The sequence below is a fragment of the Diospyros lotus genome, chromosome 9, assembly GCF_014633365.1.
Source record: "Diospyros lotus cultivar Yz01 chromosome 9, ASM1463336v1, whole genome shotgun sequence".
NCBI lineage: Eukaryota > Viridiplantae > Streptophyta > Magnoliopsida > Ericales > Ebenaceae > Diospyros > Diospyros lotus.
Window position 1 is genome coordinate 20,745,350 of NC_068346.1, and position 72,089 is coordinate 20,817,438.

At 37.0% G+C, this 72,089-nt stretch overlaps 2 protein-coding genes and 2 long non-coding RNA genes across 8 annotated transcripts in view; 2 read left to right on the top strand and 2 right to left on the bottom strand.

Annotated features, from left to right (window-relative positions):
- The window catches only part of LOC127809911 (uncharacterized), an 86,445-nt gene extending 81,006 nt beyond the window's left edge, over positions 1–5,439 (bottom strand). For 3 of the 5 annotated variants that reach the window (XM_052349087.1, XM_052349086.1, XM_052349088.1), the window contains exons 1-2: positions 5,130–5,439; positions 4,414–4,726 (exon numbers count right to left, since the gene is read on the bottom strand). In XM_052349087.1, coding sequence (XP_052205047.1) covers positions 4,414–4,726; positions 5,130–5,185 — 369 coding nt within the window. In that variant the 5' untranslated portion in view covers positions 5,186–5,439. Of the gene's footprint in view, positions 1–2,825; positions 3,068–3,264; positions 3,428–4,413; positions 4,727–5,129 lie in introns of those variants that run through there. The other 2 variants (XR_008025304.1, XM_052349089.1) reach the window with 2 other exon arrangements.
- Positions 5,440–13,316: 7,877 nt separating this feature from the next.
- LOC127809919 (uncharacterized) lies at positions 13,317–14,702 on the top strand. The gene is made up of 3 exons (XR_008025309.1): positions 13,317–13,450; positions 14,090–14,153; positions 14,515–14,702. It is a non-coding gene; the product is annotated as an uncharacterized LOC127809919 (long non-coding RNA).
- A 1,032-nt stretch (positions 14,703–15,734) lies between these two features.
- Positions 15,735–17,327, top strand: LOC127809294 (uncharacterized). The gene has a single exon (XM_052348057.1). The coding sequence runs from the start codon at positions 15,735–15,737 to the stop codon at positions 17,325–17,327; it is 1,593 nt and encodes a 530-aa protein (XP_052204017.1).
- Positions 17,328–29,520: 12,193 nt separating this feature from the next.
- Positions 29,521–53,216, bottom strand: LOC127809917 (uncharacterized). The gene is made up of 6 exons (XR_008025307.1): positions 52,321–53,216; positions 52,014–52,217; positions 51,838–51,930; positions 51,662–51,763; positions 31,655–31,755; positions 29,521–29,962 (listed from the first exon to the last, which is right to left on the bottom strand). It is a non-coding gene; the product is annotated as an uncharacterized LOC127809917 (long non-coding RNA).
- Positions 53,217–72,089: the final 18,873 nt, after the last annotated feature.

Here is a 72,089-nt window from a genome sequence, read left to right on the forward strand (position 1 = left end):
CTCAATGGATGGTTATTGAGTTTTGATCCAATTATTATCTTAAATTTCTTATTTGATATTTGAGTATCAAATTTTTATGGTTCTCAATGTTCTATGTAAGAACACTTGCAGAACTTATATTGATGAATGTGTGTTGCTTGATAAGTAAAATCATTCAAGTATGTAAGAAATAATGGACACCCAGGAGGGGGGTGAATTGGGTTGTTTAGAACTTTCTTGAATTCAAGGATTTTTTTGTATAAAACAGTTTGGACTTTTTCAGACAAATACTTCCGGATGGGTTCTCAGGGGCTTCCAGATGTGCTGCCTAGATGGGCCTTCAAGGAGTCAAGAGGAAATGACCTCGATCGATCTTCGGGAGAAGGGGCTTCTGGTCCTTCGGTTGAGCTAGGCTAGGACTTAGCCTACGGTCACAAATGAAAGTCAGATAGGCACATGACTCCCCCACACGGGCTCATCGATGCCTAAGTAAGACGATGGTTTGAGAGAAATGTCCAAATGTATGTCTAATGTCACAGGGATGATGCAAGTGTATGTGTATAATCAGTGTCCTAAAGGGATACTCGTGTTTCTGAATGGGTTTTAAAGAGAGGTTGAGGGTCTGGACAAATGTATGAAGTGAGTCAAAAAAGATCTAAGTCCAGTGAGATCCGTTTGTCTGCCAAGGTTTCAGATGTCTGAAAGGTCTAAGAGTCCCAAAAGGTTCCAAGTGTCCAAAAAGGTCTAAAAGTTCAAAAAGGTTTGTTTGCCTTCGAGGAGGCGCCTATTTATAGGCAAAATAGTAGGACCCACAGTTAAGCCGGGAGGCTCTTCTGGGGAGACCCATCGGATGAGGCTGGAGGGCCTGGATAAGTCTTTGGGTTGGGACCCCTCGATGGCTATCTCTGGGTGGCCCGGAAAGAGGCTTTGGGCCACCGGATGGCTTAAGTCTAGGAGACATTGAAGGGTTGTCTTTGGACTCGGGTAAAAATGATGCATACTAGGTCGATCCCAGGGGACCCATCAGGGGTCTAGGAGGCTTTTGTTTCGGAGACTATCCGATAATGAACTTGGGAATTGCTTTAAAACTTAGGAGAATTTTAGGATACCCCACAATAATAGCTCACCACTCTTTCCTTAGGTTGAAAGGTGAAGGAAAGAGTAGAATAGAAGGAGGTGCTTGATGGCTTCATTGAGGGAGAGTCTTTGGGAGACTCATGATGCTTGGCCTGTCGAAGGCCGCGATTATAAATAGATGGTGGTCCCGAATGGGTCACACTTTTACCCCGAAGAGCCTGAGTCATCTAGAGCTCCCGAAGACTTCTTGTTGTCCTGAAGACCTTTACTTAGCGCTGGGAGTTTTCTGCTTCTCCGGAAGGCTCACTCTTGCTGAAAAATTCAACTATGAGGTAAAATGGATATCGAACAACCTCCTCCCTACTGATATTATCATCTCCCCACATATGAGACCCTCAGTTGTGAAGGGCAAACACGCCAAGGACCTTGTGCAATAATTCTGTATCCCAGAATCATGGAAACTAAGGGGTCCTAGGAGAGGAGAGCTTACTAGTATTGTTAGGGAAGGAGACGTAGCAATACATTTAGATAGTTTGCAAGCATGACTTAGGATTCCTTTACACCCATTTGGGATACAATTTTTAAGGGAGGAAATATTAGTGCCAGGTCAGTTGTCTTCGAATGGATGGGCGATGATGGCGGAATTTTTTATTTTGTGCAATAAGTGAGGGGTGGAACCCACAATGTCCTTATTGCGTTGGTTTTATTGTGCTTGCACTACACTACAAGAAAACATGGAATTTAAGACGGACTCTGATGAAGTTCCCCAGAACATATTCTCATTTCTGAAGGACTCTGATGAAATTCCTCAGAACAATCCCAAGCTCAAGGCTCATGCTGTCAAAGTCTTCAAGATGGTTCATGTGCATATGTATATAACCATATATACATATTACACATTTTCTTATAATTATTTAGATTATTTTGAAAATACATAGAAAATTTATGAAAAATAACATGATAGCTATGTTTGTTTTTATAATTATAATTTTGTGGTGGTGGTATGGTTAGACATGTGAGGCAGCCATTCAGTTGCGAGAGAAAGGTGAGGCGGTGGTTGCTGATACAACTCTCAAGTATTTGGGCTCTGTTCACCTTCACAAAGGAGTCATTGATCTCCACTTTGAGGTACTCTCTCTCTCTCTCTCTATATATATATATATATATATATTTTAATTCGCATCATTTTGATTCCATTCCACATCATAAATTCAATAAAAAAAAATTGGATTAATGGTTGAACAGGTGGTGAAAGAAGCATTGCTGAGGACGGTGAAGGAGGCAACAGGGGAGAAGTGGAAGGAGGAGATGAATGGTGCATGGGGTGAAGCCTATGACCAGTTAGCTACAGTCGTTAAGGCTGAGATGAAGCATGAGGCTGCTCTTCTTCATCCCTCCATTCCAATGCCTACTTAAATCAATCTTCTATTAATGATGATGTGCTGTCAATATGAAAAATAATAATATCATTATCCAGTTTCATCCAATGAAAATGAGTTAAAAGCAGCAGCACTATTCTATTCTTCTTGGTGGCTGTGATAATATAAACGGAAGACTACAAATTTGAGTTATGAACAGAGCCTTTTTCAAAACATTGGTTATCTATATAACCAACCAACCACCATTATGGGTCATCTACTGTGACATTAAGATGACAAAGCAATCCCACTAAACCATGTCCCAGAAAGACTCCCAATCCCTATCCTGGAAGTAACCTATTGTTTTAAGCAGTTTCCTTGCATAAGCATATATATATGTAGGCATAGATAGAGACACATGAAAGTCTAGTATTGATCAATTTATCTAGCCAAACCTGCCTAGTGAGATTAAAGCTTAGGATTATTGTTGTGTTTTTGAGTATGTATATCCATGTACGTACATATCAATAGTCAAACAAACAAGCAAGTTTACTTGTACAAAAGAGAATCAACATGGTTGTCACAACATACACAACAAGTTCCCTTCTGAACATGAACCCATCTGGATCCATCCTCTGATGTCTCCACCATCCCTGCAGCGTATTGAAATTTCTTTAACACAGGATCTGGTATAAATAGAAGGTGAAACAAAAGCAATACTTGCTATTTGATTATTTAAACTGAAAGCACAATTCAGAAATCGTCACGGTTGCAAGGTTCTAATTTTCAGTTGATAAAGTGGTACTGAAGAAGAAGTGAAAGAGCTATAAAGTTAGAAGGGCATACAAACCCTGTCCACCAGTTGATCAATTCAGAGCTGCAGAGACCTCCTGTCCTACACAGCGTTGCAACTCCAGTTGTATGTCCATGCAAGCCTCTAACATCCTCTGCATGTGGTTGCCCTGCTGAAGCCTTGCCATATCCACTCTCAGATCATTAATCATCTCCCACTCCTGCTCCAGTCAGCATCCCCACATTTAGTTCAAGACCGGCGAAGGGCAGATGCATAAACAAAACACTACAAACAAGTATAGGTTTCACCAGAATCGGAAAATTAAAACTGCAACAAGACTTCCAGAGTCATTCAATCCAATAAAGAATTCAGAAGACAAATTTAATCTTTCTTAAGATGAAAAATGATCGAGATTGTCCTGAATTCCTAGATTTCTAAAAGTAAACCCAATCAATTAACCATGGTTAGCAAGGGTGGTCGCATTCTGCTCCTAATCAAAACAAACGTGGCTTACTCCCCACCCACCTATTGATGCCACACCTCCCCTCCCCTCCCCTCCCCACCCCACCCCATGGCTAAAAAAATAAAAAGAAGACAACAAATAATTATAAGATTCCTAACGTGGATATTACAGTAGATAAATGTGTATAATAGATTATATGAATCAAATCATGACAAATATAATAAAACACTGGCATCCACAAGTGATTAAAAAAGACAATGGAGATAACCAGTTGGCGGAGCCAGGATTTTTTAACTTGGGGGGCTTCAAAAAAAAAAATTTCAATAGTGAGTTTCATAAAAAAATTTTTTTTTTTCAACTGCAGCAATGAAGGAAAAATTTAAAATTTTAATTGAATCTGGGTAAGAAAAGAAGAAGAACAGGGGAGCTGGGCTAACTATCAAAATCTACTTTTTAAAAAAATTGGGGGGGCTTCAGCCCCCCCTGCCCACCCCCTGCCTCCGCCACTTGGATGGAATGTCCAAATATGCACTCTCACACTAAAATTAACATACAAAGGAAACGGGCATGAGATACGTTAAAGGAAGTGCAGATTATGGTATTTGGTATAGTTCAACAGAAAATGGAGCGTCTATATACTACTAGGCACTAATTAATGAGAGGACGCCTATTTTAGAGAAGAGGACTATATTTTCTTTTCAAGCTTTTACCACCGAAGTGCTAATAGATAAAAGAAGACTCACAAGATCTGAGCGGCGCATGCTCTGTCGAGACCAACTAGAATGATGTAAAGCCTGATGCCAAAGAGGCTGTGGAGGGGGCACCGGAGGGGATGGTAGTGCCAATGAAGGTCTGCCCATGTCATCATTCTGATCCCCATTCTGTTCATCCCTCTGTTCCTCCCGATCCTGCTCAGGTGAAGCAGGAGTTGGAGTGGGTACGTTCCTGTGCAGATCCCAGTCGATTGGAGCTTGGGCTTGCCTTTCCACATACGACTGTATTAATTGGTCCAAACTTTCACGGAACCCACTGCGAAGAAGATTAGAGACACTTCTCCTACAAGGAATAGAGAACCCAGTTAAGAAGACAGATGAAAGAGCATAACAAAATGGAGCCATTGACAATGGGTACTTCTTTTTTTGTGGATACAGATTCTGATAAGAAAAAGAAGGATAAAATTATTTAATTTCAAATTGCAAATGACATACAACCTACACCAGCAACAAACCAGGACAACATACACATTTCCTCTCACACTCGGACCTAATCTTTTGGCATCAAACTCGTAGTTCATGCTCTGATATATCTAAAGTAAAGCTTTGTTTCTAATAAAATGTATTGAAATGCATCTATTTCCGCATCGGATGCGAATTCGACCCGACGATCGAATCGCCAAACCCTAGTTCTTACAGCTCGCAGATCGACGTTGCAATCAAGTACAGAGAGAGAGAGAGAGGACCTGGCGAAATCGGCGAGAATCTGGAACCCCAACGCAATCCCCAGGGTCTTCTTCATCTTCTTGCCGTTACTTGAAGATAGCTGGCAGAGTTGGCAGAGTCAATTTGAAAAAAATGGGATCGAGAGGAGAGGAGAGGAGCGGAGAGGAGATCCTCTGAGGATTTTCAACCGTTAGAGAGAGGAATAAAGCGGCAACTGGTGGGATCGAGAGGAGAGGAGATCCTCAGAGGATTTTCAACCGTTAGAAAGAAGAATGAAGCGGCAACTGGTGGGATCGAGAGCAGAGGAGAGGAGAGGAGCGGAGAGGAGGATTTTCTCCCATGTTATTATTTTTTTAATTAATATAAAATAAAATATTATTTATATATATATATATATTACTCTTTATATTATGAAATTTTGGATCATTTTGAGTTTTTATAAACATGATGACACAATTATAATTTATTAGATTAGGGATTCAACTATTTTATACTAATTACTTAACTCTAATACATCAATTTTTTATTTTAGTAATTATATGCTTTGAGCGATGGTAATTATATTTATATTTTTTATTTTACATAGTTATAATATATATACTATTAATTTTTGTAAGTTTAAAATTAATTTTTTTTATTTTCAAATAGTCAAACGGTGGATTCCAATGACAAAAATTGATTATCAAATTAGCATTGGCTCAACCATCGAAATTTACTATTACGTACTCGAAAATTAAAAATTAATTAAGAATTCAACTATTTTATATGACTATGGTGACACAATTATGAGGTTTTTGGTCTCATGATGATAAATTTTTTGATTATAAATTTAATTATTTTATATTAATTACTTGACTCCAATACATCAATTGATGATATTAATAATTACATGTTTTGAGTGATCTTAAGATAAGTTAATTATATATATATTTTTTATTTTACCTAGTCATAATATTTACTCCATTAATTTTAATATATATAATTATTGTTGTATCTCTTCCTCCGAGATAGTTCTCCCAAAGAAGGCAATTATTACAGGAGAGTCCTTCCGAAATGATCTTTCAACAATTTTCTTATGACTGATGACTCGAAACGTATTTTGTAAGACATCACAATTCTCCTGGTCGAACCTAATCAACTAATAATTAAATCAATTTAATAACTCATAAAAAATATTGTTGTCGTTGACTTTTAAGCCACCTTGTGATTCCAATGATTAGAACTGGTCATTGGATTCTCACAACCGCAGTGGTTTATATATTCAAAAATGATTTTGATCAATTAATTGATTTTTTGAAATTTTAAAATTATTTTTTTATTATCAAAACTTGCTTTTTTGGGAAAACGTCATATGATAATTAATTTATTTGATTAAGGATTCAACTATTTTATATTAATTACTTGACTCTTACATCAATTGATTATATCAATAATTATATGCTTTGTGTGAGTTTAAGGTAAGTTAATTATATTTTTTTTCCTATTTTACTTAATCATAATATTTATTCCACTAATTTCAATATATATAACTACTATTGTACCTCTTTATTTGGAGTAATTCTCCCAAAAAAATGCAATATCTTCGGGAGAAGCAATTCTTTTGGGAGAGTCTTTCCAAAAAGATTTCGCAACTTCTTTTTTGGGACTACATTTTTAAAATCATATTTCGATAGTATAGTCTCGTGGGTAGGGGATCCATGTTAAGGCTCTCGATTCTTGCAAGTTCTAGATTTGAGTCGCATAAGGAGCACTATTTTTTTCATTGATTTATATATGAAAATTAATTATATATTTTTAATACATAAAAATTAATTTTATTTATTATTACATGTCTATAATATTTTTATTGAACATTTTTTTTGAATTGATTTAAAGATCTTTTAATTATTTAATCATATTAAGTCTTAGATTGATTTAACTTTAATTTAATTATTTTTTAACTATATGGTAAAATATTAAATTTCAAATAAATAATATTATTTAAATTTATTAGTAAATTATAAAAAGAAGCACTAAAAAAAAACTCATTTAACTCCACACCCTTTCCCACCTTATTAATTTTTTATTCTCCCATTTACATCCTCAAAAACTTTCTTTCTTTATTAAAAGTTAATATTTTACTACATAACTACTAAATCGTGGCAATTTAAATGAATTAAATTGTTTACCACCAAATATAGTTTTTCACTATAAAAAATTGATCTATGATTCTAAATTGCATAGCGAAGGAAAAAATTACTATAAAATTATTAAATTGTAGTTAAAAGATACGTTTAATTATTTTTTAAATTTGAAATAATTAAAATTAAAAAATATAAAATACAACAAAATATTAAAAAATATAAACATCTCTGTGCGTAGAATTGATTCTTTTGTTTTTACCCAAATTAAATTGGTTTTACCCTTGAGATGCCCTTCCTTGCGCCGGGGGGGGGGGGGGTCGTCGCTCGATCCCACGATAAATTGGTTTTACCCTTATTGTTTGAATTCATTTTTTATGTTTTAATTCTACAAGCACACCATATGTTAATCTTAATTTATATTATAATTTTACTTGGGGGGGCTATTTTGTGACTAACAGATTTTTATGTTTTGGTTTTATTATCCATAATATAATATATGTTTCACCTCTTCTTAAAATATATATATATATATACCAATAAACATTTAATATAAAAGTAGATTCAAATGAGGGTGTTTTATAAATTGATTTTAAAAATTATTTACTGAATCATCAAAAAGCTGCCATCTAGACTAGTAAAAAAAAATTTATTTTATACACATCGAATATTTTTATTCTAAAAAAGAGATTTGATGTACAGTTCGCAATATCCTTTTTCATTTTCTTTATTTGGTAAATGCGCCAAGATCCTTATTCAAGTGCAGTATTGTAGTGCAACAATTGACATAGATCTACATATATAAATATATATACGTATGTGTCTATATATAATGAAAAATGCTATTTGAACTCTTTGGACTATATCTTAGGCTACACAATGCAGTTAAAATGATAAAAATATATCTCATCCAAGGCAGTGAGACGACTTGATGAGGTGGCGTGAGGTGCATGACTAAAATACCCCTCACCTAAGGTAAGGAAGCGATGCGAGACGATGAGATTAGGTGGTGAGGTGCGAGAGATATTTTAGTCATTTATACGGGTATGTGTAGTTCAAGGTGTAGCCCTTGATGTGCAAGTAGCATGATCCATATATAATTGTGTATGTCTTGCTCACTAATATTTCTACCTTATAATATAATTTGATTTAATGGATAGATACATTGAAAATACTTATATATTAAAAGTTTTATTATATATAATAGATTTAATTGTTATGGCATTTGGTAGAAAAAAAGAAAAAAAAAATTACTTTGAAATCAAAGTCCACTATTGTACTGTTAAATGTTCGTATTACATGTGTGCAATCCAAGTTCAATACTTTGCCATCAAAGGTTTATGGTACACAAATGCAATCCATTACGTTTCCACTTAATTCCAAGAAAAAAGTCACTTTTGCTATATTTTTTTTGTACTCTCAAAACTATTTTTTTTCTCGAGTTTTGTTTTGTATTATTGATTTTTCCTTTCAATCGATATGTTGCTTATTTATTTAGAATTCCCCTGTCTCAATGGCTGGTTTTGTTTCGTATCTCATATTTTTTTTTTTTGTGTGTTGGTAAATGCTTATTGCTACTACTTTACAAGTTTGTATAAAAGTACAAATAGTACACATATATATTTTATATCTTTACTATTCCATCTATTAGAATGTTAATTTGAGAATGCATGATTTTTTGGATACTTAGTTATTGAAATCTTGATAACTTTACTCTTTTATAAAAATGGTGAAAACTTTTGTATATTTTTTTTTTCATGAATGAGTGAAATTAAAAAGTAGCCTAAAAATTGCTAGGAAATTAATTAAACTACAAAAAAAATTATTTTGTTATCTTTCTTTTTTTTGTGATGAATTTATAAGGTAAAACGGAGAATTGAACAAAATACCCAACCCATATGAGGGTGGGAAGGGGGATGTTAAGTTGGGGGAGGGGTCCTTGGTCTATGCCCAACAAGTGCCATTAATCCTATCCAATTTTGAAAATTTATCTAAAGTTTTCTTTCAAATTATGGGTCTCTAATCATGGGACATTCAAAGATTATGATTGATAGACATAATAATGCTTACATGCATCACATTTTATGACAGTTTCATGAAATAATTTGATGGTTTATAATATTGAAAACTTATTTTTTTGTCATTTTAAAAAATTATTTTTCAAAACAAAAAATTAGAAAATACATTTACTTTAAAATTTTGAGAATTTGATTATTAAATGATAAAATTAACTCTTTTTAATAAAATTTTACTATTAAAATAAAATAATAAATTTAATTAATAAATTACTAATATATAAGTGATAATTTATATTAAATTTTATTATACATAATATGTGTAATATACTATATGTCATTTTATATTTTTAATTATAATATAGATATATTATATTTTTTAAATTTTAAATGAATATATAATCTTATTTTTAAAATTTAAGAATATATTTTTTTTCTTCCTTCTTTTATTTATTTTTCTTTTTTAAAGAAAAAATATAAAAAATAGATTGTATTTTCCATATTTTGGACTTAGAGATTGTTTTGGCTAAAAAAACAACCAAAACAACATTTTTTTTTTTGGTTTTGGGTTTCCTTTATAATTTTTTTTTGTTTTCAAAAATATATTTTTAATTCTACCTTATTGTTTTGGTAATCTGCTAGTAGCTATAGTCGTGCTCTGATATAATAAGAGGAAACAAGAGGTTTTTTCTCCTTTCGTTTTGTCTCATTTTACATGAACCATTTGAGCAATGACCACTGAAATAGTGATTCCTTCCAAATTAATACATATTAGGTAGAAGATTTTATTGAAGGTGAAATTGTTGTAGCGGGGGTCACCTCATGATGGACCAGCACCATGTATAATGAACAATATTTGTAATTTTCCAGAAATTCAAGAGAAACCCAAAAAAATTGGAAGCATGTAGAAATGTTTACAAAGATAATTCAAAAATTACATAAACACATAAATTAAATAATTATACATGCTTGGAAAACTAAATACAATAGTTAGATATTGAGGGAGGTGGTCAGATAGATATATGGAGTTATTAGGTAAGAACTATGGGGAAGTGAAGGTAATAGTTAAGTACATGATTTAAAATCAAGGAGGACTAGTCTGTTTCCTTCCTTTCCTTTTCCTTCTCTAACAGCTAGTAACATTGTCTAAGCTTAAATTACTGTATGTTTTCTTTTCTACGTAGCTCTTGGGACTAAACACATTCGAGACCAACAATAGTCTTTTTTGTTTCTTTTCTGTTGAACTGTTTTTTCTTCATTTCTCTTTCTTCTTCTATGTGGTAAGTGTATGTGAGAAACTCTAGCATGAGGTGTTTTCTCTAGGAATGAGGTATAAATATGTGGTAGTAGCTTGAAGTAAAGAGATTGATGCCAAACATCGCGAGGAGGTACAGAGGTAAAATTTCTTGCATTCAGCAGCAACAATTTTTTATTTGGATAGCCTTTCAACACCAAGTGCAAATTTGGACTTGGTAATTGTACAGATCCAGTCAAAATTTAGCTTCCATATACTTCTACTTTAAATTATCATAAGATAGGAGATTATTGAAATAGTCTTAAGAGTTTCTTTAGTAGCGTTTTCATGTGAAATTTGGTTGAGAAACAAGTGCCAAATTCACTCTAGCCTGGCGTCTAAAAGAAAGGGAGTATTTGGTTGCGGTTATTAGTTCTTGCAACCTAAAGATGCAAACAAACCAATATTAAAATTGATAACTTTGGGTTCATAACATGATCACCAGCTACTCTAGTGGAATTGAAAATCGTTAGTGCCCCTATTTCCTATAAATACAAAATTATTAGGACTTAATTATTGTGATGCAAGCTATATGCTCAAACAGTCTGATATCCCAGTTGCTGGCATGCTTATTGGACTTATTACAAACACGCAGCTAAAATAGTTCTCAGTTTGACTGCTTAGTCAAATTATGTATTTTATTGTCACCAGTTGAGTGGATCCCGTTGTGCCATTTTTATGAAACCATGCATTCTGTCTATCAAGAATCATAACTGACTTGAATTTGGTTTCAAGAAAATGTTTGATGGGAGAGTCTGAGGACCAGAAACAAGAATTAAGCTGACTAGAAAATCGAATGGAATCAATAAATTGGCACCAGCAGAGGTCTTTCTCTCTCCCCCCCCCAGGGTGATATAAATCAATACACTAAACCAAAATACAAGCTTCTTGTATGTGGGTGAGTGTTGTGTTTCAACTTCAGATAAAAGCCTATTCTCAATAATGAATTGATTACATGCTTGCAGTCTTTGCCAGTGCAAATTAAAGGTGCCCATAAAGGCCACAGTAATAAAGTAAATAATCACAGGGAAGAAGATACCGCAATAGGAGTGGAGCCACCTAACCCATTAATTGATGTAACAAAAGATAATTCTCATGTAAAGAATGCATCGCAAGGGGATGTGCCCTATCCAGGTCCATTACAAGTTTCAGGATCAAGTGGATTTGCATGGGTAAAAAGGCGAATAAATGACTCATTAGTGAGATCACGCAGCAGATCCAGTTCAAGAAGCCTCATTTTTTAACCTTCAGGTCAATTGCACTTGACAAATAATTCCGAGTCAAAAAGGCATGAAAATGTCGAGGTTTTACTTGGCAGTCGCACTAACTCTAGAGGGGAAGATTCTTATGAGATTGTCAAGTGTACAATGCTAAAATACTGGAGCCAACTAAAACGTCCGGATTCTTTGATGCTTCTGATGAGTACCGCTCACAAGAATTGTTACTTGCACTTTATCAAAGAGAGGAGAAGATGGAAACTAAGAGAACCAGCTCGGTAAGTTGAGAAATTTTGGAATATTTTTTAAGTTTATTTTGACACCAGTGTCAACTTTAAATTTGATTATGATGTTGCACACTTGGAGAAGTTAGAAATTCCATTTTAAATCTTTGCAACTATTGAGTCAAAACAAAGAAAAAAAAGGGGAGAGACTTTCTAAATTGTAGACAAATTCTCTAGCCTTTAATCAGATTGGACTTAGGACATGCAGGTTTTTCAGGATCGAGGAGATAAAGTTGAATTCTCTGGGCCCTTATTATCTTAATCACAGAGTGTTGATGAGCTCTTAGAGAGGCATGAGTGCCACATCCTCTAATCTGTGCGGAGATCTTGGTTCTAGAGAGGTAAAAAGTCACATCTTGCATCTCTTTTCTTGCTGATTCATGGATCTAGTAATTAAATTCCTAGCTAGGCATCTAGATTCAACAATAAAATTAAACTGGACTGGGCTACAATCTTAGAACTTCATCTAAAAATGTATAAGTTATTTAACTAAGCTTCATGCCTAGTATTAACGTTGAAAACTGAAAAGAAAACATAGAGAAGGGGAAAGTTGTGAAATGGTAACCAGTTATCTCTGAGTTTAGCTACCTTACCTATAGATGGTCTTTATTACGTGAGTCTTTAATTTTTCATATAGCTGAAAAATTGTCTGAGGACATGTTTCCTTTTTTATGTCTGGACCTTTGGTCTCTATTTTTGCTCCCTATTTGCATAATACATAGGAGCTGTAATATCCTAAGTCATTATGAATAAATTTAATATTAGTTATGCTTTTATTTAATTAAATTATAGTGTAATTGCTTAGTTTAATATGATATGAAATTCAATTATTAAAGTATGCTTAGTGTGTAAACATGTGTAAGTATGTAAAATATATAGGTAGATATATAAGTAGAAAAATGAAAATAAGAATGTATATAGTTTGCCGTGTATAATTTGATATGTATGTATGTATATGTATAATAGCTTGCTGTATAAATATGTATGAAAATTCGTATATATACATAATATATATATCCGTATATCTAAAAAAAAAAAAAATCGCAGGAAATTTGGAGCAGGCGCACGGCCGCGCCTGCAATCGGCGCTCAGGGAGTGGGGGGGCCATTAATGGCTGAGGTGACGTCGGAGTGGCCTCCCGGCCACGTGGGTGTCTCGATGGGACGTTCGCGGCGGAGCTTTGGCTATAAATAACCGAGATCGCGCATGCCCCATTCATCCGAAAATTTTAAGGCCTTAATCGGGCAGTTGGGCAGTGTTTGAGAGTTTTCGTGAGTGGGGTACTGGTCCTCGAGGTGTCGGCGACATTTCTGGAGCTTTTGGTGACCAACGGAGCAGTGGGGGAGAAGATTCAAGCCTTCGCCGGAAAATCGCGATTCGCCGGAGCCGAGCTTTCAATCGCAAAATCGAGGTATGTCCGGTCATTTTTTCAAAAATTTAATGCCATAATCGAGTTATGGGGGTCGAGTTTAAGGGGCGATGAGGCTTCTTTCGAAGCTCCGGGCTCTGGTAGCATCGCCGGCGGCGTTAGAGCCGCCGGAGAAGATGACCGCGAGGGGGAGGGGGAGGGCGCGTGGGGGCACGCGCCCGCGATTGAGGCAGAGGCGCGTGCGGTCTACGCGCCCGCCAAAGAAAAAATAAGAAAAGAAAAAGAAAAGAAAAGAAAGGGAAAAGAAAAGGAAAGAAATGAAGAAAAAAAATAGAAATAGGAGAAATAAAATTTTGTAAAAATTTTAGTAAATCGGAAATTTTATTTATGGCATATTTGGTGAGAAATATTTCTGGAAAATGTTAATTTAACTATTTATTTAAATAGTTTTTCTATTATGGATATAAGGGAAAATAGGAATTTAATTCAAAAAAATTTCAAGAAAAATTCCGGAATACTAAGAATATTATTTAAGGAACATTGGTAAAAAGAAAGTAAATTTTTATGAAGCCTAAATAATTATTATGTAATTTTGGAAGAAATAAAGCTTAGGAATAAAATAAAAAGGAAGAAATTATGAAAAATTAGCAATTGGTATTCTAAAAATAATCTATTATGTAGGGGCCCTCGTGAGCAAGGAAATTAAGGGGTAGCCGCTTGGCACGTAGATCGAGACAAATTAACTGTAAGTATACTGCCTGAGTTTAATACAGTTATAAACGTAAAAGCTTTTAACATATTGGCATGCTATGATATGAAATCATCATGTAGATTGCATCAATGATATGACTATGAAATGCATACATGCACAATGATACTGTTGGTCACATGCATATGAGGCCGTAGGGAGTACGAACTGACACCGCTGGCCTATAAAGGGTGCACCCATACACCCCGGCTTCGAAGAGGTGGCCGCTAAAATGATAGGCAGCATGAGGGGTGTAGTTGACACCTACGATGAAAGACATTGCATACACTCATAGCATTGCACTTGGTATTCTTACTTAGATGATTTGGGTTCGCCCCTAGAACATTCAACGTTCTAGCCGGGACTTGCAGAGATGATTCAGAGAGTGGTGATGTGTAGTGACGCGAGACATCAAGATGCAAGTGAATGTACCATGATTAGTTTAAGATTTATGTATATTGTTCCATCATCAAACGCTTTATGTATTAACTTGTATTAAATGCCATGTACGATTATTAAATTATGCATGAGCAGGTTCGATTCAGCTTCCGCTTTACATTTATTTCTAGTATATCTCATCTGGCATTAGATATGGTCTTAGGGAATTTTAAAATAACGTTTAAAAAAAAAAAAAAATTCAAATCAAATTTCCTAAGGCATAACATGCCCAAGAAGGCGGGCTATTACAGTTGGTATCAGAGCCCAAACAGAATACCTAGGAAGGAAAAACTTGGATTAAGCCTAACAGGACAAGAGTACCAATATGAGAACGATTAGGGGTACTAACGAAAGTTGTGGTGACAGGATGGACGGAAATTTTTCAGAGCAAATCTTAGTCGACCATTGGGCACACCGTTTGGAACATCGAGTTCCGCTACCAAACGAGGGGATCATGGAGTACCTCGTCCAACTAGAAGAAATTATCGACGATGTGCCCCCAAGCTACCGACTTTGGCCTGAACTTGCTCAGTTTCAGATAAATATGATGGTCGGTGTACTGGAAGATGAGCTACAAGAATTTGCAGATTGGGTCCGGCATCAAGACAAACAGTTCCCCGAATTCCGCCTTTACTGCGCGCGTGTTCGCGGGCTACTCATAGAAATGTACGAGCCAATACCAGTGGAGGAGCACGATGAAGACATGGAGGACCCGCTAGAGGAAGACGGAGAAGGTATGGAAAACCCAATTGAGCCAGAGGAAGTAGGAGAAATGGCAGATCCAATAGAAGCAGAAGAAGAAGAAGAAGAAGACGACATACCCATATTCTGGGCCGAGGATGACCTTCTTGAGTTAGAGGACACCGATTCTGAAGACGAGGAAGAGACAGAAGTGATGATGAACGACCCCGAGGCACCCCCATACGAATCTGATGATGAAAAGAACATTTGGATCTGGAGGTCATCAGGACCAAAATAGACCCATCTCAAAAACCCCCTAACTATTTACATACAGTGTTGTCTGTAATCCATGGGACTATGTAGCATGTACATATAACGTTTTGCAGTCAAATGTATAATATATAACTAATCGGATAGCAAGATCCTGTTGTCTAATCTCGAATGCTATTTTCTTTTCAGATGGTGAATACTCAAAGAAGATTAGCAGTTGGACCTAGGACGCCCGTCCCACAAGCTGGTAATACCGAAGGAAACACGAGTAGACACCCAGAAGGCGACTCTAGCCAAGAAACCGGGAGTAGTAGACTAGACCAGATGGAGCGAATCTTGGGAGGTATGGTGGGTCTCATACACGAGACTCACTCCAGGGATGGTCACATGGCCAACATGCTTGACTTGTACCGACGGCAGAACCCTCTCGTCTTTCAGGGGAAAATTGGTGCCGACCCCAGTGAAGGGGAATTTTGGATCGAGCAAACAGAGAAGTTGTTGGATCACCTTCACTGCAACGAAGAAGAGAAGGTTAATTGTGCCACTTTTATGTTGCAAGGAGAGGCAGACAGATGGTGGAGAGGAGTCAAGAGAACAATGACCCCTCGAGTCCGGGCACCTTATATCACTTGGGAAAGATTCAAGGAACTCTTCAACGAGAAGTACTTCCCTCTGAATCTAAGAATGAAGAAAGAAAGAGAGTTCATGGAGCTGAGACAAACCGGAGACATGTCTGTCGCCCAGTATGAGGACGCCTTCAGTCGATTGATCCGATACATGCCGATTTACGAAGGAGACGAAAGGATCACGGCCCAGAAATTTTTGGGAGGGCTAAACCTAAAACTTCAGAGGGCATTGAGTAGTGCAAGTACCCAGACCTATTCAGAAGCGGTACTGCAAGCCTATACCACCGAGGCTAACCTGAGCCGGATTGACTCTATCCAAGGAGAAATTCAGCAGGGGAGCAGTCATAGAGCCGGCAAGAAGCTAGAACCCCAGAAGCCGAAATTCAAGCCTGGTACCCCATGCGCAAAATGCCAGAAGCAGCACCCAGGAAGGCCGTGCCGGCTAGGGACTAAGGGGTGTTACAATTGTGGAGAAATGGGGCATCTCAACCAGAACTGCCCAAAGAAAGGAATTACTTGTTTCAACTGCCAGCAGATGGGCCATTTCGCAAAAGACTGTCCCAAGCCGCGACTGATAAGTCAACCCCGGGGGACGTCCGGGAATGCTAGAACACATCAAGGAAGAGTGTTTCATCTAACACGGCAGGATGCGGCAGAGGATCCAACAGTAATTGAAGGTACTATGTTTCTATCTGGTATCCCCATGCATGCATTAATAGATTCAGGTGCAAGTCACTCATTCATTTCGCACGCATTTGCTAAAATAGTAGGGGATAAACCAGAAAATTTGAAGTGTCGAATGATTGTCACAACCCCAATGGGAAAATCTCTAGAAACTTCATCAGGGTACAAAGATAGAAAGATTCAAATAGGAGAAGTTGAGTTCTCAGTGAATCTAATTCTTCTGGAATTTCGAGATTTTGATGTGATTCTAGGAATGGACTTCCTAACTAAGTACAACGCCACAGTGGACTGTAAAGCTAAGACAGTCTGCCTTAAGAACGGCGACTTGAACGTCAAGTTTCGAGGGCAAAAGAGGGTAAGTGAACAGAAGTGGATCTCGGCTCTGAAGGCTGAAAGACTGTTGCGTCAAGGAGCACAGGGATACTTGGCTTGTGTTCAGGAGAAAAGCAATGAGCCCTTAAAGATCGAATAAGTGCGACTCGTTAAAGAATTCGGGGATGTGTTTCCCGAAGAATTACCTGGACTGCCACCCCAGCGAGAGATCGAGTTCTCGATAGAGATCATACCAGGAGCAGGTTCGGTTTCGATACCCCCGTATAAAATGGCTCCTGCAGAATTGAGGGAATTAAAAACCCAACTTCAAGAATTGCTAGACAAGGGATTTATCAGACCTAGTATATCGCCATGGGGAGCACCAGTACTTTTTGTCAAGAAAAAGGACGGGAGTCTGAGGATGTGTATCGATTATCGACAGCTCAACAGGATAACGGTCAAGAATAAGTACCCACTCCCCAGAATCAAGGAGTTGTTCGATCAATTGCAAGGGGCTAAGGTCTTCTCGAAGATTGACCTAAGATCGGGATATTATCAATTAAGGATCAAGGCCGAAGACGTGCCTAAGACAGCGTTTCGTTCTCGATATGGGCATTATGAATTTTTGGTGATGCCGTTTGGATTAACCAACGCCCCAGCGGCTTTTATGGACACCATGAATCGAATCTTCAGGCCATTTTTGGACAAATTCGTGATCGTGTTTATAGATGACATACTAATATATTCGCCCACGGAAGAAAAGCACGAATCACATTTAAGGATAATATTGCAAACATTGCGAGGACATAAGTTGTATGCCAAGTTCTCAAAATGTGAATTTTGGTTATACCAGGTGTCATTTTTAGGACATGTTATATGGGCCGAAGGGATATCGGTTGATCCGGTCAAGATAACAGCTGTGACAAACTGGAAGCAACCCCAGTCAGTTACCGAGGTTAAGAGTTTCTTGGGACTGGCAGGGTACTATAGAAAGTTTGTGGAAGGGTTTTCAAAAATTGCGACACCCCTCACCAAGTTAACTCAGAAGGGGGTAAAGTTCGACTGGAACGAACGGTGCGAAGAAAGTTTTCAGACACTTAAGGCTAAGCTGACAACTGCTTTAGTCCTGGCTATGCCAAACGGATTAGGAGGTTTTATGGTCTACACAGACGCCTCGAGAAACGGTTTAGGATGTGTGCTGATGCAGCACGGGAGAGTTATTGCTTATGGATCTCGACAGCTAAAGAACCATGAAAGAAACTACCCGACCCATGATTTGGAATTGGCCGCAGTGGTATTTGCTCTAAAGATTTGGAGGCATTATTTGTACGGTGAGAAGTTCGAAATTTTTACTGATCATAAGAGCCTACAGTACGTCTTCTCACAGAAAGAATTAAACATGAGGCAACGGAGATGGATGGAGCTGTTAAAAGATTACGATTGTACTATTCAATACCATCCCGGTAAAGCTAACGTTGTGGCAGATGCCCTAAGCAGGAAAGAAACTGCTTATGTGGCTGAAATGATGGTGGCAGAATGGAAGCTAGTAGAAGCATTTAGCCTGATGATAGTAAAAGTAGTTTCTCGAGGAAACTCGGCCTACGTAGCTAGTCTTACAGTACAGCCAGAGTTAATGGATCAAATACGACAAGCCTATCCCGAAGACTCCCGAATAAAAATGTGGGTTGATGAGTATGGGCAAGCAAAGAAACCAGAATTTGAGGTAAGAGAAAACATCCTTCGGTTTCAAGGAAGAATATATGTGCCCCGTGTGAGGGAATTACGACAAACAATTTTGGGAGAAGCCCATCGATCCAGATACTCGATCCACCCCGGAGCAACTAAGATGTACCAAGACTTGAAGACTGTGTATTGGTGGCCAGGAATGAAGAAAAGCGTGGCAAGGTACGTTAGTCAATGTGACACCTGCCAGAGAATTAAGATTGAACACCAGAAGCCTGGTGGGAGCTTGCAACCGTTGGAGGTTCCAGAGTGGAAATGGGAGCACATCACGATGGATTTCGTGACTGGACTGCCAAGGAGTCCTAAGGGAAATGATGCTATTTGGGTGATAGTTGATAGGCTATCTAAGTCTGCTCATTTCTTGGCCATAAGGGTAAGTCAACCAATCAGCAAATTAGCTCAACAGTATGTGAATGAGGTTGTCAGATTACAGGGAGTGCCAGTAAGCATTGTATCAGACCGTGACCCAAGATTCACTTCTAGGTTTTGGGGAAGTCTGCAAGAGAGTTTGGGTACTCAGCTTAGGCTAAGTACGGCCTATCATCCTCAGACAGATGGTCAATCAGAAAGGACCATTCAGACCCTAGAAGATATGCTGTGAGCTTGTGCGATTGATTTTCCAGGTAGCTGGGAAGAGCATTTACCATTAGTAGAATTCGCTTACAATAACAGCTACCACAGCAGCATTGGAATGGCTCCCTATGAAGCCTTGTATGGCCGAAAATGTAGATCCCTGGTATGCTGGACTGAGGTAGGCGAACGACAACTCTTGGGACCCGAGATAGTTCAGGAAACGACAGAAAAGATAAAAATCATTCAAGAAAGAATTAAGGAAGCTCAAAATCGCCAGAAATCCTACGCAGATACAAGAAGAAGGAAATTAGAGTTTCAAGTAGGCGACAAAGTATACCTGAAGATATCTCCACTAAGGATGGTGACTAGAAGCAACAAGAAAAAGGGCAAGTTAAACCCTCGATATATAGGGCCATACGATATAGTGGAAAGAATTGGACCAGTTGCTTATCGACTCGCTCTACCCTTAGCTCTATCAAACATCCATGACGTGTTTCACGTATCGCGACTGCGAAAGCATGAGCCAGATTCTTCCCAGGTAATGCCAGCTGAAACTATCGAGATTCAAGAAAATCTCTCGTATGTAGAAAAACCGGTCAGTATTTTGGATCGCAGGGATCAAGTCCTAAGGAACAAATCAATTCCCCTGGTGCAAGTTTTGTGGAGAAACCCCGTAAGCGAAGAAATAACTTGGGAACGAGAAGAAGATATGAAACTCAACTTTCCATACCTGTTCAAAGACCCCTCAGTTAGAATGAGTGAGGAATAATCAAATTTCGAGGACGAAATTTTGTAAGGAGGGGAGAATGTAATACCCTAAGTCATTATGAATAAATTTAATATTAGTTATGCTTTTATTTAATTAAATTATAGTGTAATTGCTTAGTTTAATATGATATGAAATTCAATTATTAAAGTATGCTTAGTGTGTAAACATGTGTAAGTATGTAAAATATATAGGTAGATATATAAGTAGAAAAAATGAAAATAAGAATGTATATAGTTTGCCGTGTATAATTTGATATGTATGTATGTATATGTATAATAGCTTGCTGTATAAATATGTATGAAAATTCGTATATATACATAATATATATATCCGTATATCTAAAAAAAAAAAAAATCGCAGGAAATCTGGAGCAGGCGCACGGGCGCGCCTGCAATCGGCGCTCAGGGAGTGGGGGGGGCATTAATGGCCGAGGTGACGTCGGAGTGGCCTCCCGGCCACGTGGGTGTCTCGATGGGACGTTCGCGGCAGAGCTTTGGCTATAAATAGCTGAGATCGCGCATGCCCCATTCATCCGAAAATTTTAAGGCCTTAATCGGGCACTTGGGCAGTGTTTGAGAGTTTTCGTGAGTGGGGTACTGGTCCTCGAGGTGTGGGCGACATTTCTGGAGCTTTTGGTGACCAACAGAGCAGTGGGGGAGAAGATTCAAGCCTTCGCCGGAAAATCGCGATTCACCGGAGCCGAGCTTTCAATCGCAAAATCGAGGTATGTCTGGTCATTTTTTCAAAAATTTAATGCCATAATCGAGTTCTGGGGGTTGAGTTTAAAGGGGGATGAGGCTTCTTTCGAAGCTCCGGGCTCTGGTAGCATCGTCGGCGGCGTTAGAGCCGCCGGAGAAGATGACCGCGAGGGGGAGGGGGAGGGCGCGTGGGGGCACGCGCCCGCGATTGAGGCAGAGGCGCGTGCGGTCAACGCGCCCGCCAAAGAAAAAATAAGAAAAGAAAAAGAAAAAGAAAAGAAAAGAAAAGAAAAAGAAAAGAAAAGGAAAGGAAAGAAATGAAGAAAAAAAAATAGAAATAGGAGAAATAAAATTTTGTAAAAATTTTAGTAAATCGGAAATTTTATTTATGGCATATTTGGTGAGAAATATTTCTGGAAAATGTTAATTTAACTATTTATTTAAATAGTTTTTCTATTATGGATATAAGGGAAAATAGGAATTTAATTCAAAAAAATTTCAAGAAAAATTCCGGAATACTAAGAATATTATTTAAGGAACATTGGTAAAAAGAAAGTAAATTTTTATGAAGCCTAGATAATTATTATGTAATTTTGGAAGAAATAAAGCTTAGGAATAAAATAAAAAGGAAGAAATTATGAAAAATTAGCAATTGGTATTCTAAAAATAATCTATTATGTAGGGGCCCTCGTGAGCAAGGAAATTAAGGGGTAGCCGCTTGGCACGTAGATCGAGACAAATTAACTGTAAGTATACTGCCTGAGTTTAATACAGTTATAAACGTAAAAGCTTTTAACATATTGGCATGCTATGATATGAAATCATCATGTAGATTGCATCAATGATATGACTATGAAATGCATACATGCACAATGATATTGTTGGTCACATGCATATGAGGCCGTAGGGAGTACGAACTGACACCGCTGGCCTATAAAGGGTGCACCCATACACCCCGGCTTCGAAGAGGTGGCCGCTAAAATGATAGGCAGCATGAGGGGTGTAGTTGACACCTACGATGAAAGACATTGCATACACTCATAGCATTGCATTTGGTATTCTTACTTAGATGATTTGGGTTCGCCCCTAGAACATTCAACGTTCTAGCCGGGACTTGCAGAGATGATTCAGAGAGTGGTGATGTGTAGTGATGCGAGACATCAAGATGCAAGTGAATGTATCATGATTAGTTTAAGATTTATGTATATTGTTCCATCATCAAACGCTTTATGTATTAACTTATATTAAATGCCATGTACGATTATTAAATTATGCATGAGCAGGTTCGATTCAGCTTCCGCTTTACATTTATTTCTAGTCTAGATATCTCATCTGGCATTAGATATGGTCTTAGGGAATTTTAAAATAACGTTTAAAAAAAAAAAATTCAAATCAAATTTCCTAAGGCATAACATGCCCAAGAAGGCGGGCTGTTACAGGAGCTGACACTGAGAATAAAATGAAGGCAGAACAAAAAAAGGCAACCAAAAGGCATGCCCTGACATAATTTTATGGAGTCTTTTAAAAGTGCAACTTTGAGCACATGTTAAATTGATTTAATCATGTTAAGTACGCATAAACTACAAGTTAGCCCATTATCCTTTGTCCTTTCTGCTGATAATCACTCTTCTTGTCATTCCATCAAATGTTTGTTTGGCATGGCTCTTTCAACATCATTCTTTGGTCATCTTGGATCTTAAATCAACTCTAGTTAGTGCATCATTCTTACTTCTGATTAGTCTTACCTTTCATCCTATTTAATTTGCTGGTTGGGAAGTGTAATCTTGCAATGAAAGGATAGGGTGCCCTTGTCTTTTGGTCGAATCCCCTTATGTAGACAAAACTTGCAGGAAAAAAAAAGCTAGGTCTTACATGCTAGTAAATAAGGAGAGAGAGTTATTGCTTTGGACTCCCTTAACTGTAGACAACCAAAGCCCATACATCTAACGGTCAACAGTCGTGACTCGGTTGGTCGACCGCCAGAACCCGGTAACAAGAACGACAACCACGAAAGACCAAAAACACACGCAAGAAAATACCAAATCTTGCATAATACTAGCCCCTAATCAAGAAATGCATCATTCCTTGAAATATAGAGTGAATTGAACCCTATTTAGCCCAGTGTTCAAAAACTTAGCCGCTGGCCGCTGCGAATTTGGACTAGTCGGCCCCCTAGGCGCCAGCCCAATTAATCGGCCACCGCCGGTGCATAGGCAGCTCAGGTGGCGCCTGGGCCGCCTAGTTTTTTACCTACCTCTCAATCGTCTCCCTCTTCTGCCCAAGGCTGTCACTGCTTGAACGTCGTCACCTCAACGTCGCCGGTACCTCATCGCTACCTCCAACTCCACCGCGACCTCAGAGTAGTGGAGATAGAGCTTGAGTCAGCGAAGACACGTCGGCAAGGATGGAGCTTGACGGCGACGATGGCGTAGAGGCAGTGAAGCTCACCTGCTGGCAGTTCATGAGCTCAAGTGGGAGGGCCACCAGGTGGTGGTCTTTGAGCGCTACAATTGGATCCGCGGCATCTGGGTCTACGACCCCCAAGTTGCCCTAACCATCCCAGTATATAAAAGTTTTTATATAAAATTTATATATTTATCTGTTTTATATATATATAAATAATATATTTAGAAATCTGTTTATATAAACATATATATAAAATTCTGATTTATATATATATAAGTTTTATTTATCTTTTTAACTTTGATTTATTTAAAAATAACATAAAATTACATTAAAAATTAAAAAGAAAAGAAAAGAAAAAGTAGCAGTCTGCCTAGGCGCTAGGCCCTAGGCTAAAGCCCGAGTAGCGCCTAGCGCCTTTTAGAACACTGATTTAGCCTTTCAACAAAACTCAACAAACCGGCGGGGGGGTACTAGGGGTATTTCCAAAACACAGAGATGTGATCACCAATTTCACCTAACCTTAAATAGTAATTTACCCTTTTTTTTTCTACTCAGCAAAGTCAAAATGTAAATTATGTTAAAAGCTATTTTTTCATGTTAAAACTGAATCTGTTAGTTTTTATTTTGCCACTAATCAATATTTCAAGGCCAAATTAAAATGATTAATTTTGTGGTTCACATTGCTTTGTATTTGCAAAAACCTTAATTATTATCACAAACTACACTCCTTGTTAACTCTTAGCTGCATAAGCCAAATTCCTTTGAATAGGAATTAGTTTAATTTGTTTCTTGCATTCATTTACATATGATATTGTTATAATGCAAATGCACTTGTAGATTAGTGTACTTATTATGTTGCTCGGGATGCTTATTGGTCTACATGATTTCTCATAATAGCTACTTGGTATTTAAATACTATCTTGTTGTGTTCTAGGACAGATCTATTATGTGTTTAGATAGTCCAATGACAACATATTTTGTTCAATGGAGTATTGTTTAATTAACAGGAAGAAAAAAAATCAGTACTAATAATTTAGTGGACATTTTCAGCAATTGAAATTGTTCATGCTATTTAGTACAAGCACTGAAATATAATCCTGAAAGCCACAACTAATCACACTGAGTGAGGTGAGAGAAGGACACCTCTTTCATTCTTCTCTTTTTACGTGATGTCATCACCACTTCCATCACTTAAAAATAGCCAAGTAGTCACCAGCATATAGATTAAATGGCACATGAACACTTCTTACTTGAAAAGCATGACAACATATTGCAACTTCTGTCACCTTCTGCTGCTCTACAGCTCTAACACCAGGTCTACAATGTAAACCATAAGAAAGAGTCAGGAGCAGTTCTCATCATTTTAGTGGTTTCATGCATTCTGGGAGAAATAATCTCTAACAAAGGGAAGTTGTGTTCTCGCATGCAAGTCACACTGCATATTAGGACTGTTTATACTTAATGACATCAGTAGATATCTTGTATGGTTAAATGTATGAGTGGTGTTGCAAAAGATTTAAAGTTATTTAGACAGTCCCAAATTGCAATGAGTATAATATATGCACATATTTATTTGTCTTTTATTATATCTGACAATAGATGCTCTTAAATGATTTTAATTGAGATGTTTATAAAGCATGAGTATAATGGGGGACAAACTGCCCTTATCGTTTACATAAAACCGGGAGTGAGATCCCCATTATGAGGAGCATGGGTTGTTGCAGGTAAAGTATTTGGACTCCACCTCTGACTTATAAGCAGCTTTGCCACTTATGCGAGCTAGGGGTTTTGGGCTAACGAGCTGGGTGGTTTAGTGAACTGAATGATACTGCCGGGAGCTCGTTAGCCGACTGCTGGGAGCTTCTGGGAAGCTCGCTTTACGAGCTTCAGATTTCGATGGTGGCTGGACTTTCCTCGGCGAGGTCGCTTGGGCTTTCTTGGCTTTGGGTGATTGGGCTGGTCCATCGGACCGAATCCGGCCCATGTGGGGTGACATAGGAAATACATACAACATAAATATATAATAAATATTTTTTTTTTAGTTTTCTAAATTGTTTTATTGTTGAAAATATCTTAATAGAGACATATAAATTTGGGAATAATAATGATTTCATTCATATAATTTCATAATTTATATGAAATATTAGTTGAGGGATTACTATATAAAAGAGTCTCATAATAAGTCTCTAATCACTTGTTATTAAAATTATAAATTTGTTGATAGGCATGAGTAGTATGGTCTAATTTGAAATAATTTATAGTGATTTGGCCAACTATATGTGCAGTTTAAGATTTGTTTTTAGTGCATTAAATGCGGTTTAAGATTGCATTAAATGCGACCCAATGACTAGAAATTTCAAATTTTCAACTTGCGCGAAAATCCTCCTTTTCAACACTGAAAAAACACGAATGGCTACAAATTGATTGTATAAATATCAAAGTACCTTATATTTGTTCAACATTTTTAAAAAGAATAATGCTATGAGTCATGGTCTTTTTAACCTCTTTCAACGAGGAAGGATCACATGACTGATGACACCATCATCAATAATAATGACTCCTAGCATGACACCGCCACACTTTTAAAACGGTATCATTAGTATTATCACTTTATTTTGATGAAAGTTTTGGTATTAACATGGGTTTCCTATAAAGGCAAGAAAAGCTAATAAATAATGAACAACCAATAAGTTTGGCACTTGTATTGAAATGATAGGCATGGCTTGTTGGCACATATCCAGGGAAGCATTTGATGTTCCACTGGCCACCCTTAGCCACTGCCAAGCATGCGTGGTATACCCTTGACAACACTTGCCATCAATCATAAATAATGAAAATGACCCTTTTTCAATATCAAAAATCATTAAATATCTTAATTATTAAATATTAAAAATTATTATTTTGAATTTTTATAAGTTCATTGTATGAATATATCTGTTTTTATAAGTGATACATCATGTGGACAATCGATTGATAATATTTGAATAGGTCGATTAGTTTGTTGTGTTTCATCAATAATTAAAAAATATAGATTTCAATCTTTAATGTGTAAAATATCAAAATTTTGTATTTCAACTATTAAAAACTAGTGTATCTCTAATGACGTTAAATTCTCCTTTTCAACACTCTCGTGCGAAATCTAAACACAAAAATAAATCCAAGAAAAGATTATACACATGTATTTATAGTGGTTTGACCAACTATAAATGTGGTTTGAGATTTGTTTCCAATGCATTAAATGCGGTTTAAGGTTGCATTAAATGCGTCCCAATGACTAGAAATTTCAAATTTTCAAGTCGTGCGCGTGACGTTACTCGAGTAATGTTATAATGTTTGTCGAGTATATAACAATCTATGTATTTTTTCAAATTTAGAATTCATTCATTAGTTACTTGAGTTATAATACATCATGTTACTTGAGTAAGATTTTGAAACTCTATTTATTTGTTTATTACTAAAGGAATACAAAATGTTACTTTGAGTAAGATTTAGAGACTCTCTATTTCTTTTCTTAAGGAGTTAGTTGAGTACTAATGAAAGCCAGCTCAATGGGGGCTTTAGATGAAAAAGTTTACCGAAGATTTCTCAAGAGTATTAATTTTTTTTGTAAAAAAATAAATAATACACCTTTCTACAGGAAGAAGTTTGTCGAGGCCTTCTCAAGTGTATTAAGAAGTAAAGAAGATAAACTCACCTCACAGTGATACAATTTTCACGGGCACCTCGCCAATTACGTAAAAATACCAAAGATTCAAGGAAAATGAAACAATAAAAACAAGAAGAACAAGAGCATATAATAATTGTTATTGTTTTTGATTGGAAGTTTGTAATTGAATTTTTATTTTTTAGGGCAGCAATTGAAAGATTAATAATCAAAAATAAATTTACAGTCTTAAAGTCTATGGGATATTCAAGAAGAAACGATAAAAATTGGGAATAATGGGAAGAGAAGGTAAAAATTGGAAAGAGAAAATAGGGATGACAAAACGTTGTAAATTGATTGTTGGGTTAGGTGTCCGTGTATCTATGTGAAATTTGGACTGAAAGTCAAATTTTATTTTAGGCTCAAAATTTTCTTAATAAAATATTTATTATTAAAAAGAAAAAAAAAATATATATATATATATAAATTGCAAAATTTTGGGGCCTTTGTAAATGCGGGGCCTTAAGCGGCCGCCTAGATGGCTTTATGATTGAGCCGACTCTGGTAATAATTATAGTACTCGAGTAAGATTGACTTTAGCAGAAGAACATTTAGTTCTTTTAGTTAATATTTGAGTAATACATTTTAATACTCAATTAACATTTTCTACTTTCTCAATTTCTTGGTAAAATACTCAATACTAATAGCTCGTCTGTATAACACTCATCTCGGTATTTACCTATATTAGTGAAGTGACATTTGTTGGCTTGGGTAAATACTCGAGTAATAACTTCCTAGAATCTTGATACTCGATTATTTCTAATGTTTAGTCTTTGATACTTAACCTATTGCTTTCAACACCTTTAGTATCCCTCAATTTCTTTTTAAGCCATGAGAATCGAAATGTATAGCTGTTAAACTTTCGAAGCTCATTTCACAACCTATAACATTAACTTATGGTTTGTTTTGTTAACCATCAATACTGTATTTTGGGTATACACTTTTCAACCATATGGTTAATTTTATGCATCAATACTGTATTTTTGGGCACTTGCATGACTAGAAGTGAGATTCATCCAACCACTTTTTGAGCGAGATTGATAGAACCTTTCCTTAGATTTGTACATGTAATGATGTACCAACTCTTTATCATATAGATTTATAGATGAGGAACTCTTATAGCCTAAGACTAACATCATATAAACTTAAATTGTATGTACATGTCAACAATATCCGACTGATGCATTAGCCAAGGCATTGGATGTTGCTGTGTAAATTAATGTCAGGATGAAATATGGATGCAAATTTGATGCCCATGAGATGTGATGGAAATCAATGGAATGTGATGGGCAAATATCATTTGAGGTGAGGATTCTTCTGTGGAAAAAGTTGAATGCCAAATAGCCATTTAGTATGTGGGCAGAGTAGAAGGGTTACACTTGCGTGACATGTGCCAAATGAGTCTTGCTCGACTTTGTCCTGCCATGAGGACTCATTTGGCGTGGCTTGTTTGGCATTTCGTTACCAAGTGTTACAAGCAAGGGTTGCCCCTTTGAAAATCACTCGAACTACCTATCTCACATTAGCCAATCATTTGAAAGTACATATTAGATTATAATTATTATATATTTATCACTCGTAACGCAATAAATTATAATTAATCTAAAAGAAGTCTTTAAATTTGAATAATGGATATAATTGTCCATAAGATACTATTATGAATAGTGGTGGGAAATCAGCCGCATTCAACCAACCCCCCTCATGATTTAGGCTAATTTTACAGACAACCATATGGTTCAATTTTAGTATTTTGGGTCCTTGTCTGTTCTTTTACCACAATACAGTAACATCCAAGACACAACAGGCTGATCAATTCAACAAACAGTGAGATTAACTTGACAGAGGCGGCCATATTGCAATTTCTGAATGTCCATCTTCTGTAGCACAAGCTCTAAACATGCCTGTTGTGTTGAACTGCATGTACAAGAAACAACAACCAAGCCAGTTGTGCCCTTTGGGGTGCACTTTTCTACAACATAAGCCGCTACTTCCTACAGAGAAAGCCCCTTGAACCCCATCAGAGCAGCCATGTACAAGAAACGACCATATTCTAGTTGAAGTTGCTTGTAGTGCAACATGTAAGAAAATAATGAATGGGTGTTTCTTATGAGGAAGTCTCCAAACCGTCACTTGTTAGTTGTTATAGATTAGGGGTAATCTTTCTTTTGAGTCGAACTGAGTTAATTATTTGGAAGCCAGTGTAGCTACTTTGTGACACCTGCAATGAGACTAGAGTATGCTCAGGTGCTTGTCCATCACCTGCAATGAGACTAAAGTTCTTGGTGAGAAACCTGTAAACATGACATAAGTACAAGAGCCTTGCAAAAATATGGTTGCACGAGTTAGATTATGGTTTGAGAATGTTGTTCTTAATGGATATACCAAACAAACATTATCACATTTTTGAAATTTTAGTGATATTTTAGTCAAATTAACTCACAATTAGCCAATTGTCCTGTACTCAAATTGCAATTTTAGTGATATATTAGTAAAATCAGATTACAATCTAGCGACTTGTCCACATCAACTGCACTCACAAGTAGAGCACCATTTGCCCACTTAGAATGTGTTTCTATTCTATGGGTACTAGTTCTCGATGGTCCAGATTTTTCCTTCTCTTGCTGGAAGAGGAACCCCAAAAGGCATAAACAAAGTCACTAGACCAGACTCTAGAGTCCCATATTATGCATTCAGCTCTATCCCTAAGTGTCCGTCAGATAGCGCCCCCCCTCCCCCTAGTTCTGCTTCCTCTTCTCTTCCTAGTAACACTAGATCTAGATCTAACCAAAAAAAAAAAAAGAAACGTCAAAGCAGCCACGTCGCGTGCAACTGTAGCTCGTACTGTTGCTTCACCTTTTCCTGTGGCAGAGACAGCACAAAAGCTATTGGCATACGTCCCTGCACTGGTAGAAGTTGCAGCAGTTAAATTTCCACGGACATCAACAGTATCGTGAAGGTGCTTTATGAGTAAAAACAAATTTCGGCAAGCACAAATGCATGATTACTGAATTCTTAAGACACATTTCAAGCTGCCAGCCAACAAGAATTAATCACAAAAAGTTGCAGCCAGCCTTTTGTTCAAGTACAAGGAATTGTGGACAGAAATATTGAAACTTATCAAATTATTATTCCCCTAATTATAAGATCAGCATCACATGTGTATCTACAGCAAGCATTTCAATATTTTCTCAAAATAAAAAACAGAGAAACAAATATTAAAACATACTGTAAAGCATATGTGATCTGGCATATTTTCTCTAATCTGCTGTATTCTTCTAATATACGCTTCCAAGGGGCAATTTTTTTTTACAAAATTGTTTTCCATAATTTCCATGATACTATGTATTCTCCTAGCTACATTAGCCAAGGTTGTAATTCTTCTAGTTATCTACCTGATTGTATGTCTATGCATGTACATAATGCTCTGTTTGTTTAATTGCTTGCAAATCTTTATGTTCCTAAATGCGCTAATTATTTAAATATATGATGCACAAATGTTGGTGTTGTAGAGCTTAACTCGATTGATGGTGCTTACATAGAGTCAATATGGGGGTCCCGCTGCTTGAAAGACTCTTCAAGTGAGGGCTTAGTCTTAATTTCTTGTCAGTTTGAGAGAGTTTTCTCACTGCCGAGAGAGGGATTAGTTTTTCTTGCTGATCTTGAAGTGTCGGGAAATAAGGAATAATTTTCAGATTTATGAATTATTATTATTTTTTTCCTATAGTTGTTGGTTGTTTTTCAGTTGTAGTTGTTTTTATCTGACAGTGGGCTGAGTTATGGTCCTTAATTTGTGTTAGTGTTTCAGATTAGGTGATTAGATAGTAGTTCCTTATTTTAAGGAAGAGGGTAGTTCATCTCCTAGACTGTGTATATAGTAAGTCTATTGTGCTGAAAATAAAATCAGTTTTTCTTTACTAAATGCTAACATGGTATCAAAGCCATAGGCATCCAATTTCTGAGCAGCCGATATTTTTTCGTAACCGTGAGGCTAGCAATCTTGTGACTTGAGTGATAAAGTGCAATATGAACAGGGCCATATATGAAGAAGAATTTTTCTTTTTCTGTTTTCTGTTTTTTGCAAGTAAAACTAGAAACCTTACTTGGTAACTATTTATGTTTTTGAAAAAGTGATAGAAATAACAACTAGGCAACAAATGAACCTAGAAAAAGGAAATTTTCGTTACGTACAAAATAATAATGCTGCTTTTTCAAAAGAGTATTGCCCTACCATTGTCATTTTCAATATCTTCCCAGTGGTAATAATACAAATATTATTATAAATGAGACTTTCAATCACAACATCAGCCAAATCAGAAATGAAGTGCAGGAACTCGTCCCCATTTCTTTATACCAGATTTTAAAGCCAACTCTTTGTATTCAATATCAATTTCTTCTAATGTTTAAATATGCTCACTCACAAATCTGCATTAATAAAGAAGTATGTAGAGGACAAAATCCCCTAATTAGTTAGCTAATTTATTTAAAGATAAATATGCAACAAAATCCAATATAAAAGCCCACTGGTGGTAAAGAATCTACTAGACATCTTGAGTAAATATAGAAAAAAAAAAAAAAGATGGATGAAACAAAAGTACCTAATTGGGACAGCCAGGAGACTTTTTACTCCTCTCTTCCCTAGCTCAACGATTATCTCATCAGTATAAGGTTTCAACCATTCCGCCGGACCAACTTTGCTCTATACATGCATTTGAACAGAAATCATACCAAAGGTCAACGTGACAGTCATGTCAGATTCTCAAGGGAAAAGAACTAATAATTAAGTAATTCCATGAAAAAAGGAAAGTGATAAGTGGCATTATGGGGTAAAAACAAAAGCTTAATTATGAATGCTATTTGCTTTACAATAATTGACGCCAATGTTTGCTTAATCTGGAATTTTCCAATCTTCTCATTGAATGAATCAAAATTCCTTATACAATCTATAAAGCAAGAAAACTGTAAGCCAACTAGACAAGATCAAACATTTACAAATAAATGGTGAGCACAATGGCATTTTTCAATTATGTTGCTCCCCCTTCCCCCTTTAGTTTATTGAAAAGAATGTGCCATATGAGATAACCATGCGGTGTAACAGAGGTATGCAAGGCAAGATGCATCTCTGTGGTAGACAAAGCCATTCAGTTGCACGGTCCCTTGTCAATGGAGAAGTGCCTCAGTTAAAGAAGCCAGAGGTTGCAGTCAGTGGCGTGCCAATGCCACACACTAGAGAATGTCAGCATCACACACCAAGGTGAGGTATCAATGCATGCAACAAGCAGTAGAGGTGTGAGCACGGGCTTGGCATAGTGACGCATCGGGAAGCCCCTGAGGCAATCAAACTTGCTAAGCTTGAACTGAAAATAGTTGGTGAAATGTCACACCAAGGCATTTGCACAGGATGGTTATGGCAATAGGCAAGTGTGGGTGGCATGAGACAACTGTGTGCAGACACATGCTAGTGATTAGTAGTGTTCAGTTATGGGAAGTTGTCAAGATATAAATCTTGTGTTGTATTTGTGCATTGTGCGAGAAAAATTGGCCGAGACACAATGAAACCTTAGTACCATTAACAACAATAATAAACACAAGTCATAATCCCATTAAGTGGGACAGTAGCGGTAGGGTGTTGTAACATTCCAAAATTTGAAAAAAAATAATAAATTATAATGTTTTGAGGAAATGGGCAATTAATTATTTTATTTGGGAATATTTATGAAAATAATTAAAGAATGGAATAAATTAAATTAGAGGATTTTTTTTGGAAGTTTTAAGGTATAAGTAGAAATTCTAGAAATAGGATGAGAATTGCTTTAAATTTAATGGAAGGTGATATTTAAGTAAGGGAGCAGCTAGATCAAGTGGTGGACGTGCGCGTGTGCAGGTGGGGGGATGCAAGATCAAGTCATGGCAGGCGCAAGAAGAAACTGGAATTTTTTTCCAGCAGGCTAGACGCCAAACGATACCGTTTTAGGGGAGGCCAGGTGCTGGCCTTGCATGGCCCGGCCGCGCCACGTGGCACGTGCTGGTGCCTCCTCAGCCACTCACCCATTTTGCTGGCAATTTTACATTCATTTTGCTGGCAATTTCACCCATTTCAATTACCAAATTACAGCCACGTAGCTGAGGCAAGATCGAGGCATTAAATGGCTGTAATTCAGTGGGTAAATCCAGTGCCGTACCTGAGATATGGGGGCCCTAAGGCGAAATGTAAAAATGGGCCCCCAAATCATAGACTACATTTAAATTTTATTTTTTTATAATAAAATATTAAAAAAATAAATAAATATTTATACCATATCAACGAATAAAATTAAAAATTTTCTAAATTATCAATTAAAAACTACTCTAAATTGTAAGCAAAAATATCAAATCAAGTTTACATAATCAGTTGTTCCGCCAACATCAATAAAATAGACATAGCTATCCAATAATGCAAATCTCCCAATACATCATAAACGAAAAACGAAATGATTCATGAAGGAGAAACTAACCGTAACTGCTGAAAGTTGATTCGTTGAAGCTAAGCAGTAAGCATATATGCTTCAAAGACTGAATCTGATTATCCGAGACAGCGCGAGCGGAGACAGGAGATTGAATCTGGAGGCTGGAGTGACGGAAAGCATATGAGTGAGGCAACGAGCCACCGATGATCGGCCATGAGAGCGAGCAACGGTCGATCGAGCAGCAATAGGCGAGAAGGTGAGGGCGAGAGCGAGAGGGCGAGCTCGACGAGGGCAAAGGGCGACGATCCGAAGAAGCAAGGAAATGAGAGAGAGGCAAAGAGAGGCGAGAGTGAGGGCGAGGGCGAGCCACCGACAGTGAAGGCGAGCCGACAAAGGTGAGGCGCGAGGACGAGAGCAACGGAGAAGGAGTGATAGAGCGAGAGAGGGCAACGAAAGCGAGAAGGGGAGAAGGGTACAACGAACATGAAGCTTTGCAAGGGGAGGGGCAGCTGGGCCCTTACCAAAATGGGGGTTTCCAATTTATGGGCCCCCAAATAGCCAAATTTTCATGGGCCCTGAGGCAGTTACCTCATGGGCCTCATGAAAGGTCCGGCCCTGGGTAAATCCATGGTTTCCAAGTGAAATTAAGGGGCAAATGAGGCTATAAATAGGAGAAGATGAGAAGCATGCTCGACAGTGAAATTTGCAAAGGAGAAGCAGAAGCTCTTGGGAGAAATCGGCAGTGAGGTAAATATTTAGATTAATTAGTTTATTTTAATTAGTTAATTAGTTAGCTAAATTAAATTAGTAGATAATATTTGGAATTAGTTAAATTAGTAAATTTAATTTGTGATTAGTCAATAAATTACTTAGTCTTATGTATATATATAATTGTGATAAGGGTGTTAAAGGGTGTTTACCAGTTTGTACAACGAAATATGGTTGGTCACCAAGCAGCAAATAAATCAAGGTATGGGTTAATATACTTTGTGTGTAAATTTCTTTTGTAATGGCTTGCATAAGATGTTGAGGAAGTGCCTAGGCATGAGGCAGTGGGTTTCGGACCGTGAGGGTCCTAGGACGGGTACAATGCCCATCACAAGGAGACCCAAAATTACCAAAACTAAGAGCCACCCACAAATCCCTTTCGACTTCGACTGCTCCCCCATTGTCAAAAGTGGCTGAGCTTCGAGATCTAGCTCAGACCCAGCACGAGGTTTTGGTCAATTGGATCTTTCTCTTAATTAGAAACAATTTTTCCTTGAAATGCAACAGGATTAGAAAGCAATGTATCTACTGTATGTGAGTGGAAGATGGGATCTAAGAGTGAGAATTGGGCGTCGTCGACTTTAAGAAGCAGAGGTTGCTTGCTTTCTCTGTAAATAAGTTGCCCGCCGACAAGCTGAAGGGTCACAGAGGAAACCACTAGGGGCCACCTAGAGCCTGAGATAGGTGCGGTGGACGAGCTTGGATGCACATTGCACTTCATATTTAGCTATGATGTCATGTTTATTAATTTACTGCATTGTATATTGCCTTTACTGAGTCTCCGGACTCACTCCCACTAACCCAATAGATGGCTCGGAGTCTAAGAAAGAGAAAGCAGTAGTGGTGGAAAAGTCACCAATTAACAATGATTGCGGGTAATGAGAATGTGGGTTATGTATGTGTTGTTTATGTAAATTATATATGCTTTGTACTTGACTATGGAAGATGGCTGTGATTTAAATAAAATTTGCTTTGGATCAAGTTAAGGTTCCCACTATGAGTAACTCAGTGAGTGTGAACTAAGCTTGACCATTGGAATATTGTATTGGGCATCTTAGTATTTATTTGTTTTATTTGAAATTGGATTTATATTTTAAGGGCCTAGTCAGGTATGAGAGTTGGGTAAATTTCCGCTGCCTATGTACTTGAACCCGAATACTCGACAGTCAGAGACGGCAAAGCCTGGACCCCACCCACGGCGCCCATATTATTTTAACACTTTATGATGACAGGGCATAGCCGTTCTTCGAGATAGACTGGGGTTGTAACCACGGGTTACGGTGGCACCCGATAGTGGGGTCGAGTTGTCACAAGTGTGCAGTGGTTTTAGAAGTGACTTCGGACATGGTTGAGGAAGAAGAAACGAGTTGGCATGTAACGACCCATTTATTTAGGAATTAATGTGAATTTGAGGGCGAGAAATTAATTGAGAAAAATTAAAATTATCAAGTGAATTTTGGTAAATATTCGAAATTATTTGAGGTCATTATGGAATATTTGGGGAAATGGGTAATTAATTATTTTATTTGAAAATATTTTAAAAATTGAAGATAATATCTTCTTTTTTTTTTCATTTCTTTGACGCAATTGCCTTGGAAATTGAAGGAATACTCATGATGACCCTTGGAAATTGAAGAAATAAGCATAATGACCCATGGAAATTGAACCTTTGGAAATTGAATGAATAAGCATAATGACCCTTGAAAATTGAAGGAATAAGCATGATGACCCTTGTAAATTGAACCCTTAGAAATTGAACCCTTGGAAATTGAAGAAATAAGCATGATGATGTTTCTCCAAGCTTTGCAGAGAATAAACTAGGTGAAGTGTAATGAATTGAGTGCAAAAATGAGTATAAATAGAGAACATGGAGGTAAAGGAATGGAAGGAGGAAATGAAGGAAAAGTAGAGGAATTGGACGTGAACTTGAGGAGGAATTTTGGTAGTAAGTGAGAGTGTGATGAAGACGAGAATCAATCATTTAAAGGCAAGTTCTCTTTCTAGTTTTTGCAAGTTCTTCTTCCTCTTTGTTCCATTTAAGAGGCAAGATCTCAGTTTTCTTATTAATATGCAAGTTCCAAGTTTTTATCCCTAATTTGGCAAGTTCAATTCCTTTTTATGCAAGTTCTTTGCCTATCTTACAAGTTCAGTCCCTCTTTCCTCAAGTTATGTTTAAATTACAAGTTCCATACTCTTATTTCTGTTATTGCAAGTTTAAGTTTCTATCTTAGCAAGACACTTTGCAAGTTACTCTTATTTTCTAGTAAATTATTTTATGATTCTCACTTGTACCTATTGAATCTCAAATAGGGTTTTGTATCACCCTATCTTTCCTTGGGAATGATGTTTTATTGTGGACATGCAAGGGTTTGATGTTGTCTTGCATGAATGTTGTCCTATTGTGCATATTGGTTCGTTAATTGCATGTTACTTATATATATATGAGCAGTTACTGCAAATATGCATCTTATGAGAATGCATAAAGCATGTGCATGAAAATGGTTTTTCAAAATGTGTAAAGGCCTCATGATGCGCGCAGCGGACGAGTCCGCAGGATATATCCGCAGAGAAAGTGTTGAGCTCAAAGTTGGACTTCGATCCCATGTTTATAGTTTTAAAAAGTACTACATAAGAGCATGGATGCATGTATCATCATTTTATCATGTGAAAATACCTTAAATGGCATTCATGTCTCTTTTGCTTCTTGATCCCCATGACTCTTATGCTCGCTTTCTTCCAATTATACTTGCTGGGCCTTGTGGCTCATGTTTGTTTGCATCATTCCAGATAAGGGTAAGGCTAAAGTAAAGGGCGAGCCAAGTGAATCAGGATCCATGGGGTAGCAATGTGTGGCTGTCTCAATCAAAGGTCCTTGGGGGTTGTTTTGTGGTGTGTAATGTTAAGTTATGCTTGTTTATGATTTAAGTTGTTCCCCTGAGGGGATATGGTGGGTTTATGACCTTGATGTGGTGTGTAATATTAAGTTACTTTTGTTTATGTGAGCATGTGGACACTATTGTGTTTATCTATGAGTAAGAATGTATGAGTATGGCTTCCGTTGTCAATATCAAAGAGGATGTGTAATGTATTTAATGGGATTTAGCATTTATGTCATCTTGTTGTGGGTCCCTAGTTAGGGGTGCCTACATGACAAGATCTGGGAAGTGGCTGCCGGTGTAAGGGCAGCAGCGACATTGGGAGGCGGTGGCCAGCGACTGATGGCGAATGGCAATCAAGGCACAGAGATCGCGAGCAGTCGGCGGCATCTAGGAACGCAGTGTCTGGGGATGGCGTCGGTGGATCTAAGATCGGCGGCGATTGAGGATGGTCGATGAAGAGGCGCCGACGGTCTAGTGATCGCAGAGGAATGATAGGGCAGCCTAGGATTTTTTCACAGTGTACGACTATGATTTAGTTATGCTCTGATACCAACTTAGAAATTATCACAAACCAAAATGTCTTGATTATTTTTAAATGAATGTGCACAACATCCTCTTTTAAGGAGAAGATTATTAGCAAAAACAAGGAAGGAAATAATTGACAGCATCCTACCATCCTAATTTATATTATTAACTTTCTATATTTAAATAATATTTACATAAAACACTAATCCTAGAATATTTTAGGATCAAGGCCAGATCAGTCTTAATTGAGCATAATTCCAACAAAAACTAATTCTCTAAGAGGAAATTATGTACAGAAACATGTCAAGCCCTAATCCAACTACTTGTATGCTTTCCTAGCTCTTTTTGCCATTGGTGAACTACTTGTATTTGCCACGCAGGTATAGTAAGGTATGGTTATATGTAATACACATAGATGCAAGATGTCGTAAAGTATAATGTGAGTATATGGGGCCATAAACCATAGCATGGTCATTTCTCATGTAATGGGTATGATAATTCTGTCTCGCCTCAATTCCCTCCTGTGCCCCTTTTATTTCAGATATACTTGTTGAGCCTTGCGGCTCACCTTGTTTTTAACATCATTCCAAGTATAGAAGCAGATATTGGGAGTGGGATGGTGTCGCATCGGTCTTAAGAAAAATTGTCAACTACCAAGCAATATTTTTCAAGCAGGTTTCAAATTTTTAAAAGATCTTTGACATGATGAACATCCAAAAAATAAAGAAAAAAATGCTTCTATATTAGTATGCGGATTGTTTGTTAATAAGACATTTAGGCAATTCAAAAATAAAAATGTCAACTACCAAACAATATTTTAAAGTAAATTATTCTTCAACTTTACTTGTGGTTTATTTTGAGAGTTTATGTTTTATTTTTTGCTACATGTTAGGGTTGTCTTTGCGAATTTCCTTGTTTTTTCTATTTGTCTTGGTGTTTTTAAATGAAATTAGTTATTTGGTTGGTGTACATTTGTTGGATTAGTTTGTTTGGTTGTCATATAGTTGTTCGATTAGTTTGTCATATAGTTGTTCAATTAATCTGTTTATTTGTTAGATGGTTGTTCAGTTGGTTATGATATGGTAGTTTGATTTTTCTGTTTTGTGTCCGAGTATTTAATATCGAATGGTTGTCCGGCTGGTTATTGAGTAAAGGATAAGGGTGTGTATGTATTTCAATTATCAAACATGAGCTTGTTCTTCAAATATTTGTTAATGGTTAATGGGTGAGTGCTTAATGCATACCCATCACACTTATCCTTGTTGTATCTGGTACACTCTGTTACACAAGAGTATACGGAGCCAATTAAGGAGGCTATAGAAAGCTGATTGTTGGAGAAGTGCATCCATTTCAATATTGTGTAAATTGAGAACTATTAAAAGTATCTGGTGGTTGGTCATTGAGTGGTTCAAGTTTTGCTCAAATTAGCACCACTTTGTTGTTTTAGTTGGAATCTAAAATTTGTTTTTGATCCATGGGGTAAGTTAAAATTTTTATGGCATTATGTCTTGTGTGTTGTACTGTAGTTCCTCCACTTCCCCTACTGTTTAAGTTGCACACTTTGCTAACTAAATAATCACCATTAAATTCTTAGGTTCGTTTATCATGTTATTGATATTAAAGTTAGCTAACAGAACGATCACCATTACATAGTTATTTCACCACAAATTTCTTACAAGTTCAAAAATTGACTGTGGCGCTAGAACGTGAAGTGCTAAGGTGTTTTTGAAGTGATTGATATATTTTTCCCAGTTTGCATGTTTCCTTGGCTGTGTGCCATTTTTCACATGAGGTTCTATTCACTTCATAGTTTTGTAGGGATTTATTTATTTTTTCATAACTTTATGATGTAAGACTATTTTTAGATACATGATTACTTTTGATCCTAAATTACTGAATGGTGTAAATTTTTGCAAGGTAATGTTTAAGTTAGACCATATGAAAGTTTTTCAACAACATTTTATTAAATAAATATTACATTCTTAAACCTCCTACACGAGATTAATGGTGAACTTAATTAATCGCTAATAATATTGATTATTGAGTGAAGATAGTGTTAATCGTGGGATTAATGTATTCATGTTTTTATGGAGTTTATTGAGTAGAGATAGTGTTCGAAATTTAGTACTACTATCCTGGAGGATGATGAGTAATATGATTTTCTCTCTTCGCAATTTGTAGGTACTTAAAGATACAAGTCGAGCAGGGAACACTTGGTGTTGGTTGGGACTATAATACAAGGATTCTAACGACACTTGTAACAATTTTTTGATTTTGATTATAAGGAGAGATTAGGATAATATAAAACCCATAGTTTTTTTTTTTTTTCTTCTCATTTTTATGATTGTGGACGTATGGAAGTTCTTAAGATGATTGTGGACGTATGGAAGTTCAATAACAAGAAAGTGGAGGAGGTTCATGAAGAAGAGAAATATTTTATGATAAATACATCTTTTGATGGCTTTCTCACGATTGGAACCCTTGGATCAGAACCGATCGGCACAGAGCCTTCAACACTAACATTTCCCATGCCTTTTGAGAAAATGATCGAGGAACAAACAGACGTAACTGAGAATGATTTGAAGCTTATCAGTGATGAGCTGGAGAAGTTCCTTCAAGCTGAAGCTAAAGAGGTGGGTGATGAATCACCAGAGAGAAGCAGTCATGTTAGCATCATTTCTATCTGTGAAAAGCAAACTGAAGGCATGGACACCAAAGAGTGTGGAGATTCTGCAGTGTGTCCACTGCAGGGATATCTTTTAACTCTGTAATTGAACTGCCTGAAACAAGAACACAGGTAAAGAAAGAAAGGACATCACTGGAGCAGCTGTTTAAGAGGAATAACATAGCACCTGAACATTTCAAAAGTAAATGTGAGAAAGTGGAGAACCACACCAAGGGAATATATGCTAAACGTCTAGTCAGGAAGATGCTAAAAACACTCCATTGCTCTTCAAAAAGTTGCGCCTCCCAAGAGGAAACTCCCCAAGGTAACCTCGTTGTTACTACACATTCTGAGAGCTCATCAAACAGTAGGTTTCACTAGTGTGGTCATTATTTATTAGATAAACATAACATGTCATTCAAGACCTGCAGTCTTGTCAAATTGAAATGTTAAAATGTAGTGCTACTGAATGAAGCTCAGGGACATGCAGCTGCCAAAACCATTTTTACTGAATCAGATGGTACAAACTACTTAATCCATTGCTTCTTTACAAGAAAAAAAACTCCATATTGGAGAGTTTTTTCATTAGTATTTCCCTACTGGTGTCACATCAGAATGGTCCTATCGAAGGCAATTATAATTGGCATGCTATGGGGAATGAGAGGCTCTTGGGCAATAGTGATGTATACCACCATACATGGAAGTGGAAACACCTACAATTCAGTAGAAAAACATTGCCTTTTTATATAATTTTTTCCTAACCAGTAGGAAAACACTGTTACTGCCTTTTTTTTACATCTTATTTGTGAACCTGTGTCATGCAGGTTTTAAGAATGTTACACAAATCCTGAAAGATCAACAGCAGAAGAGTTCACAAAATCACATAATTATTAGATAGAGAAATGTTCCATTAATGGTGGCTGTAACAAGGGAAATCTGACCCTGCAGGGCCAACACAACAGAGCTTTGTTTGTTTAATAAGGAAATCACCAACATCAACCCAACCAATAAGAGGCTCAACAGCAGTGGATTGACACAGAAAAGGGAGCACTGGATCAAAACTGATGCAGACTGTAAGTATAAAAGCACCTCTATGTCATGCTTTATAAACATCTCAATTAAAATCATTCAAGAGCATCTATTGTCAGATACAATAAAAGACAAATAAATATGTGCATAGATTATACTCATTGCAATTTGGGATTGTCTAAATAACGTTAAATCTCTTGCAACACCACTCATACATTTAACCATACAAGATATCTACTAATGTCATTCAGTATGAACAGTCCTAATATGCAGTGTGACTTGCATGCGAGAACACAACTTCCCTTTGCTAGAGATTATTTCTCCCAGAATGCATGAAAACCACTAAAATGATGAGAACGGCTTCAGACTCTTTCTTATGGTTTACATTGTAGACCTGGTGTTAGAGCTGTAGAGCAGCAGAAGGTGAAAGAAGTTGCAATATGGTGCCATGCTTTTCAAGTAAGAAGTGTTCATGTGCCATTTAATCTGTATGCTGGTGACTACTTGGCTATTTTTAAGTGATGGAAGTGGTGATGACATCACGTAAAAAGAGAAGAATAAAAGAGGTGTCCTTCTCTCATGTAATTTTGGGTAGATGATTCTAACAACTCTTGGCGGAATTAAGTGAACAGCGATTCGGTGAGTCCGATGAACTCAACGAAGCAGACAAATCGTAGGAAGCTACATCATAGAAGCCAATGTCTACAATAGAACTGATGACTAGTGGTCGCGATCAGATCTAGAGGTTGCTGATCTATAGTGATGGGAAACGATTTCCGTGAACGGCTGGGAATTTTGGACCACTGATGCAACAAAAGTTATCAAGCTAACTAGGCTGTAATTGAGAGGCGACACACAGTAGGCGATCAGTTATAGACTCCAAATCGAAGACGTAGCGGAAGCATGGTTGGATTCCAATGATCGTTAACCATCGGCGATAGCTGTGTCTTGGCAAATTTAATCAGGTGAGCTTCGTTGTGATTCCGAGAAGCATACAACAAAGCCAGTGGAACATTGGACGATGATTGGGTAATGCGGTTTCGTTGGACGACTAGAGTGGTGATCCGAGGCGATGCAAACCGAGTAGCATTCACAATTGGTGTGGGAGTACGCCGAATGAGGTGATGCGAACAGACAAGAGGTTCACGACTAGAGTGAACAACTGGCGCAGAAGATTCACTAAAGTTTGTGACACGGACAGGCAAGGAAGCTTCTAACTGGTGCTTTGCTAGTGCTGTCATTTGATAGGTTAGCGATTCAAACCCAGATGTGGTGAGACGCAAATTTGGGCGACTTAGTGAATCCGTTGTAGTTGCTATCAAATTACGGATATACTAGGCGAGAGAAAATCTGGGGCCGTCAACTCCTTCTGCTTGATTTAATCGCGTCCAGATTGAGAAGGCTTGAGGCGACTTCATTGGTTCAGTGGTCGGTGATTGGGTAGCAGCTACACCATTGGTCCTGAATTCACTTCTAGCGAGAAGGAACGTCGTGTGAAGACCGACGATGATTGAGTGAGAAGGAGGAATCGATGGGGAGGCGATCGTTGAATCCGCATCGATCGCAGGCAGAGCCATTCCGGCCATCCAGGTGAACTGAAGAAGCGACCACGGAGAAGGTGGTCCTCCAACCATTGGACAGTGGTCGCGGCCAGTCGACGGTGATTGGGTGGGTCGCGACCGTTGCAAATCTGGATTGATAATAGATAGGTTGAGCTGTCGATCTGATTTTGAGGGGTATTGATGGCCGACGTGATTAACTCCACAATCAATTTTGGCAATTCAATGCAGTTGATTCATCAGTCAATAGAGTTCTCGAAAGATTGCAGTAGGGCTGACAATTCTCTGATGATTTAATTGAGCCGTTGCTGCTCGAAGTGGTGATTTATGAAGATTATTTACGAGGGTGAACGATGGCTGTTGTGAAGCAAAGACCTAAGGGAAGTAAACTTAGAGGTTGATTTCGTTTGAGGAGTGGATTCTTCCAATTATCTAGCTCGCTGTTGGTTGGCGCTTGAGGCTATGAGTAAAGGGAACAAGAGGCAAAACAGAAGGATGTACTTAACTCCTGCTCCTTAGTCTTTGCAGTGTTTTGTTGGTGAGAAGTCGACCACGGGGAGCAGTTCATGCATGAGACAAATGGAGTCTCAATGGCAGCAAAAGAAGGCTGCATTTTCAGCTGGAAACAACAAGAAATATGATAAGAGGATCAGTCAAATTGGATAAGGAAACAAAAAGTGTGGTACATGATATGAGCAAGGACTTCAGCCATATATTACGTGAGCAATTGCAAGAGTTTGCAATGATATTAACTAAGTATCATTATAGCTTTCCCGCGGAATTCTTTGATGATTATCGTGGAAATTCTAATCAAGAGGAGTCCCTTAAAATGAGGCAGCCTAAGGAGAGGTTTAGAGATCGGGACTTGTCTAATGTGGTGGAGGAGTTCAACAAAATCAGACAAGTAGGGTCAGTAATAAAGTACCAATTGAGGTTTGAAGAGGTGATGGCTTTGATGCTCAATCATAACCCCTATTTGACAGTCTTATTTTGTTTCAAGTTTCTTAATTGGCTTGAATAAAGAGTTGAGGCCAATGGTGATGATACTTCAGCCCAAGACCCTCAAGCATGTAAATAGTCCCAGGCTGGAAGAATTAACATTGGAAGCACTGAAGAAGAAACAGAGAGATAGAGATGCTGATGGAACAACATGGGATCAGGCAAATCCGATTGAAGGATCTAAACAATTTTATATTGGCTCTATTGAAACTAACCCTAAAGTTGATGAACTTGGACTGGCAGTAAGAAAGAAGCTGGAGGTTGAGAAAAGGCATTCTCTCAATGGGATTTTGCTTCCAAAGCAAGCTGGATTGTCCTTGACTTGGGATAAAATAGGCAACGAGAAGGTGAAGACAGCAACTAGCTGGAGGAGATCTAAGGGATATAGCGGAAGAAGCCAACGGTTTTGCCGAAGGGAACACAACTTCCACTACTGTGTTGTTTTTTACTTCCACTGGAAAATCCAAGTTGCTATCTACTGCATTGAGGGATGAATCAATGGCTGATCATGTCCATAGATTGGAGACCAAGTTTGGTTGGATAATTATTACCGGGAGTGGTTGTATTGGGCTTAAACTCGATAATGTTTTCCCTATGGAAGTTTTGGGGCAACTTAGGCCTGGAATTGATCTTGGAAACCTAAGTGAAGATGAAGAGGCTTAGAAGGAGAAAGACAGAAAAATGAATGAAATAGATTGAGAGAGCTAGTATTGGGTAAGAGCAGTGACCAATTGCTGAAATTCTTTGGGACAAGAACTCTTAGGGGGAATTGTCATAATCCAAGGAACAATTGAAGGGCATCATTGCAATAGGGTTGCAGTTGTTTGTTAGGATATTTTTACAAGTTGTTAGAAGAACATGAGTGTTGTTAAGATGCTATTAGGAATAAGTTCAATGCTAGCTAAGGCCTAAATAAAGGCTACTTGTAAGAGATTGGGGACCATGCTTGAATTGATAATGAATATTCTCATTTATCTCTAAAATTCTCTCTCTCAATCTTCCTCACGTTTCTCTCTTGTTTCTCCTCCCCCCCCTCCCCTTCTCTCAATATCTCTCCCTTAATTCTATATGATATATTTCGCCATTTCTGTCCAAATTCCCCTCTAAACATTATGTTCTTAATCCTAAACCTCTCGAATCCTTCTGATTGCCAATTCCAGCGCTGTTATGAACCCTAGGTTCATGACATTTTTCTACCAAAGACTTATTCTTAACTACCCAAACCATTTTTGGAACTGCCTTGAGCTCATCCATGGGAACCCATACCTTGTAATGCCCCGATAGTATAATAAGGCTATGTTATTACCCTTAGAATTTCTTAACAAGCGGGAAGTTAACTTGGAGAATTATTTTGTTATGTGCAAGGTGGTTTGAAAGATTAGGAAAGTGTTGACAAGCCAAAGAAAAAGAGCAAGCAAAGGGAGTGGAATAGTCAAAGTCAAGCAGAAATGAAGAATGTCAAAATAAAGAGGTGGCTTAAATATAAGGTAAATGCTTATAAAATGTTAATAAATGAAATGCAAATGAGGAAATTTAAGAGGCTAGAAATTTGGAGAATAAAAATTAAACCAAAATGTGAAGAAAGTATAAAAGAGACCAAAGTTGAAAAGAGAGCCATTTTGAGGCGGTGGAGCATTGGGAGAGTTCTTCCAGCACTAGGGTTCTTCTCTTCTTTGGTTCTCTTCTTCTAGTGGCAACTAGGTCAAGGAAGGGTTTCAAGGTAAGAAATTCATCATCTAGCTCATTCTCTAACCTAGAACCCTGTTTTTCCTCTGTTTTGGTGGCTAAAAAGTGATAAAAATCTCTATATATGATAGCCTATAAGTTGTATTGAAGATAAAAAAAAGACTAAGGATTGTCAAAGAGGGAAGCTAAGGCAAGTTCTACTCTTCTCTTCTACCTTTGACCCTTTGGTTTTGGGTGTAAATCCTTTATTGAGAGCTATGTGAAATTGTTTGTAAATCTCTCTCTTCTCTTGCTTAATCTTGTCGGTCTCTCTTGAGTTTCAAAATATGGTTTGTTTCACCCTATAATTCTCAAATGAATGATGTATTTTGTTTAGATTTCGAGCTATGTAAGGTTTGCCTAATTTTGGGAACCATTTTGTTCGTCCGTTTTCATTCTAAGTCTCAGGAGTCGACTTTTGAAAGTGGAAGTCGACTCTGCATGTTAAGCTCTCGGCTGGATTGACTAAAATGATGAAGAAGTCAATTTTTCCTTCCAAAAGTCGACTTTCCAATTTTAAAAGTCTACTTTCTATTTCAGACTGCGCATGCTCTACTGTTTTTGGCATAAATTTTAGTAGAAAAGTTGGATTCGAGATCCGTTTGTTGCGTTGTAAACTAGATTCGATAAGCTTCGATTTGGTACCGAATTTTGATTATTTGGACAAGTTTTGGGTGGTTTATTCTTAGTCCAAAAATATGTCTAGATGTGTTTGAAAATCTTTTCTCTGCTTCATTTCATGGAACATGTTGTCCTTATATTTGTGTATACCCAATGCAATTCAATCATTATTATGTGAGTATAATCGGTTTGTGCATGTCGTTATAAGAGGTTTTATGCATGGGTTTTGTGTGGAGTACGATGTATTTGTTATGCATTGCACAGTTTTGGGAATTACATGTGATACTTAATACGCGCTGCGGACGGGATCCGTTGAGATATCCTTTACGGTGATAAATCGAAAGCTCTCGTGGGCTCTAAATCCAGACTCGTGTCAAGCTCGGGTGGGCCATAAGACCGGACTCGTGTGTGACCTAGATCCCGTATTATGAATTATAGTATAGTGGTATTACGAGAACTTGCATATTATTTTTCATTCATGGACATTGTGGCTTGACTCTGTCTCTTTATGTATGCATGAGTTGGGATGTTGTCATCATTTATGGTTTGATCATGTTACTCTTGTTGTCATTTTAATCTATATTACTTGTCGGGCTTTGTATCTCATTTGTGTTTGCATGATTCCAGGTAAAGGCAAGATTACAGTTGATGGTGAGCCTAGCAATGTGGGATCCAGTGTCTAAACGTGTACAAAGCTATCACAGAAAAAAGATCTTCGGGAGTTTTGTCATGATGCCTGGTTCTATGGATGTATAACCTTGATAGACCTTGTTTTATCTTTTTTTGTAAAGCTTCAGGTATATGGCCCGTTTTATATGACAATACGATGTCCAATTTTGTGTATATAGTCTTACTATAATTATTAACTATTGTGATGTGTTCTCTTGTAACTCAAGCAAGTATCATATCTTCTTGACACTTCTCTCTTAGAAACCCCGGCCGAGACAGCAAGGGAGAAGTGTCAAGAATAGATGATATCTGCTGGAGTTACAAGAGAACACATCATAATAGTTAGTAATTACAGCAAGACTATATACACAAAACTACAACTCATATCGTCACATACAACGACCCATATACCTGAAGCTTTACAAAATAAGATAAAACAAAGGTCATAAAGGTTATACATCCAGAGACAGACACCATGAAAAAACTCTCGAAGATCTTTTATCTGGGACAACTCCATACACGTCTAAACACTGGACCCTAGATTTTAGGCTTACCATCAACCGCAATCCTACCCTTACTTGGAATGATGTAAACACAGGTGAGCTACAAAGCCCAGCAAATAATATAGAATAAAATGATAGCAAGAGTAGCAGGGTTCAACCATAAATGATGACAACATCCCTACTCATGCATACATAAAAAGGTGGAGTTAAGCCACAATGTCCATAAATAAAAAATAAGATACAAATTCCTATAATACCACTATAGCATAGTCATAATACGAGATCTAGGTCCCAAACGAGTCCAACTTTATAGCCCACTCGAGCTTTCGATTTATAACCATAGGGGATATCCCAGCGGATCTCGTTCGCAGCGTGCATTAAGTATATCAGATCTAATTTCCAAAATTGTGTCATATATAACAAATACATCGTACACACAAAACCCACGGATAAGACCTCTTGTAACGACATACACAAGCTAATTATACTCACATAATCATGATTGAAATGCATGGGGTATACACGAGAATAAGGACAACATGTTTCATGAAGGAAATAAAAGATTTTCAAGCACATCTAAACATATTTTGGGACTAAGAAGAAACCACCCAAAACTTGGCCAAATAATCCAAATTTGGTACCAAATCGAAGTTTATCGAGTCTATTTTACAACGTAGCAAACGGATATCGAATCCAATTTTTTCACTAAAAGTTATGCCCAAAATAGTAGAGCATGCAAAGTCTCAAAACAGAAAGTTGACTTTTAAAATTGAGAAGTCAACTTTTGGAATTGGAAAGTCGACTTTTGGAAGGAAAAATCAACTTCTTTATCACTTTAGTCGATCCAGCCGAGAGCTTAACATACAGAGTCGACTCTTGAGACCCAGAATGAAAACGAACATACAGAATGTTTCCTAAAATCAACCAAAACTTACATAGCTCAAAATCTAACCAAAATACATAATTCCTTTGAGGATTATAGGGTGAAACAAACCCTATTTCAACATTGAAGAGAGACCAACAAGATCAAACAAGAGAAGAGAGAGATTTACAAACAATTCCACATAACTCCCAATAAAGGCTTTTCTTGAAAAACTTCTGAGTTTACACGCAAAACCAGAGGATCAAAGGAAAAAGAGAGGAATAGAACTTGCCTTAGTTTTCCTTTTTGACAATACTTAGTCTTTCTTTACCTTCAACACCACTTGTAGGCAGCTATACATAGAGATTTTCATCTCTTTTTAGCCACCAAAAATAGGGTTCTAGGCTAGAGAACGAGCTAGATGATAAATTTCTTATATTGAAACTATTCCTTGAACTCTCTAACTGCCACTAGAAGAAGAGAAACGAAGAGGAGAAGAATCCTAATGCTGGAAGAACTCTCTCGAAGCTCCACCGCCTCAAAATGCCTCCCTCTCCAACTTTGGTCCCTTTTATATATTTTTCACATTTTGGTTTAATTTTTATTCCCCAAATTTCCAGGCCCCTTCAAGCCTTTTTAATTTCCTCATTTGTATTTCATTTATTTACATTTCATAGGCATTTACCTTATATTTAAGCCATTTCACTATTTTGACCTGCTTCATTCATACTTTGACTTTGACTATTACACTACCTTTGCTTGCTCTTTCTCTTTGGCTTGTTAACACTTCCTTAATCTTTCAAGCCACCTCGCGCATAACAAAATAATTCTCCAAATTAATTTCTCACATTTTAAGAAATTTCCTGGTCGGGGTTATTCTAAAGGGAATATTCTACTTCAAAAAACTTGAGACAATATGGCTGGCACCTTGCATTAAATCCAACCCCTACCTATTTCCATATGCTAAAAAGCTTTCATTTTCTACAAATAGTACACATAGTTTGTTGTTTCATCTTCCACGAATCACAATATCCATTCATATATGGATGAGAAAGGGTCATGTTTCCATGTTGTATGGGTTGACTTCACAATATCAACTATGTGATGGAACACAACCATATCAATTATCTTCATTCACTACCATGTCATCAATTGACATTATGAACACCAACAACCCTAACTTACTTAGGATAAGGTGTAGTTAATGATAATAATGAATTTTATTGTTGACTACCTGAATTTGATCAGCACTAGCTTTAGCTAATATTAATTTCAGAGAACCCATCTTTACATCAACCTAAAGAGTTGGTCACAAATACTTAATTAAACCATCAAATTCCTTAGATATTGACCTGATTCAAATTGAGACATATCAATGCTTCAAGCTTTGAAGCCTTCGTAGTTTTTGCAACACCATAATGAAGGAAACCAATTACAAGATAGTATCTCTTATAAGAAAAATAAAACTAATTAAATTAATAAAAAAGATACATTAGACCATCAACAATAATACCCTATCAGAATATGGTCCAAGAAACAAATGTACAATGGAGTGCATGATATTAACTATCTAGTAACCTTTATTTCGTATAGTTTCCTTGGGTTCTAAAAGCATAAGATGATTTAAAGTAATCAAAAAACTTCATAACCTCCAAGAATCAGTTTAATAATGAAATTATCCTCCCTCACGACAAGATCTAGTAAATATGTCCCGACACATTGTAATAGAAGTGTTAATCATAATGATACTAACAAAAATCCATCAATATTCAATAAAATAGAAAATTAGAAGTGATCGCTGAGTTCAGCTACAAGTTCTAATGAACCTCATGTGGAAGCATGATTTACAATTGAATGTTCATGACATAGCTAATCATCACTAAGATGATTTAGAGTGTCAAAAAACCTTCATAACCTCCAAGCATCAGCAATCAATTCCTCTCACTAAGACCAGGATCTAGGACATATGTCTCCAAGGCATGCGATCCAAGTGTTAGTAATAATAGTAGTGATGATGGCGATAGAACACCTATGAACAGATTACATATTAGAAGTGATTGCCAAGTTCATATAGGTTCCCTAATGAACCACGTGTGGCAAGCATGATTAACTATTGAATGATCATGGTCTAGATAATAATCCAACACTACAAGAATTGACTTTTAGTGGCGGCCACTAAAAGCATAAAAACTCGTCACTAAAAGTTTTAGTAGCCGCCGAATTGATCGCCACAAGCTGTCACTAAAAATTTTGTCACAAATAGTATTAGTGGCGATTATTGGCTGGCCGTTACTAAAAATACCCTTTTCGTGGCGAATGAATGTGACAATCACAAAAATTTTTTTAGTAACAACCACAGTCGTCCGCCACTAATGTCATTTTTTGTGACAGTCATGGCCGTCACAAGTAATGACTCTTCAGTGATGGCCACCGTTGTCACAAGTAATGAATTTTTTGTAACAGCTTTGCTGGTTATCACAAATGATAAGATTTTAGTGAGAGTTTAGGCCACCACAAAATGAACATTTTTTAGTGACCACATTATATTGGTTGCCACAAAAAGTGTTTGACAGATACTTTGTCATGACTTCCATAAAAGAAGACATTTTTAGTGACCACTTTTTTTTGGTCGCCACAAAAAGTGATTTTTATAAAATTTTCCCACAACCCACTGCTTGTTTTTCTATATTTTAAACCCTATTAATTTAATATATTGAAACCAAAATAAACACCATTCTAATCATCAAAAACATTAAAAAACAACTCTAGTCAATTAATAATTGACTGGCAATTTACATTTGCATTGTCATAAAAAAAAGACATCTATCAATTTACATTCACATTGTCATCAAAAAAAGACATCTAGCACTTCACATAAAAAAAAGACATCAAACAATTAAGTCTAATCAATTGTTATTTCTAATCCTTCCTGCTCTTAACATCTTCCATAAAAGCTTCAAAAATTGATTGTCTTTCTTTGACTTGGTCCAATTCTGTCGACAACACTTCATTTTTCTCTTTCAAAAGTTGCATTTCATTTTTCAAACCATTATTATGTTGTCGCATTTGTTCTAGTTCTGTAATGAGCTCACGACGAGATGGAATCTTTCCAAGGACAGAAGAAGGAGTTGGTCTGAATCCATACCTAAGAACACATCCATGTCTTTCTCTTCCCATTACTTTAGAGAAAATTTTATTTTCATTAATAGTTTGAGAAGGTTCTTCCTCAGCTCTTTGGGTTACTAAAGATTAAATTTTCTCTTTAAATTTGATAATAAATAAAATAGATATGTTGTAACATAATACTAAAATATATATCACAATAACAACATAAACTGCTTAAAATAAAATTTACCACTTTTTCTTTTGACGTAAAATCAACCATTGACCCGTCTTTTTTCTCGTGTGTCACCTTGAACATTTCCCATGTAGACGGTTCGTGTCCTAATATTTCAGCCTGTATTAAATAGACAAGTTAATCAACAAAAAAAAATATTAATGAGAAAGATGTATAAATAACTTAAATTATACCTGTTCAGCTCTAACTCAAGCAAAACTTCTAGTGCCTGTAGTTTTAGTCATTGTTTGCTTTGACCGATTAAACTTATTACGAGCACAAGAAACCTATATGTAAGACCAAATACAACAATCATGTTTTAAATAATTAAAATGACTTGTGCATAAAAAAAGTAAAGGGTATAGAATACCTTAAACTCATGTGAGCTCAACCAAGTGACAAATTGTCTCCATTGTCCTTGGTTGACTGTTGTTGGAGCAAACTTAATTCGATCATCATCATTGTTATATACATAGTCAGCCTTCAACCTATATCTATAATTTGCAAAAGCCCTTCCCATCTTTCTAAAGATCTAATTTTTTCTTACTTCGTTTTCTTCAAATTCAAATTTCTCCTACACAAGTTAAAAGAAAAAGTTGTTTGAAACGTTATAAGTTATGAAGAACGATTTAATACAATATCATATAAGAATAATATAGAATAATTATTAATCTTACCAGTACATATGAATACATTTTATTCTTATTGTCTTGTGGAACATCTTCCCAATGCTTGCAAGAAATTGGTGCATCTTCACATACTTTAACAATCTTGCCAATATGACTTGCAAACACATTAGCATTTGATCTAATGGCTTGACCATAATTATTGAATTCCAATGGCAATTTTTGACCAGGAGCCAAAGATGTTAGTATTTTATTCTTTGTTTTCTCTCGACCTCTTTTTCTTGCATTAGATAATGATGATCCTATACAATAAAATACAAATATTGGTCACAAAGTCTGTCATCTAATTGCATCCAACTCCTATCCGTCACACTAATTAAAAATAAATATAAAAAAATTATTCCTATTAAAAAAACTAATAAAGGAAACTACAAAAACTGTAAGGTACAAGTTTAACGTAAAATTTATAAAAGTTGTTAAACATCCATTAGACAGTCTAAACATAAAGGAAAAATAAACATATAAATTAGGGTGATCTCCCACCACCCAGAGGGAGTGATAAAATTCCCATCACTCACGGGGTATGTACATACACAATGTTAATGTACATATATATATATATATATTCACTAATATTCCATACCAATAAATTAGGATGATCTCCCACCACCCGGAGGGAGTGATAAAAGCCCCATCACTCACGGGGTATGTACATACACAATGTTAATGTACATATATATATTCACTAATATTCTATACCTATAAATTAGGGTGATCTCCCACCACCCGGAGGGAGTGATAAAATCCCCATCACTCACGGGGTATGTACATACACAATGTCAATGTACATATATATATATATATTTACTAATATTCCATACCTATAAATTAGGGTGATCTCCCACCACCCGGAGGGAGTGATAAAATCCCCATCACTCACAGGATATACATACCTCTTACGATGCAAATACAATCTCAAATAACGCAATGATTTGAAAACACTGCAAGGGAAATGAGAAGGGTGACAATATTAGATTAACAAAGAAATTATTTCACATTGCACATTGTACCTCTATTTAGATTAACAAACATCAGTAATAAAGTCAATCTAATTTCTTGTACTCATCCATAATAGCAAGACAACAGAGAAAATTTTGAGCTGGTAAAGCAAGAAACTAATGAAATGAATCAAAGACCTGAAATTTGAAAAAGGACCAACCTTCAGTTCATGAGTAGCTTAACTACCAATAATTATTATAAGCCTATATAGTCAGTGAACAATTAAAGCACAAAAAAAAAAAAAATCCAATTACTCCAATTAATTAATGGTGTATGGATGAAAAGAGGTTTGCTTGTGGGAGTGTATAGAGGCAAGGGGGCAAGCTTCATGAGGGTAAAGACGGGAAGCCAATGAGGGAGTTGTATGTCCACCTAGTTGTTTTCAGACATGAAATTGGAACTACATTTATTAATAGGATTAGCAAACTCCCAAAAATTAACTGCTAGATCAATGCCTAATTAAGTCGTAGATTACAGAGTGAGTGGTTTCTACTATTCTAGTTAATTTTTCTAGGCAGTTGTATCTTTTCAAACACAGCAACATCTCCTTCATTGGGTTGCCCAGCATCCCACATGTAATGATAATATATAACTAATGGATTATCATATGTTTATATATATATATATATATTATGATAATATATAATTAACTGATTATCATCTATTTCTTTCAATAGGTCAAGTACATATTTGTGCTGAGAAATAAAAATCCCCTCCTTAGATCTTGCTACTTCTTTACCTAAGAAGTACCTTAATTTTCCCAGCTCTTTGATTTCAAACTCCTTTGCAAAACACACTCTTAACCGATCCATCCCTTCTAGGTTGTTTCTGGTTGCAGCAATGTCATCAACATGCATAAGAAGCACTATTATTATACCTGTAACCGAGTGATGCATAAACAAGGTGTGGTCACCTTGACATTGTTTGAAGCCCAACCCTAGCATGACCTTGATAAATCTCCCAAACCAGGCCTTAGGTGACTCCTTCAGCCCGTAAAGGGCCTTTTTCAATCTGCATACAACATTTTTTCCTTCAATTTGCAACCCAAACCCAGAGGGAATCTCCATATATCTCGTCCTCTTAACTCCCCATATAGGAAGGCATTTTTTACATCAAATTGATGTAATGATTAGTCATAGTGAGCTACTAAGGACATAGTACCCTAATAGTATGTCACGATCTTGGGTATTATAGGGGCAAAGCTGTAATTGAGTTACAATTATAGTTAGGGGGTATCTTTGTAATTTGGTTACAGCACATGGGTGTTGTTATTCTGTTATTTCCCTTTTTGTCTTGTAGCTTAGTTGGTTAGAGAGTTTTGTTTGGTAGCTAAGTGAGGCTTTATATATTGCCTCAGCTGTAGAACGGGGATATGCTTGAATTGATAATTGAAATCTGATTCTCTCTCTACAATTTCTCTATAATCTCCCTCTCATTTCTCTATTCTGCTCTCCCTCATTTTCTCTCTAATTTCTTCCCCATTCCTCTTGAATTTTCCCTCTAATACATTCTGCTCTTAACCTTAATTCAATCGGATCTTTCCGATTGTCCATTCCAGTCCGTTATGAACCCTAAGTTGATGACAAATTGGTATCAGAGCAATCATTCCTTGACTGTGGTTTTGGAAAATCAATAGTGTCCGAACATATTTGAAGTAAGCAAGCCAGATTCGAAGCGGAGCAAGACGGTCATTAAAAGCAAATTCAAGCGACTCTTAGTGGAAGCGGATGAGTTGCAGAATTTGGCGATTCCGGCAGATACAAGTGAGCAAGCAATTCTCAATCAAGTCTTGAAGGCTAAGCCAGCAGTGACCCTCAGTTGTGAATTCAGTGAGCATTGGTTAGAAATTGCAAACGAACAGGCCGAACGATTCAGAATTGGCAGGCGACTTGGCCAAATAGATCCGATTGTGATTCCGACAAATTCTTAACGGTTGGGCTCATATTTTGGAGGCACAATTGGGCAGCTGGAGTAGGCACGGTATGGCGACTCCTAAGGGAGTTCCAGTTTATTGGAATTCCCATACGAGAAAGGCCTTCCCATCCTCAAAGCTGTTTGCAGGAGAATTTTGAAGAAACTGCAGCCATCGATTCTCGATTTTGCAGAATTTCGCTAGTTGCAACACAATTGCTCAAGGAAGGCACTGTCGGACTCGAAATTGGTAGGTGATAGAGATTGGGTCAGACATGGAAATAGAAGTCGCAACCAGTAGGGGACGGTGATTGGGTTGGCGACTTCCCTGGGCGGCTAAGGTGAGGCGATTGTCGCCTTGAATCTGGGCCCTCCTGTTCGAATATTGAGAGGGAAGCAGGTGGTAGCTTCGAAGCTGGAATTTCGGCTGTCGAAATAGATAGCAGCAATACCCAGAGGCTGTTTCTCTGCTGATAGCTGAGACGACGGGTTTTTGGTTGCAATTGAATTCCAACACTCTTCGGTGTTAGTTGCGTTTAACATCCAAACAAATTTCCGACAATTTTGGGTCGGAATTGAGGACGAAGCTGGCTAGAAGTAACAGGTGTGAAGTGGACCAAGTCCGAGGCGATGCGAGCAGACCCAAAGCGATCGCAATTGTCCAAGATTAAGCAATCTTGGTTGAAGATTTAGAGTCGGTGATTCTCGGCCGCTCCTAGGAGTGATTCAGCAATAGAGAACCCACAGTAGCACTGTCCAATTGGCTTCAAGGGTGATCAAAGCCGACTCGACGGAAGTTTGAAAATTCTTGTTTGTCGTTGGGAGGTGAAGTACGTTAGGCAAGTCCTCCGACCAGTTCTTGATGCCTCTGAAGGTGGCGGAATAGGTCTTGGATCTCGACTAAGAAGCCCAGCAATTTTGGTATTTGATTCCAGCAAAGTTTGGAGCAGCTGGGAGTGGATTGTGGAAGGCAAATTTGGATGAGTGATTCTTGGCTGTGAATTCTAGCGCTCTTTTGCGGTCCGACTTCATTAATGAAGCAGTAATTTCAGGTGGTAATTCCAATCAAATCCTAGGCTGCTAGTAAGGTAAACAAAGGTTAATTTTGGCTTTGAATTTTGGGATAACTTGTTTGAAGAAGAGCAGTATGTATTTAGCTCCTTGGTCTTCAAAGTATGTTGATTGTGAAAAATCAGCTAAGGGGCGCAGTGCATGTTGGAGACCCTGAGAGCCTCAATTGCAGCAGAAAAATTCTTCATTTTCAGTTGAAATGGGGTCTCAATTGCAGTTGAATGATGCTGCATTTTCAATGGTTAATTTTCATGCAAGAGAGCAGCCTCAATTGTAGCGGAACAGTGCTGCATTTTCAGTAGGGTGTCCTACTCGTGAAGCTAGGGGAGGCAGTGCATACATGGAGCAGATGAGCCTTCAATTGCAGCAGAAGAAAGCTTCCTTTTCAGCTGGAATGGAGTCTCAATGGCAGCCAAAGAAGGCTGCATTTTTAGTGGGCAGCAACAAGGAAAAGAAGAACGGGATCAGCCAAGTTGACAAGTAAACAAGAAGTGTAATACACGAAGAGTGCAAGGAATTCGGTCGAATGTTTTGCGAGAAGTTGCAAGAGTTTGCAATGATACTATCTAAGGAGTATCATTATAGTTTTCCCACCGAATACTTTGATAACTATCATGGAAGTTTTAATAAGGAAGAGTTTCTTAAAATGGAGAAGCCGAAGAAGAACAAGATTGCTGAAAGTAAATCCTTGGTGTACTCCAGCTACCAAGAAGTAAAAGTATTTCCACTTAAGGAGGCCCCTACTGAAGATATGGAGGAGTCTAAACGTACTGCTCCCTTGGTCTTGGCTATGGAGAGGGCTGAGGAGTGCATGGAAGAAGTGATTGGGGAGGAGGAAGTGGAGGATGACACTCAATTAGTTGGCAACTTCTCAAGCACTGCCACTAGAGCTGAGACTCCTGATGCCATTGATCTCTTGAAACAACAAAATAAGGAGCCTAAAGAGAAGGAACAAAGGATTGCACTGAACACCTTGCTTGGAACATCTCACATGTATGTCATTGGCACGGGCACACAAGACAAAGCAAAGGTAACCTTGCAGCAAGAAGAGTTGGAGGATGGGGTTGTAGGAGTGACGGCACATTTGGAACCATTTTTGATAGCACTAAGGAAGAGGCGGATGGCTGAAATTGGTGTGGCAACAAGACATAATGTTGTTGCTGATGAGGAGAAAGAAAAGAGAAGGCAAAAGAAAAGGAAAAAACAAGATAAGAAGAAAGAAAAGCGAAGAAGAAACCGATGGGTGAAGATAGGCATTGGATAAAGAAGTAACAGCTAGGTGGTAATAAGTTTCTTGGGGACAAGAAACATTTCAAGGGGGGGGGGAAATTGTCACGATCTTGGGTATTATAGGGGCAAAGCTGTAATTGAGTTACAATTATGGTTAGGGGGTATCTTTGTAATTTGGTTACAGCACATGGGTGTTGTTATTCTGTTATTTCCCTTTTTGTCTTGTAGCTTAGTTGGTTAGAGAGTTTTATTTGGTAACTAAGTGAGGCTATATATATTGCCTCAGCTGTAGGAAGGGGATATGCTTGAATTGATAATTGAAATCTGATTCTCTCTCTACAATTTCTCTACAATCTCCCTCTCATTTTTCTATTCTGCTCTCCCTCATTTTCTCTCTAATTTCTTCCCCATTCCTCTTGAATTTTCCCTCTAATACATTCTCCTCTTAACCTTAATTCAATCGGATCTTTCCGATTGTCCATTTCAGTCCGTTATGAACCCCAGGTTCATGACACAGTATTCATTTTTGCTACAGCGGCAAAAGTTTCTAAATAGTCCACCCCATAGGTTTGAGTATACCCCTTAGCCACCAACCTAGCCTTATACCTCTCTAAAGACCCATCAGATTTGTACTTGACTGTGAATACCCATTTACATCCTACTGACCGCTTTCCTTTTGGAAAATCAACCAACTCCCAAGTCCGATTTTTCTCAAGAGATGCCACCTCCACTTTCATGGCATCCTTCCAATTCTCACTACTTAAAGCTTCAGATATATTCTTAGGAATAGGTATGGCATCAAGGCTGGTTAAGAAGGCTTTATGTTTAAGAGATAAATGAGAATAGGTCTTAAACAAATGGAGAGGATGCTTGGTACAATTCCGGGCTCCTTTTCTATAGGCAATAGGGATATCTAGGTCATTGAACTCAGTTTCAGATTGAGAGTTGACACCTGAGTTAGAATCTGTCATGGCTGGATTAGAAGGCTGCACTTGTTAAGCTAGTTCATCATTAGAATTCTAAGATTCAAAACTCAGTTTCAGTGATTCAGCATGTGTAGGTTGAGTATTTGGAGTCTTTCTTCTTGAATAAACCCTTTAATGGACAAGGAGGAGAGTCAGGAGACTGATGTTGTTCTCCATGTATCATTTCTAGTGACTTATGAGGAATATCCCAAGGAGAAGCAGGAGAATGATTTGAGGAAGAGGGAAAAATAGGAAGAGACAAATCCCTGTTTTCCTCTTCTAGAAACTAGTCTCCCCCTGAGGATAAGAATCACCAAAATAGGATTTTTCTTCCATAAAACTTACATCCGCTGAGATAAAAAAACGTTTAGATGCGGAGTTGGAAGAAAACTGAGGCAGTTTTCAGCTCTATGAGAAAAAAATAACATAAAGTGCATTTTTTTGCATTTACAAACTAAAAAAAGAACCATATGAGAAGACAAACAAAATATGATAGTACTAGCTTGTTGACATGAATAAAACCATTAGAATGCTAAAAACAGATAAACCCAATTTTTTTAACATTAATGAGATTGGCATCTCTTCTCTTGATTAAGCATACTGCAAATGAAACAGTGATATCCAATTGAAAATTTTTAAATCATGATATCAGATTGACACAACACTCTGTAAAAAAAGAGTTAGGCTTCATATTATTCATGAAAGAGTACCAAAAAAAAACACACACACAAAACCATAGCCAAATAGAATCACTAACAGCAATATCAATTTTGTCAACAACTTTTGCATGATAAAAATAAGGGTTAATTACTAAAACAAAAACCTGATCTGTAACAGTTTTGTCCATACCTTCTTGATGTACATCAATGTGAGCCCTTCCACTAGATCTTTGACACTAAAATCTGACATTAAATGTTGAAAAATTCAATTTCCAAACAAATGACAGAAGTACTAAAATTATCACGTACAATGGGCTCAACTGGTCAAGACTCTCCTCAAATGACGCGGGAAAGGGAATCACCTAAGTGGAATTCCACCAAAGGAAGCAGATCTAGTCTTCACGACCTGCGATGTGGAAGACTCACGGATTATGTCTTGGCTGTGGAGTTCAATGCAGCCGGAGATCGGTAGGAATTTTATGTTCCTAAGCAGAACCAAGGAGGTATGGGAGACTTTCCAACAAACCTTCTCAAGAGTCAAGGATGCTTCGGTGATCCTTGAAGTTAAAACAAAGATAAACTCGCAAGGGCAGTTGACAGTGACAGATTACTACAACCAGATGAAAGGATTATGGTTGGAGCTTGATCACTATCAAGCTATCAAAATGGTATGCCAAGAGGATGTTGCTACTCTTAATCAGATCGTTGAGAGAGATAGAATAGTTGAGTTTCTAGTCGGACTAAATCTAGAATTTGATCAAGTGAGGATTCAAGTCCTGGGTAAGGATAAACTCCCTAACTTAAACGAAGTGTTTGCCATCATCAGGAGTGAGAAAAATCGAAGATACGCCATGCTTACAGAACACAACAACGAAGGGTCAGAACTAATGATTAGCAAACAGGGAGGAGGAGGAATCAAGCCTGGCAAACCTGGAGTTTAGATCCCTTGGAAATCTGGATTTTAGAATCGTGGACCTAATCGTGAAGGGCAATGGTGCACTTTTTGCAAAAGGCCACGACACACTAGGGAAACATTGTTCAAATTGCACGGAAAAGAAGTGGTCTTGAGCAGGATTGGAGGCTTCAAAAATATAAAGCGCCAAAGCTACCTATCCAATAAAGATTCCAGAGAAGAAACTGATAAAGTGGATTCCATAGAGGCTGATCCTACTTAGTTAAACTCAAAGGAGCTAGGAAAATTAAATGCCTTTCTTCGGACATTCCAAGATGGAGCATCTTGCTCCTTGGTATAGCAAGGTAAAAAGCTAACCCTTGAAACTTTTACAGCTTCTAAAACTAATAAGAATAGCATGTTAACATGGTATCTTTATTATGAACATGGCATATGGAATGCACATTGATGCATGTTGTGTGAGCAAATGAATAAAAGGACTGTGTCATGGAATATTTATATATAGACATTTGGCTTGTGGAGTGCACATAAGTGCACGTGGTATGAGCATTTGTGTCTATCAAGTCTGTATCATAGCATGAATGTCAAGCATGGTAAAGCATTGCACTGTGTATAACGTGTTTTGAGACATGGCACGGGCCACAATGTGGTATAGTAAGGCATGGTTATATGTAATACACATAGATGCAAGATGTCGTAAAGTATAATATGAGTATACGGGGCTATAAATCATAGCATGGTCATTTCTCATGTAATGGGTATGATAATTATGTCTCGCCTCAATTCCCTCCTGTGCCCTTTTTATTTCAGATATACTTGCTAGCCTTGCGGCTCACCTTGTTTTTAACATCATTCCAAGTATGGAAGCTGATATTGGGAGTGGGATGGTGCCACATCGATCTTAAGTGGCTGTGTGTACAGGGCGATCCCGACCGAAAAGATCTTTGGGGGCGAGTTGTGAGCAAGGTGTCGATGTTGTAATTGATTAGACTCGGTTGTGTGTAAGATAGCCCCAGGGTGTGTATTTGTAACTCTTTTGCTACCAATGATGTAAATAAAAGCTGAGGAGAATTTTGGGGTGTTACATTTTGACTTGGCATATTTGTTCCTATTAACATTCCTAGAAAATTTTCGATTACGTGTTCTTAAAGATTTGTTAGTATCATTTGATTTTAAAGCTTCTACTTTTTTTGACAATATTTCAAGTTGAGATTTAAGAAAATTATTATCCATTCGAAGCTTTTCAAATTAAGAAAATAAATCATTAAAAACAGTTAACAAATTTTCATTTGAAAAAAGTTTTTCATATTCATTAATCCTATCAATAGTGTCAGTTTATCATAAGAAGATGAAATGGTTACCTCTTCTTCTATATGCTCCTCTTGACTGATGGATGGAACTCAAGATTCCTGAAGATAATTTTCTTTGATATCCCTGTGTTCACTATCAAAAGCCTCTCACAAAAGATTAGAGCTAACAGATTTATTTAAAGGAGAATGCATATTCAAATCCATGGATGATTTTCAAATGAAACTGTTTTTCATGGTATTTCAGAAAGCATTTGCATAATGTTGAGCACAAAATATGTTACTGAACATGGATAAGAATTATATCTACGATATAGGCCATCTAATGCATCATGATTTTTCAATCATTCTTATAAAAACAAGAACACGTATAAGCAGATCAAAGCATATATGATTTTTATGCTATAAGCATAATACACATATACTACTCATGCAAACTTCAAGTAATTCTTGAAGGGTATAAACTTTAGAGTTCTATTACTCAAATGCATTCAACCTAAACATGAGCAACACTAGGAAAAATTCATTGGAATACATACATCATTTCTAGATGTTTTAAGATAGCACCTCTTAGATGCGACTTCATTCTTAATCGAGTGATTAACCATTACTCGACTATAAGCCCGAGAGAATGAATTTTCAGTAACTTAACCAAATGCTGCTTGACATCAACAATCCTATAAATACAAGAATGAAAGTAACGAGCATTCAACTAATAAAATCTCAAATGTTCTATTAAATTTCAAAACAATGAGAGCCTTAAGAATATGATATTAAATATCAAATAAATAACTTAGGCTTTTTGAATTTATAACATAGAATCACTTGCCCAAACATATATACATACATGTTCAAGAGCATAGATGTTAGATGTTTTTTTGCAACAACTAAAGCACATCGCTCTTTGAATTTAACGATGCTTCCACATATTTTGAGCACCTAAGATATTACCCAACCTTAAGCTAACTCTAAGTGTTATGGGGATATCTGACATTTATCCATGACACTAATGCATTAGGATACTTAAGATATCCCATGAAATCCTAGAGCAACCTATTGATATAATAGGCACATAAAAATGAGCAAGATTAATCACTAGCAAAACATAGTAAGGTTATTGGCACAACCTTAATATGAAGTATAAGACAATATAAATCTTTCAAATCAAAACTCAAGTACCATCACTTGAGTATACGACCATTTACTTAACAATCTTGATGTCTAGCACTTAAACATCAATTATGAAATATAGAATACATTACTCTAAAACCTTGAGTGATGCTGCCACATAAAATACTTAGCATATCAAGAGCAAAACACTGATGCATTATATTTAGAATTAACTCCAAAGAAAGGCATTTAGAAACACATCAATAAAACATATGGCTAAAACACTCTAGCACATATGAGAATATTAATAGATAGAACATACTAAAGGATAAACCCATAGACGTTTCTTGACTAAAGCAACCTTGACATATATCTTATCAAGATAAACTTAACATTATCCCTAATATAAAATAATACAAGAGATATTAATAAGATATGAGAACATAACATGATAAGACATTAAAGTTTTGGCATAAATGCAGTCAACATCAAAACATTTAGAATAAAAAACTCAACAATCTCCCCCTATTCAAGAGATCATCCACCACAAATGTTCCACTAAACCTTCTCCACCATTTTGTCATTAGCAAAAAAGATAAGAAGTTTGATACCGCATGAAGCATGTGAATATCAAGAGAATAACCTTCTCCCCCTTTTAGAAATTTTCATTTTTTTGAGGAATAAACTATCAAGAGACAAAACTCTCACTGAGTTTATTGTCATTAGCTCAATGAATCTTTAAGGGAAAAAAAAAAAAAAAAGAAGGTTTGAGCACACTTTTAAAACTAGAGAGGCTCCCCCTGAAAATATCAATCTTCCGAAAAAGATTCTCCCATTTTTATGAAAGAGTGAAATAGAATTTTATTCTTTAGAAGATATAAGCACTTAATATCTTTTTCGAGAAGGAGAATACTATTTGACAATCATACGGAAGCAATACAAATAATAAGGAATTCTCTCCCTGTTTTGAAATATTCATTCTAAGATTAAGTATTAACAAATATTGCAAGAATATATATACTTAACAGCAAGTTGATCAAACATAATATTTAACTATCTTATTAAGAAATCAAACCTTAGATAGATTTAAATAGAGGATAAGCTTCCCCTACAAATAAGCCACAAATTCAATTAACACTCAAGGCTTAATAGAATTTAGCATTCACATCATGATGAATCAAAATTGCTAATCAGTCTTTGCATATAAGCACATACAAATATGTCATCCTGACAATTTAGGAAAACATTAATTAACAAAAGCAAATAATTGAAAATCATAAATCAAGCCTAAGAAAATTTGAACTAATATATCAAAAGCTAAAGTGTTTTTAAGCACTAGGATTCTAGACCTACGACACTCGAGTGACAAGCTCGAGCTTTTTTTAGAAATATCTATTCTATCTTAGCAACTCGAGTAACACTTCCCCATTACTCGACTAATATTCTATAGAGACCTATATCTATTCACACTTACTCAATTAACTTCACAGTTTAATCGAGTATCTTATGATACTTGCTGGAAATATGCACCACTGTATGGATGAACTTGAAATCCACATTTCAAGACTTTAATCCATGAACAATTTATTCACTCCTACGAGAACTTATCACAAAATATTATTGCACAAAAAACAACTACTTTATCCTCAAATACACAAATAATAAATTCATTCACAATAACATATATTCTCGGGACAAGCAATTTTCAAACATTCAATCATATTATCAAAACTCATATTCAATAACTCCTAGATGCATTAATTTTATTTTAAGAGATAGAATTGCAGCAAGTAAATAATCCTAAGAGAAGATCTTGATAAGGATTGGACACTCGGTCGAGAAACATATTCAATTGATCGATCCTATCATTGAATACACTTCATGTGTACCCAAATAAATCAAGAAACATATTCAAGCAGGTTTCAAGTTTCCCAAACATTTTCAAGTAATCTTAAAACAGATTTAACCACTTGATCGATCCTATCATTACTCAAGAGAGCTCAATCAACCTATCGCTTAATGCATTTATAATTTAAATCACATAAACTAGATACATAGAATTGTGCCACTCATGAGCACACCAAACACCGTCACTCACAAAGATTTTTAAAACAGTGAAAAATATTACCTATAACCTAATACAATTGTAGGCAAACCAATCATTTGACTACCACCTCATCAAAACATCAAGATTTTCCACTTAATTGTCTAAATGCAAATCATGAACATTCAATCAAATATGAATTCACTTAGGTACAGAAATACCTTAGTCAACAAACAATCATTTTCATCATAATGCAAAGATCATCCAAAACGATAAGCATAACTTCACTGCATTCCAAAACATCAACCGTAGAAGACGAACAAGCTAATTCAAGAATTTTATCAATCATACACTCAGCAAAATTCGTCATCAAAACATTAGGACGTATCACTCGATGAGCAAGTTCATTTAAGACACTAGAATATAATTTAGCATGTATTTTCACAGGTACAGACGTACCTCAATTAGCACCATAAGGTCATATCCAAAACAATTCATACTGATGAGCAAAAGGCGATTTCATCTTCAAGGCTTTAATAATCAGCAAATAGAAATAATCAATATTTAATCACATACGTAATCAAGGCAAACAGTCAAGGTTGAAAACCAAATCAACAAAAACATTTAAATTTAAAGAGATACGAGATTAGAATATATTACCTGGGGAGATACAACATTTTCTCCCAAAGATGAATTGTTTTAAATCCCATGGAGTGCATATAAAACCTATCTAAGATAAAGTACCAATCATTTGAGTGCTTGAATTTTCTAACCTATGTTTTCTCATGACCCAAGGAACAATAGATGGGCATCATTGTAATAGGGTTGCAATGGTTTGTTAGGATATTTTTACAAGTTGTTAGAAACACATGGGTGCTGTTAGGAATCAGTTAACAGCTAGCTAAGGCCTATATAAAGGCTACTTGTAAGAGATTGGGGACCATGCTTGAATTGATAATGAATTTTCTCAGTGGATTCTTCCAACTTATCCAGCTCCTTGTTGGTTGGGGCTTGAGGCTGTGAGCAAAGGGAACAAGAGGCAAAATAGAAGGATGTACATAACTCCTGCTCCTTGGTCTTTGCAGTGTTCTATTGGTGAGAAGTCGACCATGGGGAGTAGTTCATGCATGAGACAAATGGAGTCTTAATGGCAACAAAAGAAGGCTGCATTTTCAGCTGGAAACAACAAGAAATATAAGAAGGGGATAAGCTAAATTGGACAAGGAAACAAGGTGTGGTACATGATATGAGCAAGGACTTCAGTCATATGTTACGTGAGCAACTGCAAGAGTTTGCAATGATACTAAGTAAGAAGTATCATTACAGCTTTCCCACGGAATTCTTTAATGATTATCGCGGAAATTCTAACCAAGAGGAATCCCTTAAAATGGGGTAGCCTAAGGAAAGGTTTGGAGATCGGGGCTTGTCTAATGTGGTGGAGGAGTTCAACAAAATCAGGCAAGTAGGGTCGGTGATGGAGTACCAATTTAGGTTTGAAGAGCTGATGACCTTGATGCTTAATCATAACACCTATTTAACATATGCTTAATCATAACCCCTATTTAACAGAGTCCTATTTTGTTTCAAGCTTCATAATTGGCTTGAACGAAGAGTTGAGGCCAATGGTGATGATGCTTCAGCCCAAGACCCTCAAGGCTTTAATAATCAGCAAACAAAAATAATCAATATTTAATCACCTACATAATCAAGGCAAACAGTCAAGGTTGAAAACCATATCAACAAAGACATTTAAATTTAAAGAGATGTGAGATTAGAATATATTACCTGGGGAGATATAACATTTTCTCCCAAAGCTGAATTGTTTTAAGTCCCATGGATTGCATATAAAACCTATCTAAGATAAAGTACCCAATCATTTGAGTTCTTGAATTTTCTAACCTTTTTTTCTCATGACCCAAGGAACAATAGAAGGGCATCATTGTAATAGGGTTGTAATGCTTTTTTAGGATATTTTTACTAGTTGTCAGAAGCACATGGATGTTGTTAAGAATCAGTTAACAGCTACATAATGGCTATATAAAGGCTACTTGTAAGAGATATGGGACCATGCTTGAATTGATAATGAATATTCTCATTTCTCTCTCAATCTTCCTCACATTTCTCTCTTGTTTCTCCCCCCCCCCCCCCTTTCTCTCAATATCTCTCCCTCAATTCTATATAATACCTTTCCCTATTTTTGTCCAAATTCCCCTCTAAACATTTTGTTCTTAATCCTAAGCCTCTCGGATCCTTCCGATTACAAATTCCTGCCCTATTATGAGCCCTAGGTTCATGACAAATGGAATCAGAGCATCGTTCCTCGGCCATTTTCGTTGCTAATTAAGGTCCATCGGATGTCGATGGTTACTGTCTGTCATGACCCTGAGGATATGATTGTAATTGGGTGAAATCCATAGCGTATAAGTTGTAGAGCTAATTGAAGAAGTTTAGAGGTTAGGTGGGAATAACTAACTCTTGTATAAACAGTTAGCAAGACTGTTAGAGTAGTTAGTTGGTTGTATTTTCTGTTATTTCCTTCAATTGTAAGCCTATAAAGAGGCTGGCGTAGTTAGAGAAAGGCAGGATTTGAATAACAATTGAATTTCATTTCCCTCTCTCAATTCTCCTAGCTTTCCCTCGGTTTTCTCTCTTCTCCCACCATTCTTTCTGTTCTCCTCCCTCTTTACCTCCTTTTCTGCTCTTTCTTCCTCTAATTCTTACCAATTTACTTCCTAAACGCTGGCCAAACCCTAGGGTCGTAACATTTGGTATCAGAGCCAATCATTCCTCGGCTGTGATTATGGAAACTTTAATAGCTGAATTCATATTCGATTCTTAAAAGGCAGTGATCGGGAAGTTCTTAGCAGTTAGCTAGGGCGATTCAGGCATTTAATTCCGACGAGCCAGGCGATTTTCGTTGCTTCAGGCAAGTACAATTTGGCTTGGAATTGAATCGGAATTGAGAGGTGAAGTCGTGCGAAGCAAACATCGACTCGGTATTGAAGGCGACATTGGCCAAGATAGTTCCGATAGTGATCGGACTTGAATGTTGAAGGTGACGCTCCTCAGTAAGGAGATCTAGGCATCCGATCCTAATCCTAGCCGCAATCTGGAATCGACGACAAACTCAAGTGTCCTTGATCGCGTCCCAAATCTAGTCGTTGCATGTGACCAGGGCGAGATGGAAGGCACGACTGAAGTAGACTAAGGCATCAAAGAAAAGCATATTGGAGCGATCGGAAGCTATAACGATCGCGATCAAGTCCGAGCAATCTCGAATCCGCTGTGAATCGAACGCGGAACAGGAGGATCGTGATCTGCATATGGCCATAGGCTATTGCTCTCAGTGACGAAGTCAAATTAGGTAAGGAGGAGTTATGCAACGAAAGTTGCTTCAAAAGTAAGATGGTGGACGGTGATTGGGTGGCGACAGTGACTCCAAGAAGATTGCAACAAAGCTAGTGGTTCTCCAGGCCTTGGATGGTGATCGGGTGAGAGAAGAAGGCACCGAATCCGGCGAGAAGATAGTAGCGATGAGAAGCAAAGCCTTGGGCCATTGAAATCAGAAACCGTCCAGAAGCAGATTTCCGCTAGCGGCGATTCTCATGTTGTCAATTTGGAGAAGTCGACTTGAAGGTAGAAGAGATGAATCGGAATTGAGCGGGCTAGGCAATCCAACCCAGCCACCAGTTGCAAGGCGGAATTGAACGCGGATTGGAAGATGTGTGAGTAGGTGAACTGGAAGGCCGAACAAATTCAATCTTCGGTTGCGGAATTGAAGTTAAGGAGAGAAGAAACCTGCGGTCGGAAACGGTCCATAAGGGAATTCTGAGCAGCTGGATCAGGGTGAGTCTCCTAAGCGACTACTGTGAGGTGATTTCGGATGGAATTTCGATGACTTGGAAAAAGTGAGAGTCGGCAATTCACAAGAAGTTGCAACGAGAGCCAATCAAACTCTTAAGAAGCTGAAATTTGGAAGGTGACAGTCCTTACCTACTCCATCGTAACTAAGGCGGTGGTTTAGGGTGAGTTGGAAGCTGATAGTAGGCTGACTTGAAGGCCGAACAAACTGATTAGATTTCGGAAATTGATTTGGAGGCCATTCAGCAGCAACTAAAAAGATGATTCAGATCTAGGCTACTGCTAGGGCAATGTCTGAAGTGGATTAAGGTTGTTGAATTTGAAGCAGCAATTACATTGGCTTGGGTTGCTGATGTTTAATACCGGAATAAATTTTCGAAGAGATCCTTAGAAGCTGAGCAAGAGGTTGTTACAGCAATGAATTTTCAAGGAATTGGATGGAGGAGATGGCTGATGGACTATGTGCTGCAACAAGGGAAGGGGAGGTCAGGTGGACTGACTTTGCTAAAGATCTGTGTGACCAATTTGGGGAGAAGAACATGATTGATGTGATTGAGGAGTTTAACAAGCTTAAGCAGGAAGGATCAGTGACTGAATATCAAGAGAGGTTTGAAGAATTAAGGGCATTGATGTGGAGCCTTCAGCTAGCCTTGTCAGAACATTACTTTGTATCAAGATTCATTAATGGTCTTGACGATGCATTAAGGCTCAAGTGTGAAAATGTTCTGCCCTACTACGGTGGAACAAGCTGCGAAGAAAGTGAGGCTGCAAGAATTGGCACTAGAAGCCATTTGTAGAAAGCATGGACTACCACCGAAAAGTTATCGTAAGAGCAGCTCGCAAGTTTGTAAAGGACTATATGTAGCTAAAGGAGCTTTAACGGAAAAATCCGGGCTGGAACTACTTAACGACAGTTCTAAGGAAGCTGATACTGAAGTTGTTGAAGGGAAAAATGCAATCGATGAAGACTTAGACCAAAGGCAAAAATTGAAGGCTGAAGGCAAGAATGATTATGAGGAAGCTGATTCTAAGAGAATGGCTTCCTTGCCTTTATTTTTGGAAAAGACAGAGGGGTCACAGGTTAAGGTAATTCTAGCCGAAGAAAATTCCCCTGCTGTTGTGAATAATTTTGATAACGGGCACTATGATAGTATTGCTGCCATGTTACTTGGTCTAGACAAGATTTGGAAGGTGAAGGAAGAGAAGGGTGCTTCCATATGGTTCGGGAGCTTTGATATTGTGGAAGAGGAGGTTGCAGCCATCTGGTTCGGGAGATTTGACATTGGAGAAGGAAGCCTTGGTGTGGTAATTCTTAGAGTCTACACTCTGTTTGTGCAGGAAAAACAAAAGCAATAGAATGTAAGGGAAGACGGGACAAAGCTTAGAAGTAGAAGGAGCGCTAGGAAAAAAAAGAGAAGAATAAATCATATTGTTAAGGCCAGTATTGGATGAAGAACGGTCAACAACTGTCAATTCTTGGGGACAAGAATTGTTTGAAGGGGTGGGGACTGTCATAACCCCAAGAATATGATTGTAATTGGGGGAAATCCATAGCGTATAAGTTGTAAAGCTAATTGAAAAAGTTTAGAGGTTAGGTGGGAATAACTAACTCTTGTATAAACCGTTGGCAAGGCTATTAGAGTAGTTATTTGGTTGTATTTTCTATTATTTCCTTCAATTGTAAGCCTATAAAGAGGCTAGCATAGTTAGAGAAAGGTAGGATTTGAATAACAATTGAACTCCATTTCCCTCTCTCAATTCTCCTAGCTTTCCCTCGGTTTTCTCTCTTCTCCCACCATCATATCTCCACCTTTTTGATGATGACAAAACTTTAATATTCAAGAGAACATTCACAATAAATGTTCCACTAAACCTTCTCCCCCCTTTTGTCATTAGCAAAAAGGACAAGAAGTTTGATACCACATGAAGCATGTGATTATCAAGAGAATAATCTTCTCCCCATTTTAGAAATTTTCATTCTTTTGAGGAATAAGTTACCAAGAGAAAAAACTCCCCCTGAGTTTATTGCCTTTAGCTCAACGAATCTTTAAGGGGGAAAAAAACGTTTGAGCATACTTTTAAAACTAGAGAGGCTCCCCCTAAAAATATCAATCTTCCTAAAAAGATTCTCCCATTTCAATGAAAGAGTAAAATATAATTTTATTCTTCAAAAGATATAAGCACTTAATATCCTTTTCGAGAAGGAGAATACTATTATTTGGCAATCATAAGGAGGCAATAGAAATAATAAGGAATTCTCTCCCCCCTTCGAAAGATTCATTCTAAGACTAGGTACCAACAAATATTGCAAGAATATATATATATATACATATACATATATTTAACAGCAAGTTCATCAAACAGAAGATTTAACTATCTGCTTAAGAAATCAAACCTTAGATAGATTTAAACAGAGGATACACTTCCCCTACAAATAAGCCACAAATTCTTTTAACACTCAAGACTTAATAGGATTTAGCATTCACATCAAAATTAATCAAAACTGTTAATCAGTATTTGCACATAAGCACATACAAGCATGTCATCCTGACAATTTAGGCAAACATTAATCAACAAAAGCAAATAATTCAAAATCATAAATCAAGCTTAAGAAAATTTGAACTAATATATCGAAAGCTAAAGTGCTTTTAAGCACTAGGATTCTAGTCCTACGACACTCAAGTGACAACCTCGAGCTTCTTTTAGAAATATCTATTCTATCTTAACAACTCGAGTAACACTTCCCCATTACTAGATTAATATTCTATAAAAACCTATATTTATACACACTTACACAATTAACTTTACAGATTAATCGAGTATCTTATGATACTTGCTGGAAATATGCAGCACTGTATGGATGAACTTGAAATCCATATTTCAAGACTTCAATCCATCAACAATTTATTCACTCCTAGGAGATTTTCCTCATTCCAAGGATTTCAAATAAAATCTAAAATAAAATTCATTCAAGAACTTATCACAAAATATTATTGAACAAGAAACAACTACTTTATCCTCAAATACACGAATAATAAATCCATTTACAAGAACATATATTCTCAAGACAATAAATTTTCAAACATTCAATCATATTAGCAAAATGTATATTCAATAACTCCTAAATGCATCCATTTTATTTTAAGAGACAAAATTGCAGCAACTAAATAATCCTAAGAGAAGATCCTGATAAGGATTGGACACTCGATTAACTTTCATTCACTATTCGAGTGATCATAAACCAAACTACCACTGAGTTTCAACACATTAAAAATATGCTACTCATGAGCATATGAATCCTAAGCAATACAATCAAAATACAGAATCCTATAATGTAATTTTTAAATTCAAGAAATGCACATAAACCAAAGACATATCTCATATAATGTTTGTACACTTCATGTATACCCAAATCAATCAAGAAACATATTCAATCAAGTTTCAAATTTCCCAAACATTTGCAACTAATCCTAAAACAAATTTAATCACTTGATCAATCCTACCATTACTCAAGATAGCTCAATCAACCTATCACTTAATGCATTTATACTTTCAATCACATAAACTGAATACATAGAATTGTGCCACTCATGAGCACACCAAACAGTCACTCATAAAGATTTTTAAAGCAATGAATGATACTACCTCTAACCTAATACAATCATAGGCAAACCAATCATTTGACTACCA

Excerpts from the sequence above, each read along its gene's own strand:
- LOC127809294 (XM_052348057.1), top strand. The coding sequence starts at position 15,735 with ATGGTGAATACTCAAAGAAGATTAGCAGTTGGACCTAGGACGCCCGTC.